Source organism: Glycine max, chromosome 9, assembly GCF_000004515.6.
Source record: "Glycine max cultivar Williams 82 chromosome 9, Glycine_max_v4.0, whole genome shotgun sequence".
Classification (NCBI taxonomy): domain Eukaryota; kingdom Viridiplantae; phylum Streptophyta; class Magnoliopsida; order Fabales; family Fabaceae; genus Glycine; species Glycine max.
The window spans coordinates 37,140,107-37,212,195 of record NC_038245.2 but is presented as its reverse complement, the minus strand read 5'-3'; the positions used below and the strand labels follow the sequence as shown (position 1 = coordinate 37,212,195).

Genomic DNA, 72,089 nt, shown 5'->3' with positions numbered 1-72,089 from the left:
AAGAGAATAATCTTGTTGACCCATTAAATAGAAAAGAATAATAATAAGTAAAGAACACAAATTATTGAGTTTGAAAAGTTTTTTTCTAAACTTCCATGGTATAGATACATAACTAAGGATTGAATTATGTGTGTGTGTGTGTGTGCAAAGAACACAAATTATTGAGTTTCAAAAGTTTTTTCTAAACTTCCATGGTATAGATACACTCTCTCTGTGTGTGTAGTGCTTGCAGATACCATGATTGATTTTCTGGATCACTGCGTCAACAAAAAAACAATATTACTTTTGAACTTTTTTTAGAATTTATTTTACTCATTGGGGTTATATCTCATTACAAGTATTATTTTCAGAGCATGAGAAAGAAGTTGTTAGAACAAAGTAGACTTGAAGACTTAGTCTTCTCTTAATTAATTTCGTTATATTATTAGATGTCCACATTTGAGAATATTATACTTTGTAAGGAATCTTATTTATAATATTTGAGGTATTTCAGATAATTACAATTCTTAAAAATTTGTTATTTAAGTGTTAAAGAATATTTTTATTATAAGAATTTTATTCTAATGAAGGACGTTGCAAGTAACGTGTAAGAACATTCCCTTTAGACATGCTAAATAAGATGGTGTTTCCAATTGTTGAAGCATGTAACAATTAGCCAATGAACCAACTTTTGAATCAATTCCAAATTCGAACGTTAAGTGTGTTCAAGTGAATTTGTTTACAAATCATGACAAGTATCAACATGGTGTAATGCGATTGACATTTGACAAATAATCATGTCTCTAAAAGCATATATATGATGAAAGATTTGATCTCATATCCATATATATGAAAGAACATTTATTGAATTAGTTCGAAATGTAACTGTTCAAAATTCAAATATTATATTTGTTCAAGTTAACTTTTTCACAAATCATGTCAAGTATAAATAAGATGTATTAATATGGGTAATAGATAGTCATGTATTTGAGATATTAATCTCTTAAAGCATGTAGTGAGAGAATTGATCTAAACTAAATAAAGTTTGTGAATGAAAAAATATTTATTCAGAAAAATTAATCTCTTGAATAAATTTTAGTACTTCAAGCGAGTGATTAGTCTTCAAGCTCTTAACTATGGGAAATACTCTAGGTTGACCCATAAAAAAACAAATCATGACAAGTTCTTTGTGAAATACAATGTCTTACACTCAGCAAAATATTTTATCTTAGGGGGGGTGCCAAATTCAGCAGAACTTTGAATTATCTTTGTTTTTTCCCATTCAATGTTTTATGCTTAGTATTTTTCACCCTGTTGTTTTTCTTTATTTCTGGTAAAGTCTGGCATGACATATGTTGATATTTGACTACTCACTTTCACATGTTTTCCCCGGAGTAGTGACAGGGGCACATGGCTGCCTCATTGGGTTTTTTTTTTTGCACATTTGATATCACACATGGACCACTTGGCATCTTCTTCAAGGAAAGTGTGCCAAACATTTTTGTCCGAATCACTGGCACAGAATCCCCACCAATAAAGTTCTATTCTATCAAACAATGAAAAGTCCTTCCTAAAAAACAAAGAGGGGAGAGGGGGGCATATGCTACGTGGTCACGTAAAAATAGGATCTTCACTTGGGGCAGAAGGCTTGAATTCTCAAAATGTCCAAGAATTTCGGTTCCTGCTAAACATGATAAATGATACATTTTCAATAGTATTTTGCTTTGGTTCAATGCTAACAAATGTGCTCCATGCGTTATGCATCCCTTTGGGAAACTGATAGTAATAAATGAAGCAGCCAATGAAATAGGGGTAGCTGTGGCTGTGGTTAATTTAATGCCAGAGGAATGAAGGCAGATGGAGAAGTGGATAATGGTAGAAGCAATTTGGATAAAGTTCTTAACAAACACTTATTGATGAATAAATTAAAGAAGCAAAATAAATTAAATTTCTCACATAAATTAAAATTAATACATGCATATCAACTTTTCCATAATCTCTGGTGGTACATTTTCGTAAACACTTAGTGCGTATTTGGATTAACATCTGTAATCCACGTTTAATCAATTTTTCACGTCAAAATGTATCAAAGGCAACTAAAAGTTACTTTTGTGATTCACGTTTGAATTGTGTGGATGAGAATCCAAACACGCTATTACAAATCTTACAAAGTTCAACATTCATGTCTTAGAAAAGTCTTAGCAGTAAGATTATACTATTGTAAAGCTGTCATGAGTTAGAAGCTAATCTGAATCGGGCCAAAAGGTGGTTTGCTTTGAGTTTCTATTTGGATGCAATAAAGCCAAACCAACTTCTTCAAGTTGTCTTTAATCTTTAATTAAGATTTGAATTCTACTAGGGCAGTTACTGTGACCTGAGGGTGACCCCAAGAAATGCCAATAATGAATCTCTTACTATATATGGGTTTTGGGTTATCTATATCAGTTAATGTGAAGTAGTAACAAACTTGGCATTATTTAATCACCTCTGCTGTCATCTGTTGTGTCTTGAATGAGATTTTGAATGGCGCAATTCAGCAGTCCAAGGCAACAGTTGTAATTGATTTGATGATTTCACTGACCCCTCCTTAGTTCATGACAAGTTGACAACGAAAAACAAGTTGGACTTGTCACTATAGCAACTTTATATTTGTTGGCAAAATTTGTTTGCGTTATTTTGGTAGAAGCGTAAACCAAAAGAAGAAGAAATACTTCTTTCATTTTTTTTATAAGACCCAATTAACTAATTTTCTAGGATTAAGAAAATTAATAAATTTAATTAATAACATTAAATTTCTTATAATTGATATTTTTTCTCTAAAATTTTCCCTAAGGTTAACGAGATATACTAGTATTATTATTCTTTTTTTCAAATATTTTTATTAGTTTTAAGTCTTTTAATCTACATCTCTTCATTGATATATTGATTGCTTTAATTTTTATTAGCTATGCATGTGAATAACTAAAATAAGGTTTTTAAAATGTTCTTCATACAAGATAAAGTTAAGACTATCAAAGAGTTTAAGACACTAATATATTTCACTCACTATTTTGTTAAACTCAAAAAATTGACTCGTAATTGAAGATATTTTTATGAAAAAATAATTAATACAGAAAATATTTAAATTAGCTCTTATAAAAAGCACCTTAAAAAAATGCTTATATGAATTATCGGTGAGAGTTTACTTAAAGTGAAATTTGTTGTTACAACAAAAATACAAGTTTTTCTAAAGCGGGATTCTTGTGTTGACAACATTAATGGGATATAATTGCATCGATACTCATATACGATGTTTCATGTTGAGGTAATTGTATACGTAACATAACACTTTTGCCAATAAAATTAGCAATATTTAGAGATTAGCTTTAAAAAAAGTAGAAAAAAAATACTATTTCTTCAGACCAGGCTTGAGATTCAATTCGGGTAGTGAGTCGCCTCAATCCAAATTGCAAGTGTTTAATGAAATTAATATTCACTAGGACGTCTAAGAGCATCTTTCACTACTAAAAAAAAGGTCTTCTACATCAGTTTTAACGACCTTTCTACATCGGTTATGACGCGTGGTGGTAATCCGGCGTCGTTGAATCACAACATCGATTTTATGACCGTCTTTGAAGGGTGACTTTTCTACATCGGTTATCAGTCAACCGATGTAGAAAATGAAAGGTTATTACATTGGCGGTTATAGTTCAACCGATGTAGAATGACTAGTCTTTGAAGGACGACTTTTCTACATCGATTATCAGTCAACCGATGTAGAAAATGAAAGGTTATTACATCGGCGGTTATAGTTCAACCGATGTAGAATGACAGTAACGTCGCTACATCGATTATCAATCAACCGATGTAGAAAATGAAAGGTTTTTACATCGTTTATCGTCAAACCGATGTAGTATGAGGAGATTTTCTACATCGTTTATCACTAAACCGATGTAGAATGGACACGAATGGAAAGGTTTCTACATCAGTCTTCGATCAACCGATGTAGAATTTGAAGAGTTTTTACATCGTTTATCGCCTAATCGATGTAGAATGAGGATTTTTCTACATCGTTTATAATTGAACCGATGTAGAATATGGATATTTTTTTTTACTTTTTGGAAATTTATAAACTCAGGTTAAATTAGTACAAGAAGCTACGTTGCTTATATGTAATACAGTACAAATAATGAAATTCAACAAAATATTTTGAACCTATGTAATACAATACAAATTCTCAAGCTTACATCTCCAGCATAATGGTTAATTGTGAAAAAGTCTCATGAGTTGAGGGAACATGCTGCAAAAAACAAGAATATAATTACAATTTCAACTATTATATAATCAATTAAAAATGCAACCCACAAAAGCATATGGATTATGGTAAACAGAAGATTTCAAAAATAACTAAAGAAGTAAGAAGATAATACACAATGGTATATTAACTGTAATTGTCAATCATATTATATTCAGAATAAAAACCATTAACCACAGGAATGCTTTTCAAAACAAAACAAAAAACAAAAGAATGTTTGGAGGTCACAGTCTGGCATACAAACAAGATATATCTTAAACAGTATTTTCTCATTCACACAACCCATCCATTTATATTTTATCCCATATGCAAGGGTAGAGTTAAGCTATATTAGCATACCTGGATGCATGAAATACCCCCCGTGAGTTGGCAACCACATTCTAGAAGATGGCCAGCCAAAGATCCTTGAGCTAGATGTTCTAATTCATCCCAGTTCCATCCTAGCTCATAAACCTACCCATATACCAGCTTGATCAGAATTATGTCCAACAGATAACTAAGCTATTAATAAGTGAACAACAGAACACTTGTAATCCTATCTTTGCTTGTTAGGATAGTACAATCTAAAATATTAGTTACATTATAGAAAAAAAATGTAATATGCTCTTCAAAAAAGTCTAGAAATTTTCTGAAATAAAATCTTAATTAATGTGACAAATTTTAGTACGAGAAAAATACAATTATCTCTCTCTACTAAACAAAATAAAATGAAACAAAATAGAACAGAATGTTCAAGTCCATTTCATCTGGACACCAAAAGCTACCAAATATATCTATATCGTTCCTTCTGTCATTTTTTTATTGAAAAAAAGATAAGGAGATGGCTCAATGTGTTGTGGTTCATCATCTGGATCCCACTCTATAAGAACAAGCATAGTGCTTTTAAGAAGAGTTATCCTAAGTAGACATTAGTTAATGGAGTCTATATTGACCTGCTTAAAATAAATAATCAAGTAACAAATTAAACTTCATAAAACTCCTTGTACCTTGCAAAGAAACAATATTGTCCATATGAAGACTGAATCAATTCAATCACTAAAAAGCAAGCATTGATGGAGAAAGGAGGAAAATATGGGGAATATAAAGGAAAGAATAGATCACATTTCATACCATAGGTGCTAAGAATAAAGTAGCATATGCAATTCTCGATGTAATTATTACATTTGGTTGGTACTTTTCAAGGCAACGAACAATAGGAGCAGCTCCCAAGTAGGTGCTGATACCCTTTGCAAATTACAGCCAAATTTCACATCCAGACTAACAGAAGTCTAATAAAGTGGAGAAATCATGTATGAATAACTAAATTTGATCAGATTATGCACATGACAATATTACAAACAGACAGAGTGGAATAGATTGGTCCATTCACTTAGTTCAATAAGTAAATCATAATGCATTCTTACAAGTAAATAACTGAAGAAAAACTTCAAAAGCAATCATTAATATCAACAACCAACTCTCATAAAAGCTTAAGTTGTTAAGTGAAGACTATGTGAAAGATTTTATACTTACCACTCCCCTTTACGCAAGAGCCTTTTGGATTTAAAACATGAATAATGCATGGATTACCCTACCTTATTGTAAAATTCAACTTTTTTGCTAAGAAAAAGGAGGTGGCAAGAATCAAACTATCCACTTGATTATGAAGACTGATACAATGTCTATGAATAATGACCAACTATCCCCAAAGCTTAAGCTGTTAGGTGAATGCTCAAGAATGGTTTAGTATCTAACAGTTAATAAAATTCTTCATATGACAACCGATAAATAGTTAACCAAAACAGGCTTAACAACTAAACTTGTCATATGACATCACCAAATAAAACAAGTATGATGAAAAGTACATCTAGCATTTGATGCAGGTCGGTGGGTGAATGCTGCCCAAAAATTGGTTGGAAATACATCACAAAAATGAAAGGAAAAAAATAGTTAATCAGAGAATGACATTATATGTGAACACAGACAGCCTCATGGGTCGTGAGAATAAATTCTTACACCCTCCATGATATATGATTTTGCTGGTGAAAATCCTGAACCTGAAAGATGTTGTATGTATATATATAAGTTGTAGGACTTAACACAAAGAATAATAAGAAAATCCCCCAAATTCTTTGATATATAAATATATTAAAAGATGAAAGAATAGTACAATAAGATACATCAATAATTTCAGGGAAGCACCTTGCAAAAGTGCTAAAGACTAGAAAAAAATTTGAATAAATAAATGTAGAGCTCATAAGGTTAATAACTATCATTGTTTTAACCAGAAAAATCTCCTTATTAGGACACTCCTATTGTTTGTTTATACATCAGAGAGAAGTAACACTCTACATATTATCCCAGTACAGAATCAATCATTCTACTCCAGCAAGGACCATTACCAAAGGAGGGATCACCCAACATATACGAAACAAAATGAAAACTAGAAATTGTAACAGTAGGTAAAAAAACAAATGCCTGAGACAAATAAACTGAATTGGAAATTAGTTGGTATTTCAAAACCCACTTCACAATTCAATCATTCATTTAAAATTTGATAATAACATAGGTCAGAGGAAAGTTTACAGGGAAATCTAAATACCTACTATATTAGTGACAGACACCTCGTGAGCCACAGCAACAGAAACATTGAGAACCAGGCTATTAGCTATTTCTAAGACCTTCTGTTGAGCACCCAGAGGATCCATTTTCAGAAACAAAGAGTGAATGAAGTTAGAAAAACAAGAGAGAAACCATACATATCAATTCAAACAAAATGCATTACAAAAAACTTGGTTGAACATATAAATTATAATATCTTCTGATAATCAATAATTATTATATGATGTATTAAATGCAGCATTAGAAATTCTTACTTGCACCCATATTGGTAATTATGCAAGTTCCTCTTTCCAAAGCCAAAGGCAGCAACATATGTATCCAGTTAGAAACTGCAGAAATTTTTTACAAAAATTAAACTTAAGAATAAGATTAGAACAATGCAAGAGCAGGAAACACCTATTCTGAGAATCATAACCATCACCACCAGACATCATGATTTGATAATGATCAGCAAGAGTTCGCTCGGCTAAGCATTCAAGAACCAGATAATTTAGTTCTTAAACTCTTTGAAGCAACTTAAGAGCAGCCAAGGGCTTGTCACCACCAAACCCAGCTCTACAACCAATGTAGACCTTATCCCTTCGCCTTTCCAGATTACTTCTCTATAATGAAATATCAACAATAGAGTCAATTCCTTCACTAGCATTGATGCTGCATTAAAGACAGTAACTAGAAAGATAACCCAAGGTAAGGAACAATAAAGCAACCAGCTTGATCAAACAGTTATGGATCTCTTCTTCATCTTGGGGTTCCATCACTTCAACTTCTTCTTACACCCTTGGTTCTACTAGCAAAAGAATAACCACATAAAAAATAAAAAAAGAATCCAAGAGCCCTTTCAATATCTCTAGAGAAAGAATCTGAATTTAATGCAAAACAAAGGTACAACAAATCATTCATCAAAGGACATTTTCATTCTGAGACTAGAGAGTACCGGATAACATTTTGAATCGATGTATTCCATTCAATCTTGAGTGTGAAAATTTAGCACTGCTAAACAAAAAAGATGCGCTCTATTTATCAAACACCTTAAATTCAAACTAGTTTCACCATCCTCTGTTTGCTTTTTTCTTTTTTGAAAATCATTGAACAACAATATCAAATTCAAATAAAATCTATAATCAACAGTAGGCTACCATCTTGGCATACCATACATCAAAAATATCAAAATAACATAGCATTTTTATTTGTAATTATAAACTTATAAAATTTGAATTTAAAAAAAAGGAGAGGGGTGATTATTGCAGCACCTGAGGAGCTTTTCCGATGATTTCTTGGACCAATGTATGAGAAGGTTGCGGCAGACTGAACGACCCAAGCAGGAACATGTCAAACGCTGACATGCATACAATTAGAGTTGCACAACAAAAAAACTAATCCTATATTGGGACCAATACAAAATGCAACCCAAAAGCAGTGCACACTAATAACGTAAACAAGTCACATAATCATGTAACGATGCCGAATTAAAAGTCATGACCAGACATAATGATGTGTCTTGTGCAATGAAAATTTTACTTTTCAAAGGTGATTAATGTTCCTATGTCATCTAAATTTGTCTAATTTACATCCATTTTCCAACTTCTAGAAAATAGGCTGCCCATTTCTTGCGTAGTGTCGTCATGGTGTCAGTGTCTAATGATGTTCCATCAGAAAAATACTACCAAGGGGAAGAAAATAAAATTTAGTTAGTACATCAACCATTTAAGTACGATTTCATACTACACAAATTCATTTGTTAGTCTAATAGAGGACATACGTTGTGGAGTTCATTTTTCAAACCGCCACTAACGATGTACCACATCCAATGCATCACATAATATCCACACTCATATGCTCCTTGTTGTACATGGCTCTACATGCAATATAAGCGCTCAATAATGTTGGATCATTCCAATTGAAACATCAAACTTATTTCAAATTTTCAAAAAAACAGGGATTACAACATACCTTTGCCTCAATCCATTGAGGTGGAGGTGGAGGTGCATTGTCCTTGCCTTGGAGATTACTGCATATTTTCTTCATTGCACTAAGTTTGACAATAACAAAATCCGAAGTTAACATGTAATGTTTTGACTAGTAAACTACAAGTAATGACCAATGCTAAATTGAGTAAGGTTGCGAAGTGCTTGTTCACTGCAAACTTAATGTGAACATCAGGCTTTCTTCGTATAGAACAGAACCATACTATAATGTTCTCTCGTGGACACAACACAAGAAGTTGCCAATGTGCCCTGAAGTCAATAACATGAAATTCACCATCAAACTGTTGCAAACACATTGATAACAACCACATTAATAGACTTACTGATTGAAGTAAGGTCCTAAGTAGATTTCTCGATGTGACTCCTTGACCCACATTTCTATGTACTTTTGACATTCTTCACGTGTGTCCTTTGTGCAGCGTATAGACTGGGGCTCAAGGAAACCTTACACTGGAGAAAAACCAATGCTTGTTCTCTAATCATTCATAAACCTGTTTAAAACACAATTAACAATATTCTTAGACAAATATGGAGTGGACAATAAGATATGACAACCAGTCAAATAATATGATTTACTTACATCATCCACAGCTGCAGTACATATATGTTTAAACATTTGTCACCTAAAATGATTTCAGTCACATCTGCATGTGTGATGAAAAAACCATTTGTGGCATTAGGTAACCCAAATTTCGCCCCGTCCCATGGCAATTCCATTGGCTTTGTGTAAACCACATATGACTTCTTAACCAATTCTCCCAGTGGGTCATCTGTGGCCATAGATGTTAACCTGTTCGGCTCTCCAACAAACTTTGATGGAGGCTTATCGGGTCCTACGACCACCTATGATAATTGAAATTAGTGTACAGGTAATTATGCATGTCAACAAATATAACAGATTCAAAGGAGAAAAAAACTAACCTCATTAGTTACTTCCCTAACAAGATGTGTCGACCATGCAACGAATGTGCCAACGACCTGCTCAAGATAATGAACCTCTGATGTAGGAATAGGGACCTCAGCGTGAGGCATGTATGTTCTGACAACCTGAACCTTAACAACATCATTTTCATAACGAACATTATGTATGGTGGATGAGTTCTCAAACACTTTTCCCAAACCCGCTAGCACAGTATTTTACCCAACAACTACGAACAAGCCCATCAGATCGTCATCACCATTCAAAAGCTCTTTAAGTAATCCGCTTCCTTCAAGTCTAGCGCAGCTACCCTTTGTGCTAACACGTGCAAGTAGAGCTTGTATTTCTAGCGCCTTAATGGGGGCTGACTGATGTGATGCAATATGAGATAGCTCTACTTTCAGTGATTTTTTTTTAACTCTTGCTTCATCATCTCCAAATTTTGACACTGTTTTTCTTCAACTGCCCTTATCCAAACCTCTTGTTGTTGCTTGTGTTCTTGTTGTACCTCCTTTCTTATCTCATCCTGTACCTCATTTCTTATCTCATCTTGTAGCTGCTTTTTTATGTCATCCTTAATTCCACCGATGATATTAGCCAATTGTTGTTGGTTGATCGATGGTGACAATGTGCTAGAAGCACGTGAGGCTTGGCCAAAGTATTGGCTTATTGTGACACCTGTCCATGCGACGCGAACATGGCCTTGATGCTCAGGTCGGCCAAAGGCCATGTTGAGTATGTCCTGTAGCCCATGCGAAAAAAAACTCCCATGTGTTGCTTGTTCCTGTAATGAATCCTGCATGGATATACAATTGTTGAATTTGAATAAAATAAATTTGACATTATTTGGCAATGACAGTAACCAAAAAATATATGAACTCACAATTTTGTCTGTAATTTCTTGTGCCACTTCAGACGTCATTTGGTCATGCCGCTTTGTGCGGGCGATCTTCCACTTCAAGTGTCTTGAAACTGAGGATGGTGGGTCAATGTTGAGTGTTGGGCTTTCAGTACACGAATGTTCCTCATGTCCACGCTTGCTCTTCTCCTCCATAAGTTTCTGGTCAAGCAGTTCATACCCCCCACGAGACAGAACGTGTGGGCAGTCATTAAATTTTTGAATTTCCTTGGCCTTCTTTCATATACCCTTAAAAAGACAAGCTTGTACTAGTAATATATATGTTACAAAACAACGAAAGCAAAAATTGAATCGATTATTGCAGATACATAAATACTTAAACAAACCTGCCAATTAGGGGTTTTGCGGCTTTTTGCAAATTCCGCCCATGTTTCTGAATCAAGGCCATACTTGACTGTAGGATCAGATATTTGCTGACCTTCATTGTCAGCAAAGACAAATTTTGAAGTCAATGAAGACTTAAATTGCCTCCATCTTGCTGCAACTGTTGACATCACCTTTTTTTTTGCATTTTCACCTTCAGGGATATCAAATTTGCGCTGCACAACAAAACGAGTTATGTAACAGTATGTAAATGAATCCTTTAAAAGTAACTTAACAACAAAATCATGAATACAAGTGTATTTAGAATTACTTACCAAAATATCTTTCCATATTAAGCTCTTTAGATCGTCGAGGACAACATTCCAATTCGCGTGTACAATAGGAACTTTTTCCTTTGCGACAACCCCTAAATAACTGTGAAATTTTTCTTTATGAGGCTCTGACCCTCTACCTGTAGTCGGATTCACGTTCACAACTGGCCGTGGGCCATCTAAGCATCTAGATGTCAAACTTCTGAGCCTCGTGGATTGTCTTGTCCTTTTCGAAGTAACCTCAGGAGGGTTTTCTAATTGTGGCAGGGACGGTGGTGGTGTTGCCATGGCCCCACGGAAAAAAAAAGTGTAATAAATATGTCAAATTCAATGATGTAATAGGGTGCATGATTTTCAAACAACTTAGCAATTTATGCATGACAAATGTTACAAATGTTAAGTAATACTTATATGGTTGTGCTTACATAGTTACGTACGAATGTTCTCCCATAAACCCTCGTCATGATCAGTACGATTTGCATATACATCATCCTCTTCTTGTTCAACAGTACTTGAAGGCATATCTTTGGAGAAAGATGGCATGTTAGTGACATCAAGTGTTGATCCATCAACATGGTGACCGATACAAATTGTTCTCCCTTGCAAAACCACTGCCCATCTAGAGTCGCATGGATCTTCTACATAAAACACCTGTCGAGCTTGCGCTGCCATTATGAATGGGTTGTCCTTGTAACCAACTTTTTTAAGGTCTACTAAAGTGAATCCGATTTTGTCTTTACGCACACCTGTGTTTCCATTGACCCACTTACATTTGAAAAGAGGTACTCTAAATTCATCGTAATCAACCTCCCAAATCTCTTCAATGACTCCATAGTAAGGCATGCAAGCTTCAATGGGATTATTTTCAGCAGCACTACAAAAGTGCTCTGATTGACCATCAACACTGACCCCGCTATTCTGCACACTACTTTTATCATCCTGGGACTTTGTGTAGAAAGAATAGTGATTGATATCATATCCCTTCCAAGTTGGAACATTCATATTTGGACCCACAGCTAGCAATCTTAATGTGTCTAAAGCACTGTCATCGGCAAAGATTGTTTGTCTAAAGCACTGTCATCGGCAAAGATTGTTTGTCTAACAATCTATGTAAGGGATTACCTCAGCTGTGTTGTGTAATACATATAGATGAGCTTGTGCCAGCTGTTGGCGATCCATGGTTACAACATTGAACCCCCGTGTGCCCCTAACTTCCATGGTGGAGCCATGACGACTTTGAGGAAGTCCCACTGGTATAGCCATTTCTATATATTGTGAACAAAACTCAATAGCTTCCTCAGTAACGTATCGTTCAACAATGCTAGCCTCTGGTCGATATGGATTTTTTGTATATCCTTTCAACACTTTCATGTAACGTTCAACTGGATACATCCATCGTAAAAACACGGGCCCACACAACCGAATCTCACATACAAGATGAAAAATTAAGTGAACCATGATGTCTAAAAACGATGGAGGAAAGTACATTTCTAATTGACATAGGATAATGGCTGCCTCGTTCTCCAAATCATCCAATTGTTTTGGGTCAATGACCTTACGACAGATTGCATTAAAGAAAAAGCACAAGCGGCTGATCGCAACCCTTACCTTTTCAGGCAATATACCACGCACAGCCACTGGCAACAATTGTTGCATTAACACGTGACAATCATGAGATTTCAAGCCAACCAACTTCAAATCATTAACTGACACAAGGCTCTTGATATTGGATGAGTATCCTTGTGGGACTTTCACATTTTTAAGACAATGACAAAATTGTTTTTTCTCCTTAGTTGACATTGTGTAACATGCTGGGGGAAAATAAGTTCACTGACCTTGTGATTGCGGATGTAACTGTTCTCGTATACCCATATTGACCAAATCCTATCGACATTTCAGACCATCCTTTGTCTTGCCTTTGATGTTAAGAAGGGTGCCAAGTAAATTATCACAAACATTCTTCTCCACATGCATAACATCGAGACAATGCTGAACATGTAGATTGGTCCAATAAGGAAGATCAAAGAACACTGACCTTTTCTTCCAAATGTTCTTGTTAGCATGATCCTTCTGCTAGGTCTTACCAAAAACAGTTACGATGTCTTTCACCCGATCATACACTTCATGGGGAGCTAACGGTTCTGGGGGTTCTTCAGTCTCTTGGCTACCATTAAATGCTTTCTTCAATCGTTGATAGGGGTGATAATGTTTTAAAAACCTACGATGCCGTGTATAAACTGTCTTCTTCCCATGTTTAAGTTGGATGAAACTTGTGTTTTGCTCACAAATTGGACAAGCCTGGTGACCTTTCACACTATATCTACTCAAATTCCCATAAGCTGGAAAGTCATTGATGGTGCAAAATATCATTGCATGCAACCTGAAAGTCTCACCCTGATTTGCATCATACACATCAACCCCGTCTACCCACAACTTGCGCATGTCTTCAATCAAAGGAGTAAGGTACACATCAATATCGTTTCCTGGCTGTCTTGGACCCGATATCATCATAGACAACATAATGTATTTGCGCTTCATGCATAACGAAGGAGGAAGGTTGTAAATCATTAGCAACACAGGCCATGAACTGTGATTAGTGGACAAGTTACCAAATGGATTCATGCCATCCGAAGCAAGACCAAGTCGAAGGTTTCTTGGTTCGGCTCCAAATTCAGGATACAAGTGATCAATTGTCTTCCACTGTGGAGAATCAGCTGGATGTCGAAGAAACCCATCATTTATTCTGTCAACTGCACACCATTTAAGGTTAGAAGCATTATGTGCAGTAGCAAACAATCGCTTAAACCTTGGTATAATTGGAAGGTACCAACAAACCTTTGTTGGACGAGGGTTGGATGTGGCTACATCATCAGTGTATTCCCCATCATCTTGTTTGTATCGTGATACCCCACATGTTGGGCAATTCCGCAATTCGGCAAACTGTTTTCTGTACAACACACAATCATTACGGCAAGCATGAATCTTCTTGTACTCCAGACCCACAGGACATAATATCTTCTTAGCCTCGTAGTGACTATTTGGTAACTTGTTATCATTGGGAAGCATATTCTTCAATAAGACAAGCAACTCAGTCAGACTTTTGTCACTCCACCCAAATCTAGCCTTCAAGTTGACCAAAGCTAGCACTGCAGATAACCGAGTGAAGGTTGTGCACCCCAAGTACAACAGTAACTTGGAATCTGTTTCCAAATCTTCATAATAGGGTGAATGAGCTTCCAAAAATCCCTCTTGCCCAAGATCATGTATCATGTCTTCCATTCAATCTCCGGTTTCTAATGGTACCGCCTCATTGTCGGCAGGTAATGAGACCTCTGGCAATTCACCGTGTCATATCCAATTTGTATAACTCTGAATGAAGCCATCACAAATTAGATGTGATCTAATGACAACTAATGCCTGACGCCTTCCATTCACACAGTTTACGCATGGGCAGAAATACTTTCCACCCACAGTTGGTGCATGTTGTTGTTCAAACTTCAAGAAATCTTCAACCCCCTTTTCATACTCATCGCTTATGCGTGGTGCTTGAATCCAACTTCTATTCATGTTTCTTGTTCTACAAGAGGGCGTCTGTTATGGCATATGCATGACAGTCTCACTTTTTTTATATGAAGGTCGGGTCCTATCCCATTCAGGAACAAACTTTTTTTTCTTTATTCATATGTACAAGTTAAGTATGTTATGCTAAATTTGATGAAATTTTGGCAGGATTTCGCATTGGTCTCCAAATACACAAAATGAAAGCGGTCACCTAAATTGACCACAATCAAGTATGCACTCGGAGAACAAAGCAATACGCAATAAACCAAAATCAAATCAAATATACCACAACATACTTAACCTATAACTATGAATGAAGTAAAAAAAAGAGAGTTCCCAAACTGTCCGAACGGACAATTCAAGAATCCATACCACAACTAATCCAAACTATCCATATTAATCATGGTATGGAATCTCAAACGGGAAACTAGGATTCACTCACAATGCACATATTTTTTATGATCAATAATAGTAATTTATGGAACAAAAAACTTATAATCCAAATAAAATTCCTATTAACTTACATACCTAGATAGATGGCTGCGGTAATGGAAGCTTCAAATACTATCAATTTTCTCGTGGGTTAACCAACAAAGTTAGAAATTCCAATACAAAACTCGTAAATTGTAGCCACGGAAACCACAACAATGCGTAGACAGCTGTGAAGCACAACAAATTATACATCGTTTATCAGCAGTTGATGAAAATTTAAATAAAATCATACATTGCTAACTCAATTGACAAACAAATTTTATGATAATACAAGTGTTGAACCATATACAGGGGTGCATACTTTTACGGCAGGAGATTTGTAAGATGAAACTGCAAATAACATGACTTGGTATTGAATTGTTTGTGTTAGCTAATTGTGCTGTATATTTACCATGTCTTTGTAATTTCTTGTTAGTTATTATAGACCTAGTCAATGTACATAACAAAGAACAATAGTAACCAAACAAAAATCAGCAGGCTTTAAAAAAGTGTGTGGAAGAGATCAACTGTTTGGAGTGGAAGAGTTTTGCTTTCCATCCCAGCCCTTTAATTGTCCTTGTCTTTGAACGCTATAACAGGTAATTTCTACTGTTTTGGGTTTTACTTGAAATGATTTTTGGGCATGGTTTTGCTGGAGCTAAAGAGAGTACAATTGTTGGTAATACTTAAGGCAAGAGTGGGATGGAACAAATGGTAAAACCGAATGAGATGGTAAAAACTTCACAAGGTGTGCCAAATTGTATGCTTTATACATAAGTGTAATACCAATTCAAATACTAACATCTTAATCGTAAAATTAAATTAATAATATCTTAACTAAATGATAAGAACAAGATCATTTTCACCCAAAAAAAGAGAACAAGAACACTATGTAAAAAAAATGGTTCATTATAATATGATTATTCATATACTATGGAACCTTTCTTCACATCAGAGCACAGACATTGTAATGTACAGGCAAGTAACAGAAGCCTAAACAAGAAAAGAAAAGAGGAAACACAACTGGTTAATAATATCTCAATGATAGGATAGGAGAGGAGAGGCATAGGCATAAATGATTATGTGGTTGCCGGTTGGAGAGGGCTTCTGCCATATGGGGCCAGACCAGACCTTGCGAAGCTTACTATCGTCAAACTCACTCAACCCTAGATCCAGTTCATTAGTAGTAGTTTGCTTTGGCAGATAATGTTTCACACAAATTAGTTAAATTGAATTGATTGAACCTACGTGGAGCATTAAACATGTTTGACCAAATTAATTAACATGTGTTTTTTTTTAAATTATGAAACAGCTTCACCATCCATCGGCATTAGACATGTTTGACAAAATTATTGACGCGTCAAAGGGAAAACAATTTTTCATGTTTTTGGACTATGATGACACGTTGTCTCCTATAGTCGACGACCCTGACCGTGCTTTCATGTGTGATTCGGTTAGTTTCATTACTTACTGATTTTTTGAATTTGAACCTTATCTTGGACTTATTATTATATACTAAATCTATATGTAAAAATTTGTTGTGTGTATCAAATGAGAAAAACAATGAGGGAACTTGCTAGGTGTTTCCCTACTGCTATAGTGACCGGCAGATGCAAAGACAAGGTACAATATTAATTCGGAAGTTGGTTAGAGTAAATTTCCGTGCTCTTATTATGTACTTCCTCTTCTCTCCTTTCCTTTCCTTTTTAATTTTTTTTGTACTAATTTGATGATGGCTTTGGAAACAATAGGTGTACAATTTTGTTTGATTGGCAGAGCTATATTATGTAGGAAGCCATGGCATGGATATTAAAGGACCAACAACAACCTCCAAATACAACAAAGTGAGTGAGTTGGATGTAGTACATGTACGGGTTATTTATTATATGGTCACATATATTAATTCCTAACTCCTAAGTTTCCCAAATTTTATGAGAACTCATAATTTTGCATTGGTTGTGGTCTATATAGGATAGCAAAGCTGAGCCAATCCTTTGTCAACCTGCCAGTGATTTTCTTCCCTTGATAGATGAGGTTCGTCTATTAGTATATTAACCCTTCCTAGTTACCCAAATGGATTTTGTTTCTAGAATGTTAAAAGTAATTTATTTTGGGTACAACTTTTTTAGGTGTATCAACAATTAGTTGAAAAGACAAAATCAACTCCTGGAGCTCTGGTTGAGAACAACAAGTTATGTCTTTCAGTCCATTTTCGTTGCGTTGATGAAAAGGTACAAACTATAAGCTATGAAATCATCCATGTTTTACAGTTTAGACATTCGTTTGTAACTATTTGCAGTGTTTTTGGTTCCTGTCCAACTTTTTTTTTATTATATGGACTACTTATTTCTCTTTTCAGGAAAAAGTCTAAACAAAATGCACACTATACATAGAAATGGAGTGAACTGGCACGCCAAGTGAAATCAGTTTTAAAGGAGTACCCGAAGCTTCGACTTACCCAAGGAAGAAAGGTGGGCCATGGTTCTATTTTCTTTTTCTTTTTATCTATTTTTTAAGTGGGCGTTTGATTTAGTTTGAAAGAAGTAAGAAAAGAAGTGAGAGGTGTCTCACTTTCATTGCCATTTGTTTTGCACAGGTGCTAGAGATTCGTCCCACTATTAAATGGGACAAAGGGAAAGCCTTGGAATTTTTATTAGAGTCACTAGGTGAGTTTTAGTCTAACAGACTCTACGTTACTATTTTAAAAATCAAACAAACACTTTGATCTCGATTCATAACTTTTTTTAAAAAAAAATCAATTGAATTTTTTGTTTTGTTTTAGTGGTTTCTTTTTAAAAATATTTTTTAATTTCAATTTGTTTTCCAAATTGATATTTATCAAACAAGTTTATATTTAATTATAAATTAACAAGTCTTCGTTACTATTTTACCGAATATTCTTTAAAAAAAAATTAAACACAATGAAATAGGACCTTAGATTTAGTATCATTAGGTGACTAAAAGCTTCCTATGTTGGGTTTGGCTTCCTATGTTGGGTTTGGCTTTTCATTGCCTATGTAGAAATAGGACCTTAAATTAAACATATAATTAAAATTGTTACAAAATTATACATATCTTGTTAGTTGTATTGTATTGTACTTGTCTTTTAGTTGGGTTTTACTTTTCATTGCCTATGTTTTCTGTTGTACACTTCAGTTGTACACTTTAGTACACCTAGTACTGATTCTTATTTATAATATATAATATAAAGTTTTGCTGTGCAAAAAATAGATAATGCACATGAGTGTGGAAGTGCATAAAAAAATAGTATTTACAAAATAAATTTTGTAACAATTTTAATTATATGTTTCTTTTTGTTTGTAAAAATTGAATATATGAAAGTGCCACATCCCCATATATAATGAATGATACGTTGGTAGTGATTTATTATATATAATAACTTATTAATTTTTAAAATTAATATTTAAAAATATTTTAAATAATAATATATAATTAGAATGATAATATAAAATTAATAGATAAACATTAAACTCATTTAATAATGCGAGATAAGTTAGGTATTTGGTGTCCGATTGGAGATTTGGAAGTTAGAACTCTCAATATTTGGTCCAAATTTTCTTCCGTAGTTTTTTAATTTATATTTTTGGTTTTGTTGTTGTTATTTAACTGGGGAACTCATCATTCTAGTAATTACAAATTTGTGGGATCAGGTTTGTGGATTTTTGTACAATGCTTGTATTTATACTACCTATGTTTGTCTAATAATCCCTAACTTAAGTCTTTTACTTAGATTCTTTGTTGTTCCCAAACGATGTTATAGGACAGGGTGGGTACCACAGAGGAGGTTGGGCCTTTGTCACCTGGGCCATCTAGGACTGAGAAAGACCATAGTTGTACTGGTCAGCATAGCATGTTGACGAATAGATATATCTCCATCATTCAACAATACAAGTTTATTATTTATGGTCTGGAACTTGTGTTTTAGTGGAAGTTTCAGTTTCAGAATGTTCAAGAGAACTAATTCCTTCTTATAATAAAATTATGCTAAGCCAGTTGTCCAAGTTGGTTGTCATTTGTAGGAGACAAAATGAAGTTACTGTCCATGTCTGCTAATTAAAGTTTCTAGTATTGGAGTGTTAACAAATTCTGCATCTGATGGTTATTGTTCTCTTCCTGGAGTAACCATAACCCAACCCAGATACCTTCCATTCATTGATATATAATCCAAAACCTACAGTATTATATCTAGTACACCTAAAAATAAAATTACATATACATTGTAAACACATAAATGCAGGCAAACACAAATTTCCCTAAACACACAAAATATAAAATTGTTAACATGAACATAAATAATCTTCAATCCATTCAACTAAATTTACTTAAACAACATCACCCTAAGTAACAACTATATATAAGCATCCATCAAACAGATAAAATCAACACACACTGACCCGTTTGCAGCCCACTGAAGTATGTATCAGCTGTTGTTCGAATATATTCCCTGCAACCACCATTACCAAACAACAACAACAAAACAAGGTTAAGTTATGTCGAACGCACAATGTCTGTTGAACACTAAGGCAACCTTAATTTGAGTAAAAGAAAGTAATTTTTTAACTAACCTGGTTTCTTGACTCCAATGTCCTTGTTGACAAACTACCACTCCTTGATGCAAACTAATTTGTTCACGAACTTGGAGGTTCGAGCCGGGAAGTTGCTCCACGTCGTGGGGTTGATTGGAAGGAGAAGAGGCTAGCTAGGCCTGCAGTGTCAAAGATGGTAGAGACTAAAGTATATTTTTATTGTCATTTTACACTAAAATAGACTAAACTAAATCATATTTTGCAAAGTAGGGAATAAAATACTAATTTTTTTAAGTTAAAAAACGCTTACAATTTTAACGGAAAAAAAATTAGAGTTTACTCCATACAAATCACATTCAATTTCTCACATTTTCAACACTTGATCATAGTTTTTCATTAATAAGAACCTAGAATATATTTTTATCAACGTAAAATCATAGGAACCTAGAATATATTTTTTCTTATAAAAATAAGGGAGACAAAACACAAAAAATCATGATATTTTTAATTTTATCAACATGATGAGCTATACCCCATCAAGTATATATATAATTCCCCCATAGATAAGAAAAAAATAAAAAAAATAAAAATCCCCAAGACCCACTATACAAGCATGTACAATATTTATTTTTATGTTGATTACTTATAGGTCTGGTTCTTTGAAATTTAAAAGAATTTATTTAAAACAATTAAAATAAATGAAGTGCATTGAATCTGCGTCCCATCCTTTGGAAGATTGCCTTTTTTTTTGTATAAGCTAAATGAGCATATTTAAAAGGAATATTGTTTTTTTTTAAATATCATTGTTTCAAATGTTATTTTTAAATCAATTTTAAAACACGATTATTAATAATTTTTTATAAAATTATTTTAAATAACGTTACACTGTTTATTATGGAAATACAAACACAACAAACAAAATATAAGTAATTTTTTATCAATTTAATTATCCCCCGCCCCAATTTTTTAAAAACTTTTTTACAACTTCTACCAAACACATAACGTTCAGAAATCAATACACGTAAAATAATTAAGAAATCAATATTGTAACTAAAAATTAACTATATAGTTATTTAAAAAGCATCAATAAATAAAGTATAATTAATTAATCTAGGTGTGACTGAGCAAGAGACAATGGCTTGGATATCATGACTTGGTCTACAAACTAATAAAGCTTAAAGTGGAGATATCATGCCTCTCTGACCAAGTAGAACAAAAAGAAATGTTAAGAAATGAGTTGGAGCTTATGAATAAATCACTTGAGGAATCTGAGGCTCAGTTACAGAGTAGAACAGTGGAAAGCAATGAGCTGGTGAGCCAAATTGCTTTATTGAAGAAGGAAGAAGAAAGGTCACTCGATAAGCTAAATAGGATGAAGAATCTCAAGTATGAAAAAGAGTTGGCAGGTAGAGTGTTGCAGCCAGAGTTAGAAGCACTTAGAACTCAATATAATGACTTGAAAAGTTATCTTCTTGGGGATGAGGCTGAGAAAGAAAATGTGAGAAAGCAAGTTTTCCAGCTAAAGGGTGAACTAAAGAAAAAAGACGACGCGTTAATGAACATTGAGAAGAAAATGTGACAAACCATTTTCTTTATGAATTTTGTCATAAATAACTTTTTAACTTTATCAATATAATATTTAATAATTATTTGCAGAAAATGGTCCAAGTCTGGCGTACAAATTGGTCTGTTTTATGGCCAATATCATTACTAGCTGATACATAATAATTTGGAATCCTATACCTTTTAAATCAACTTCAAGAATAACATTCCTATGATCCTCAAGTACAGCATATACATGATCTACAAATGATGGACTCGCAGGAGCAAAAGAGATAACGTGCACATATATATCTAGTATTGGAAGTGTTTCCACTTGCCAAGAAGTTAAACAATTTTATTACTAGTGGCATGCAATTCTCAACCTCAACCACTCCTAAGCCTTTGCCCATCAAAATCACCAAGAATCCGCGGTTCCAATGTCGCAACAATAACCAAAATAATCCATACATAAAATATATTCATTCAAACTAGACCCATAACATTAGAGCAATAAAGTTACAATCCATCCTCACTCAAAAGAGGGATGGAGAAAAGGTCGAGATATCTCGAGGAAAAAAATAGACACTCCATTTTAGAGGCTTGTCGAGAAAAAAGATAAAGAGATGGAAGGGACACATTATAGAATAGTTGGGGAGTTTGAGTCAATGTAGACAGGCTGACAGGGTAACTTCCTTGAGAATTTTTTACAGCATGTCCTCTTTTATCTTTTGCTTCTTTAATTTCGGATGCAAGGTTATAGTACCACCTGCATCGGGATGCTTTGCAAATTGGCAAGAGAAACATTTATTGGAGAAACACGTGCAAACATTTTAGCAAAATAATTTGTTAAGAACTTGACTCAGAATAATTCAAATATCACTAAAATTCCATTAGGCATTAGACATACTAGTATACTACCATGTAGGAAAACTATAGTCATGCCAATGACGTACTTGTTACCATCAAGGTTACTATCCTTGTAAGACTATAACAAGTTTTATGAAGCCTTCTCTAACAACCTGAAACTTGGTCTTGATGAGGATTCTCAGAACAAGACAAAGCTAGCTGAATTGCTGAGGTATCACTCCATTAAGAGTGGTGATGACATGACTAGCCTGAAGGACTATGTTATCAGGATGAAGGAAGGACATAATGACATCTAGTGAACTAATGTTGCTCAAATATGTATTTTTCATGTACAAATCAACTAGATAAAGCTCTGAAAATGAAAGAAATGATGGAGGCTAAGGGATTAATTGTACCCTGGAGTTGTTACATTTAATTCAATTTTGTGCATGTTGTCCCAAGATGGCAGGATAAGGGATGCAAACAAAGTCTTGAATGAGATGACTGAAAGTAAAATTGAAGCTCAGAATATCACAGGCAACACACTAATTAATGCTTACTACAAGTTTGGAGAATTGAAATCAGCTTTGAAATTTAAGAACAAGTTGTTAGAAGCTGGTCTAAAACATGATCCATTTACATATGAAGCATTAATTCATGGGTTCTACAAGACGAATGAACTAGAAAGGGCAAATGAGTTAATGATCAACATGGTTGATGCTGGATTTACACCCAGTTATTGCACATTCTCATGGATTGGAGATGGCTACAATAAGAAAGACAATATGGATGCAGTTTTAGCACTTCCAGATGAGTAAATAAAGTAGAGGTCTTTGTCTTCATGTTTCACTACTATACATGGCATTAATAAACTAAATAGGGCAGTAAAAGATAGGCGAGACTCAGACTGGGATTTAATTCAGGTAGAGTTTAAGCAAAAAATTGATGCCTTCATATCTGAGATTGAAAGAACAGGCATATAATATGAATTTTTTGTTCAGATGATTGAAATCTACAATGAACAAGTGAGACATTTTCTAGTCAGTCATGGCTCTAACAAAAGATATCCTTTAAGCAATTTATATATGTTGGTCCTTTATTCAACAACAAAACTTAACTTGTTAATTTCACATGGAAATTAGCAATGACATTTATTTTGTAGACTTTTTAGTTCCTTAACAATATATACATTAGACATACAAAACACTTTTCAATTGAATGACAGCAATGTGGCTGATGCATTGTTAGTTCCGGTTACTTGTAGTCAAGATGTTCTAGACTTGATGAGAATTGTTCAGAAGAACCGTGTTGTAGGTGCTACAGGTCTAAATGAGAGAAGCACTCGTTGTCATAGGTAAAGTGTCAACTTACTTCTCGCTTTTCTATCGCAGTGTTTTGACTGTTCATGTTAGAGGAAGGGAGTTAGTTTCCAACTCCATTGTTAAAGGTTGTGTTGATGTTGTGGATTTGGCTGAATTGGACCAATGTAAGGCTGGGAATTACCAAAATATGGTAATTACTTCATTATGCTACCAGTGGCAACATGAAGCATCAAAGTGGTCAAAGACTCATGGATGATACAAACTTTGAGGTTTTTAAGAAAGGATATACCTACTTATAAGAATTATGAGTAAATATAGATTTCTAAATTGTGCCATACTCATGCATAATTCATATATATTTTTTCTAATTTCATTTGAAATTCTACTTCCATTCTAGAAGTTGCTTTTCTGGTAAGCAAAGAAGGTCAAGGTTTCCCTTAGCATTTATAGACAAGGACTCCATGCCAAAAATGTCTCTACTAACTAAAGAAAAGATAGTGAGATCAGGGAAAGGAAGATCACAATCCCCTCTAGTAAAAAGATTATATTTGATATATACAGTTGGCCATTTTCAAATAGACCTTTACAAAGTACAAATGCCCAGTGAGAAAGTGTATCAATCTATAACCTAATTTATGCATTAGGGATGAAAATCATGAAGTCATCATAAATGTCACTGGTTATAGTGTGATCAACTGAGTGAAGAGGTAAACTTAAGTTATGCTAACCATGTGTGCAACCACATGCATAAAATCTTATCAAAGGTTTCAAATGTGGACATTCTCTCACAATTGTTTACTGTGTAATTTCATTTTAGTTCTGATCCTTTTCTCTATATCATTATTGTTTTACTTTGCTGGAAAATGTAGGATGAACCAAAAGTAATACTTGAAGTACCTTCTCTAATGAATTAATAAATTTTATTTTAGTTTCCTAATATATTTTTTATTTTATGTTAAGTTTCTAATAAAATAAAAAATTATTTTTCATTTTTGTTATTTTGTTTTAATCCTTCTAATATTTGTAATTTTGTCCCTAAAATTTGACGATGATTTCTTATTAATCCATATTAAATATTTATCAAAGGAGCTCATACAAATGAACAAAACATTATAAAAATATATATTTAAAGAATTAAGACAAAATAACAACAACTAAAAACAATTTTTTTTATTAAGGACGCAAAAAAAAAATTAGTGACTCAATAAAATTTATTAATTTACCAGAGACTTAGTATAATTAACCTTATTATATATTTATTATTAATATTTCAATTATAAATTATATTATTTCTAAATATGCTAGTCTATTAACCCCTTTGGACTTTTCTAAAAGCCCATAGTTTAGCCTACTTTACTATAAATATTTTTGTTTCTAACTGTGGAGCTAACTCAGTGACTGAGAGTGTTTGTGGTGGGGTTCCTATGATCTGCAGGCCATTCTTTGGTGATCAAGGGGTGGCTGGAAGATTGATAGAAGATGTTTGGGAGATTGGGGTGGTAATGGAAGGAAAGGTGTTCACAAAAAATGGATTGCTTAAAAGCTGGAATCTGATTCTGGTGCAGGAAGAGGGAAAGAAGATTAGAGACAATGCTCTTAAGGTGAAGCAGACTGTGCAAGATGCAACTAGGCCTGAAGGACAAGCAGCACGGGATTTGAAGACTTTGATTGAAATAATTTCTACTACATCTTAATGTATGGCACAGTTAATTCGTTGTAATAATTTGAGTTGCAATATTAAATTAACCCAAATGAAAAAAAAGGAATAGGTACAATAGCGTTATAGATACCAGCATTAATAAATTATTAAGAGTGATTTAGTTTAGTTTTTTTCTTATTGAGATTACATGTACTTTTAAAGATAGAATCTTTGCTCAATTCGAATTTGTTAGAGTTTATATTTCGATAATTTCCATTAAATCCCACTTTTATGACCTGAGGTTGTTGCTACCCTATCAACTACTAAAACATTCCTATTAAGAAAGACTCATGCAACAAACTAAAGATAGACAATTAATGTCACTAGAACAATATGTTGAAGTTAAACCCCTGATAAGATGAATTTTTAATGATAAGACAATTTCAAGAAGCAAATTTCAAGTCTGTTGAACTTAAGTTACTAATGATTTGTTTTGAGAATGTGATTATAAGAACATGAATTTATTTTATACCATGGAACATCAAGCTGGAGGTCAATGAAACTAAAGTATGCAAGTGTCCAAAAGCTTAAAAGGTATGATGATTTCTCATTACAAGCAAGGCCTGTTAGAAGGACAATTGTTAGAAGCATACCAAACTGAGCATACCTTCAGAAGATCAAAATGCAATCAGACCAAAAATTGTGTATAATCATAAATATGATCGGGATGAATGTAAGAAAATAGGATGTATGAAGGCATATTTAATGTCAGACATCTGACTTAGAAAAATAGGATATTGTTAGTGTTACGTACATCATACTGCTATGTTGTTAAATAATGATCCATTCTTAAATAGGCAACAGAATTTGGTATGGAAAAACGCGTTAGTTACATGGTTGAATCATTTATGTTAGTAGCTAGTGTGACAGAATTGTGATTTCGTTATGCATTTGGCCATTTGGATCTGAGGAAAAAGTGTACAACAAAAATATGATTTTGATGTGCAACAAAAACTATAACATACTTTGCCAAAAAACACAAAATTAGGATTCTGTTGTGCAAAAATGTACAACAGAATCATGATTTTGTTATGTTTACAAACACACAAAAAAACCCTTCAACAACATGGGTACAGAGAGCAAAGAGAGGAGGAAAGGAATGAATGAAGAAAGTGAAAGAAGGATAAAAGGAATGAACAAACTGTCACCAACTGACCTCCAGTCCTCATCTTAATGCTTGCAAATCAACCTCGCCTTCACATTCCACAACAGTCTTCAATTTCCTAATTTCTTCCCTTAATTTAACCATGAAAACCTTGATTTCGAGTGTTCAATCCTATGCCATCCATTTCCCTGTATCAAATAGATTTCATGCTTCATTTTCTTTGTACTCCAGATACTCTTGCATTGACGTAGGTAATCAGATGGCTAGACCCTTCCTGTATCATAAATTTTTTATAACATTGGTTCAATTTTCTAACCAAGTGAAGCTTTCTCATAACCATGCATGATCATAACCATGGTGAAAACAAATTGATTGAGGTAGTCAAATCCTTCCAATAGTAAAGATTGTCAAAACGTATGAAATAACCTAAAAGGTATCAACCAAATAAATGTTCTTTTTCTGTTTTTTATTTATTTTATATAAGCAAAGTTTTATTACTCCAACCTTTATTTGATGATTTCACCAGGTCTTATGAAATCGAAAGATTGAGACAAGCTACAAGATCTATACACCAATCAGAAAAACAACAATGAGAACTACCCTTTTTGGACTTATACCAAGCCCAAGATCTGACTTTTATTAAGTCCAAAACACCATTAAAGTAAAAAGGAATACCCTGCAACACAATCTTGTTTCACATAATCCAAAGAAACCAAACCACGGTGAATGTTCTTTCTTTGTTTAATTTTTTGTCGTCATCATTGAATTATATTTATGATTGTCTCTTGTAATCTTTGATAAACACAAGGCTATGCTTATTAATTGCAAAATATCAGCAATAAAAGAAACACATTAGGCGGGTAGACTGAATGCCTATATGCTAAATAGATTTACAGCTCAATGAAGAATTTACAGGCCACCATTTTCAACTTTTTTTCTTAAACCAACCAGGAAGAATTGCTTTTGATGTATCATCCAGTATGTTCCAGTATCCCCTTGCACATATTTCTCCTTGAATAAAAATTAGTTGAACAAATTGAAATCGTGCAAGAATAAGGTAGAAGAAAAAAATGCTTAACAACAGAAAGAAAGAGAAAAAGACTGAGAAAATGAATTGTAACTCTGAATTGAACTTATGAATGAACATAGAGTTTGCTATCTATATATTTACATTCTAATAAATCTAACCGGTACTAATTACCTCTGTCAGCACAGCAGGCTGAGTAATCCATATACTCTAGTAGAAATGATGTGCAATTTACACATTGGTTACTTGACAGTTTTACCTTTTGAACTAGTAATTTCAAACTTTCACCTTAAAAACATATAATTCAAGTCAACACAACAAATACTATTGTATGATCACAACCTTCCATATCATTGTCCCTTTTGGCTTTTTCCTTTTCTTCATTTTGGGGCAAACCTACCATATGTTTTTGGTTTTTTATTCCCAATAAAAGTTTAGGGGGAGGGAAGATTGCGGCGTTTCAATGTTAGGGTATCTCACAAGCCTCAATTAGAGCTTATAGTGGTACTTGCAGGTAACCTACAAATGAAGAACCCCAACAACAATCAACCTACCATGAGTTTCTTTAAATTAATCATGATAAATTGATAATCCATGAGATTTACCATAGCTATGACATTTGTATTACGCAACAGAACATATGATGCCCAAGCCAGGTCCTCCTTCAGACAATCCACTATATCTGTTGACATGAAAAATATTTGTTCCGTATCATCCGGTATAGTCTTTTCATCCATTGGTTGAGCACCCTAACAATTTCCTAGACTTGAATGAGAATCAATATCTTACATGAAAAAATTCATATTTGAGCTCAACATATATATTTATATTTATTTACATACAAAAGCAAGATTTTAAAAAACTGCCCACAACTAAATAGCGGCAACAAAATCAAGGTTTTTCACACCTCTGCAACCACAATTGCAGCTACATACATTGGCCGCATTGGTCTGCAATATTTTCAGCAATATCAAGGATTATGACAAAACTGCAAACCCAACCACAATTTAAAACCTTGAAAAAAAAGTAGAGTTACTTAATTGTTATACATATTAAAAAAGGAAAAAAGAAAAGGAGTAGTCTTCTTGAAACTGTAAGGCTGTTGAATTTATGGAGCTCAATATAGGAGAAAACTTGAACACAGTTTCTTAGAAGTTGCTTGGATTGATCTCTAATCAGAATCGAAGTTTAACTTTCGTAATCTTCATAATCCTTAAATGCAAACTTTTATTACAGATTTCAATTCCAACTAGAGAACAACACAAATAACACTTAATAGAATTGTATCTAAGTTTTTTTCCCTTCATATATATCTCCAAGTCTAACTGAAATTATTCATTTTATTCAGGGTAGAAACATTGAATTAAATTCTACATGGACAAAGTAAGATAGTTACCTTGAGAAATTTACCAAGGTAAGGCAGCACAATCGAGAACGAAGCCAAAGACAGACCCAAAACCTCTGTACTCTACACAACAATTGAAACAAACTCAACCAAACAAAAAATGAAAAATACTTATAAAACAAAAATGCAGTTAAGTTTCAAATTTACAAGTTGAGCCGGTGTAACAGTGGCTGAATCAGACCCAAGAAAGTGATTCAAGAGCAGAAGTGAACCAAAGCCATAACCAATCCATCTGGGCAAGTAAGATTCATCCAACCCAAGTATCCCTGTGGCAAAACCAAACCACCAATTAACACAAATTCACACAAAAGATAATATTTATATGGATAAGTAAAATTAGTTATTATGGTTGGATAACTAAAATTGATTCCTCTTAAGTTCCATATCAAATCATGACTATATGATTATATTATTTATGTTTTTATATATTAATGATTATAAAATTGATTTTCTTTTAACCATTTACATACAGTTGGTTAATTAAGTTTAGTTATTCTCTTAGGAGAAAGAGAAGGCGGGGGGGGGGGGGGGGGGGGGGTTTTTCTGAAGCTAGTTTTGGGGCATAGTATTGGAGAAGGAATGCATGGTTTGAAACAGATTATGGTTATGGTGTTCATGTTTCTTTTCTGGCTAACGCTTGACAAAGCAGAGTTTGTGTATGATAAAGTGTACGACAAACTCGAATGGGTTGGTTGTGTAGAGACGGATTTAGGGTGGGAAAGCTCATCAAATCTCCCATCGTGAGAAATAACTATGGTGCGTTAGATATGTGAATACACAAAATTACCATGGGGATTCATACATTGGAATATCTAATAAGAAAAAGGAAGAAAGAAAGAAATTTGTCTACACCGTTTGGTGAACACAAGCTCTACAATTTTGTTGCTCTCCGACTATTGATAGTGTTGAGAAAAATTTAAGTTTCGTATCGGCTAGAAATAAGGCCACAATAGAATATATAAGTGAAAGACAATCCTCATCCTATGAATTAGTTTTTAGGGTTGAGTTAGACCAAAACCCATATTCTAAGATGATATCAGACTTTATCCTAAATCCATTAAATGAATCACCCACCATGTCATCCAAGCAACAAACCCAAAAGTGTTGGGTATAAGGAGATGCATTGGAAAAAAAATCCAAGTATCACATTGGTTAAAGATAAGGTCAAGATATAGTATATAAGTAAGGAACAAATCCTCACCCTATGAATTAACTTTTGAAATTGAGTTAGAAACAAACCCACGTTCTAAGAGATTGTGTGAGTGTGAAAGCAACCTTAAAAGCATAAGCAACTTTGATAGTGGAGGAGGACGGCAAGGACAAGCAATTCTTAGGTGGCAATGGTGGTTGGAGAAAGGGTCGACGAGTTAAGACTTGGAAGGGAAGGGTTAGGAATGATGAAGGAGAAGACTGAAGTGTATTTTTCATCTTTTTAAAAGAAAAATATTCATGTGCATTTATTTCTCCATTGTAGTTTTTGTTGTTTAAGCTTGTAAAAGTTGATATGATATCTAACACACCATATATGTTTATATGTTTCCTACGGTGAAAAATTTAATGAGCTTTTCCAACATAGAATTGGAAAATCAGTCAAAATTAAGAAACCTAAAGAAATTGGTTCACGACGACTCAGTAAAAATGCTTTGGTATAACATCATTTTGATTTTTAAAACTTAAAAATCAACCAAAGGATTTTTTATTATTATATTTTAAATTGTAATTTTGTTATTGCTAATTAACAATAACAAGCTCACATTTAGACATAAATATTATGATATATTTGATTGGAACTATTATATGTATTTTGAATGTTAAGACTTAACCTATAAAAATATTCTTTTAATGTTATAAAGTTATAATATTATAGTTTTAATATTATTTATTTATTATATTTAATTATCATTGTTATTTATTAATGCAAGCTCAACTATTTCTCACATACATTATCATCATTAATAAAAAATACACTAAAAACCTACGACTAAAGTATCAGTTCCTTCATTGCTAGTGTTGAGGACAATTGGAAAACATAATTCCTCATATTATTTGTAGGCTTAAATATGTTTTTGGTCCTTGATATATACCCAATTTTGCATCTGGTCCCTAATAAATTTTTGTTTCGTGATGGGTCCTTAATATTTTAAAAGTTTTCTCAGAGGTCCCTGCTGTTAATCGAGATCCATTAATTGCTTATGTGACTGTTAACCGAACACATTGGCATGCGACGTGTGGTGCCACGTTGGAATAAATCTACATGTAAGATGACGACGTGTTTGCTGATATGACATTATATTTTAATTAAATTATAATTATATTAAAACAAAAAAAGAATAATAGGGTTCTCACTAGAGTCAAAACATTGTGATTTCATACAACTAACATCTCGAAGAAGCATCCTGACAAGATATTTTGGCAATGTGCTGAGTGAAATGTAAGAAGATTTTACTTTTGACCTATTTGGTTTCTGTTATGTTTTTGTCTATTTTTGTTGCTTTTTGATGTGTGTTTCAGCTTCTTCTTCGTCATGTGTTTTGTTTTTGTTGTATAATGTGCAGAAAGATAGAGGGTCTAAATTTTGGGTCTATGAGGATGATTTGGTGAAACATTTAAACCAAGGTTCTACAAGATTCTTTAGAGGTTAATCCTTATCTATCACAAGTGGAGGAGCTGAAGTAGAAGCTTATAGCAGCTAAAGAGAGACTTGCATCTCACAAGGATAGAATTTGTATGTATGATTAACAAATATTGTATCAGCTTCATAGGGAGTTGCATAACGTTGTACGAGGTCCTTATTGTTAAAATTGGAAGATTTTGTATGAGGTCTCTATCAAATTGCAAAATTTGAGTCTAATAACGATGGCATTAACAAAAATTGTGATAACATAACAAAATGGTAGGACATTAACATACTTGTCATAACAATGACATTAACTAGAGTTTGGTCAGGTAATAGTTTCCATAGTAAAGATTATTGCGCATGATGTCTAACATGCAACAAAGCCTACAATATTAAACCAAAGTGCAAGTTTGACTATTGAAAAATCCATGGGTACAAACAAAAAGGCCAGCTAAAATGACATCATTACATGGATAAATTTAAGTTCAAGTCAATCTGGAAAAACAAACAACAACAAAATAATTCTTCTTCAATGTTGGTTTCAAAATATGATCTTCACTTCCAAACCATCACTACTTAGGTGTTCCTTGTTGCTCGACAGAAAGACTACTAACTTTAGATGTTGTTTTGACTTTGCTTCTTATAACTATTGTTGATGGCCTAACAATTTCGGCCTTGTCCCCAACCCTTGTATCTCTGTTTTGTTGAGAAACCTGAAAGTCAACAATTTATCAGTATTGTATAATGTTACATCAAGGAGAAGGGTTCAATAAAATTAGAAAAAACTTTCTCAAGACCTTCAACAACACTAGATGTTGGTTGCTTTGAAAAAGCCAACTTGTGACACAATTCAGTCAATCTTGTTTATTGCAATGTTTTCCTTTAAATGACATCATTTATAGACTAGCCTTTTGTTAGCTCTGACAACTTTCTTAGACTATCAATTCTAGTAGGGGCTACTATTGCAGTAGGTGTTGACCTTTCAGACCTCTTGAATCTTTTGCTAGGTGTTCCACTTCGCTGCAAATATAAAGTATAATACATTAATAATGTTACTTTTGACCAACAACATTGATGTTCAACATCACTTGTAATCTCACCAAGTTGGTGGACTTTGCAATCTCTGAAGAAAAGCCTATAAATTATTGTGATTGTGATTGACAAGCTAGTTGTTCACTTTTGACAGACTTTAAAGAAGATTGTTGATGCAATCCCAACCATGATCCTTGTGATTTTCTCCTTCCTTGCCTTTGATGAGTAGTCCATCCTTGATCCTTTTGGCCATCTCTTCTTGTAGAAACTTGGCTTTGGACCTTGTCATTGAACCCTTCAACTCATGAAGTGCTTTTAGGTCCTTATGTTCTTTGGATAGCCTTCTATCTTCCTCTCCTTCTTGAAAAGAATCTGTCCTCGGATTGTGTTCTTGGGATAGCCCTATATCAATTGTAGTTGAAGGGGATGTTTTGCTTTTTTACACAGTCTTTGAACCAGGGTGCATTTGAGGTGTTTGTTTCCTTTTATGTAACCACCTTTTGGTGTCATTCCCTAAACCAATAATAAGTGTCATTTTAAGTAATTAACATATGGCTTTAAAAGATGTAACTAATGTAAACAAAGGTTAGAGACTTAACAAGTTACTTTCCTCAGGAAGCAACAACCCTGGTTGTCTTTCTAAAATAAGTTTGTAGTTGTTCCCTACACATATATGCATGCGCTCTTCACCATAAGCTTCTAGATAACAATACTGTTTGATAGCATCCTCATCCACTATTACTTTAGCAATCATCTTGGCTTTCCAAGCAACAACCAAACTTATACTAATACCATACTTGAACCTCACAACATTCATTATTTGTGTCAATTTTACATCATTGCTGGACTTTAACTTCTCTGCAGCAATTTTCGATGGTCATTTTGAGTTAGCATTCTTGTTGCTAAAAACCCTTCCACAATGATGTTTTGGTCTGCAAGTCTTAATCATATATGTGGAATTCCTCCCAACCTTGTTGTAAAAAATCTCATACCCACATTTTTCTTTGCACTTGGCCCTAGCCTTGACTTTGTCATTTGGTTGAAACACAACCTTTCTCCCATTCATTATAGAATGATCAACAATTGCTTCTTTGAACTCTCGTTGGCTACAAACATCCAGATCAATCTTGAACTGGAAATCTCTAGTTAATTCTTCTTTCCTGTATTTGAAAAACTTATGTTTGTCTTCTTCATCATATTCATATCTAGCACTGTAAAGCTCTTTAGTTTCATATACCTCACTCAATTCACCATTTCCTTCTTCAACATTTAGATGACCACCTCTAGATCCAACATGAGAAGCTTTTCTGCATTTTTTCTTTGAAATGAGGTTAACTAAAGGTTCATCCTCATTATCAAAACCATCATTACCCTCAATTGCTCTCTCCTCTTCACTATCTTTAAAAACAATACCTTCATTATCATTCTCAGACCCACTTTCAGAACCACCTTCATCAGACTCAATATCAATAGAATCAGACTAATTGATGGCAGCTTCAACCCCAACAACTTTATTACTAACACCTTCGTCCTCATCATCAAGTGCTACAACATCACCCTCAGTAGCAACAACCCCTCTATCATTGTTTTTCTTAAAATAAAATTTCACTTCATTGTTGTTACTCAATGCAAAATTTGTCAACTCAAGAGCATCACTATCAAAGGCCAACTCTTTTAGACCAACATCATTAACCCTTGTCCACCATAGCTTAAAGTCACTCGTGCACTTGATGTCGTCCTTCAGAATGCCAACCAATTTGAAGACGGACCACTTGTCCTCATCTATGTCAAGCAACAATGTTTTGTCTTCATCATCATACTTCAAAACAGGGTTACGAACGAAAATATCCATGTGATTAACCTTCACAGAAAAGGCATCTTTGCCCAACAATAAAAAAAAATTAACCCCCCAAAAAATATTATTCTAATCAATAACACAACCACCATGTGCACCTCACCACATACTAACAAAACAAACCGACAAAAAGATAGAATAAACATTAAAAATACAATAAACAAGACTTAATGATGTATCTTTCTGGACCACCTTCTTTGTAGACAAAGGATCAAGCTGAATGTTTTGATGATGCCAAAGGATCACATGTTTCTCAAAGCTTTATTCAAGACAAAGAAATTAAAGATATTCAAGATGGATGATCAAGACAGTCTCTAGAGTCTTAGGAAGGGTATATTAAATAGGAAGGGAATTCCTAATTGAAGTAGCAAAAGGTTTGACCAAGAAATTTAAGTTAAAAAGTCTTTTTCAAGAGATTTACTCTCTGGTAATTGATTACCAGAGGATGTAATCGATTACCAGTGGCTAAAAATGATTTACAACAGCTATTAAAATTTGAATTCAAAATTTGCATTGTGTAATCGATTACACATATATGGTAATCGATTACCAGCAGTTATTGAACGTTTTAATTCAAATTTTAAAGCTTGTAATCGATTACACACATATTGTAATCGATTACCAGAGGAGATTTTCAGAAAATATTCTCAACAGTCACATCTTTTCATTTGGTTCTTGAATGGCCATCAAAGGCCTATATATATGTGACTTGAGACACGAATTTGCTAAGAGTTTTTTAGAACAACAAGTGTTTATTCTCTCAAAAAGCAAAATCATTTTATCCTCTTAAGAATTCCTTGGCCAATTCAATTGCAATTCATTAAGGAATCATTTGAGTGCTCAGATTGTAAAATCTATCTCTTTCAAGAGAGATTCATTCCTCTTCTCTTTCTAATTCACTAAGGAATTAAGAGACCGAGGGCCTCTTGTTGTAAAAGAATTCTAAACACAAAGGAATGATTGTCCTTATGTGTTTAGAACTTGTAAAAGGAATTTACAAGATAGTGGAACTCTCAAGCGGGTTGCTTGGGGACTGGACGTAGGCACAAGGGTGTGGCCGAACCAGTATAAATCTGAGTTTGCACTTTCTCTTCCCTTAAACTCCTTTATTTATTATTGTTTTATATTCATATTCAAATTGTTCTATTTGAATCAATATTTAAGAAGTTCATTATTAAGGGAATTTATAACTTGATAGAATTTTAATTGGAGAAATAGTTTGTAATATTTTAATTCAACCCCCCCCCCTTCTTAAGATATTTGAGGCCACTTGTCTAACAAATGATATCAGAGCTTCATTCTTGTATAAAGTTTAGAAGCTTCAAGAAAAATGGCCTCAGCAAATTCCTTATTTCCAAAAGGAAATTCTATCAATAGACTTCCAATCTTTAATGGAGAGGGTTACCACTACTGGAAAACCCGAATGCAAATTTTTATTGAGGCAATAGACTTAAGTATTTGGGAAGCCATAGAAATAGGGCCATATATACCCACCACAGTAGAAAGGATTACAACAGATGGTAGCACATCAAGTGAAGCATAACAATAGAAAAACCTAGAGATAGATGGTCTGAAGAGGATAGAAGACGAGTTCAATACAATCTAAAAGCCAAAAACATAATAACATCTGCCCTGGGAATGGATGAATATTTCAGGGTTTCAAATTGTAAGAGTGCTAAGGAAATGTGGGACACTCTACAATTAACACATGAAGGAACTACAGATGTTAAAAGATCTAGGATAAACACACTAACCCATGAGTATGAACTGTTTAGATTGAATGCAAATGAAAGCATTCAAGACATGCAAAAGAGATTTACACATATAGTAAATCATCTGGCAGCCTTAGGTAAAGAATTTCAAAATGAGGATCTCATAAACAAAGTGTTAAGATGTTTAAGTAGAGAATGACAACCTAAAGTAACGGCCATTACTAAATCAAGAGATTTATCTAACATGTCTCTTGCCACTCTATTTGGAAAGTTACAGGAACACGAGATGAAATTATTGAGATTACGCCAACATGAAGAAAATGACAAGAAAAAGAAAGGAATTGCTCTTAAAGCATCATCTTCAATCCAAGAAGAAAGTGATAAGGAAAATGATCTAGATGATGATGATGATCTAAGCCTTTTTGTAAAAAGATTCAACAAGTTTCTTAAAGTAAGAGGAAATCAAAGGCGACCCAATTTTAAATCTAAGAGAAGGACAAAAACTTCATCCTCTACTCTAAAATGCTTTGAGTGCAATCAACCTGGACATCTGAGGGTTGATTGTCCCATCTTCAAGAAAAAGATGGAGAAGTCTGAAAAGAAAAATCTTAGTGAAAAGAAATTGAAGAAAGCATACATCACATGGGATGAAAACGATATGGAATCTTCTGAAGATTCAGAAAATGAAGAGATAAATCTCTGCCTTATGGCTAAAAGTTATGAAAGTGATGAAGAGGTAACATCTTCAAATAACTTATCTATTTCTTTTGATGAATTGCAAGATGCATTTGCTGATTTGCATAAAGAGTCAATTAAACTTGCAAAGTTAGTTTCATCTTCTAAGAAAACAATTTCAAATTTAGAAAATGAAATTTCAAAATTAAACAAAGAATTAGATCATCTTAGAAATGAAGTCTCAATTTCTAAAACAAATGAAAAAGTTCATATCTCTACTATTTCTGACAAGAAAATATCAGATTCTTGTAGTTGTTGTGAAAAATATGAAAAAGAAATTAAAGAGTTGAAAAACTCACTTGCAAAATTTTCTTATAGTAAAAATAATTTAGATGTCATGTTAGGAAAACAAAGATATGTTTCCAATAAGGCTGGACTAGGGTATAAATCTGAAAAACAACAAAAGTTTCATAAAAACTTCTCTACTTCCACACAAAAATATAATTCTAGTTCTATCACTTGTTTTTACTGTGGAAGAAAAGGACATGGCATATCTACTTGCTACTTTAAGAAAAATTACAGCAACATTAAAATGATATGGGTCCCAAAAGGATCCTCAGTTTATACTAACACACAAGGACCCAATAAAGTTTGGGTACCTAAGTCAAAAACTTGATTATGTAGGTGTCTTTGAGGAAGAAGTGGTACATAGATAGTGGATGCTCAAAACATATGACTGGAGATGCATCAAAGTTTACACATATCTCTCCAAAGAAAAGCGGGCATGTAACATATGGTGACAACAACAAAGGTAGAATCCTTGGAGTTGGTAAAATAGGTACAAATTCTTCAAACTCCATTGAAAATGTTCTACTTGTTGAAGATCTTAAGCATAACCTGCTTAGTGTTAGTCAATTATGTGACAAAGGCTATCTAGTATCATTTGATTCTCAAAAATGTCTTATAGAACATAAGCATGACATTAATATAAAGCATGTAGGACATAGAGTCAACAGTGTTTACATGATAGACTTAAGCCTAAAACTAGAAAACAATCATTGTTTTCTTAGCAAAGATGATGATCCATGGTTATGGCATAAAAGAATTGCTCACATAAACATGGATCACTTAAATAAATTAATTTCAAAAGATTTAGTAGTTGGTTTGCCTAAATTGAAGTTTGAAAAAGATAAGCTATGTGATGCATGTCAAAAGGGAAAACAAACTAGAGTCTCATTCAAACCTAAAAATATTGTTTCAACTACTCAACCCTTACAATTATTGGACATGGATTTATTTGGTCCATCTAGAACCATGAGTTTTGGAGGAAATTACTATGCCCTTGTTATAGTTGATGATTTCTCTAGATATACTTGGACATTATTTATTACTCATAAAAGTGATGCATTCCAAGCATTTAGAAAACTTGCTAAAGTTATACAAAACAAGAAAAATCTTAAGATTGCATCCATTAGAAGTGATCATCAGGGTGAGTTTGAAAACAAAGATTTTGAATCATTTTGTGAAGAACATTGTATTGAACACAATTTTTCTGCACCTAGAACCCCTCAACAAAATGGAGTTGTTGAGAGGAAAAATAGGTCATTGGAAGAAATTGCTAGAACTTTATTAAATGATACTTTTCTTCCAAAATATTTTTGGGCTGAAGCGGTTAATACTGCATGTTACATCATGAATAGGGCCTTAATAAGACCCATTTTAAAGAAAACCCCATATGAGTTATATAATGGTAGAAAACCCAACATTTCACATCTACATGTTTTTGGTTGCAAATGCTTTGTGCTTAATAATGGTAAAGATAATCTAGGAAAATTTGATGCAAAATCTGATGAAGGCATCTTTCTTGGATATTCATTAAAAGCAAAGCATATAGGATATATAATAAAAGAACTATGAATATTGAGGAATCCATTCATGTTACCTTTGATGAATCTAATGCTATCTTGTCAAGAAAGAATATGCTAGATGATATTGCAGATTCTTTAGAACAAATGCACATTCATGGACAAGATTCTAAAGGAAATGGTAAAGGAAACAATGAAGATCCTCCAGAAGAAGTCAAATCCAATTATGAACTTCCAAAAGAATGGAAAGCTTCAAAAGATCATCCCCTTGACAACATTATTGGTGATATCTCAAAAGGGGTAACAACTACACACTCTCTTAAAGATTTATGCAATAATATGGCTTTTGTATCTATGATTGAACCTAAAAATATAAAAGAAGCCATAGTAGATGATAACTGGATCATTGCCATGCAAGAAGAACTGAATCAGTTTGAAAGAAACAATGTGTGGAAACTAGTAGAAAAACCTGAAAATTATCCTGTCATAGGAACAAAATGGGTTTCTAGAAATAAATTAGATGAACATGGCATAATTATTAGAAATAAGGCTAGGTTAGTAGCAAAAGGGTATACGAAAATACTAATATTAAAAACGGGTTGTTTCCTCTGATTCAGAAGCCATTCTCTTATCCTGGGTTATGGAAAATTTGTCCCTAACAGTCAACCACTTAATCCAACCCTGTTTCAATTTACTAAGCGAAAATCAACTTAGGGTTTTCAATACGTGATTAGGCACCACATACACCAGTTAGCCCTTCGTCCACTAAGCATGAACGCAAGTTAGGCTCAGAGGCAATTAATCGAACACGAAGCGTGCACTGATTAATATTCACGAAATTGGGATAACTGGTGAAGGGAAAACTGCCAGGAACCCATATTACAAGCGAAACCTCAAAGAGAGTTGGGCTTCGTCATCAAAAGGAAACAACACCAGAAAATCTAGCCTTCCATGGATTCAAACAGAAAACGCAAATGAAACATGAAACAGAAACATAAATGAACAGAAACGTAAATGAAAGTAGAAGAATAAGCACGAATGAACTCGTAATTAGAAGCAGAAAACGGAAATTTGCATTAAGAACGAAAATTGTAACAAGGGAACAGAAAAACGTGAAAACCTAAAGCCAAAGCTCTGAATAATGAAAATAGCATAATAGAATGCCCTGCACGAATCCCAAGGCAGCTATTTAAAAAGAGTCACTCAAAGTCACTGAGCCCTATTACAATACTCTGGCCCAAAACGAAATAAACACTGAACAACATAAAATAAAATTGCGAAATTTCCTAATTAGAAATTAACTAAGGTAAGCGCTGCTTTATTTGCCCTCTTCAAGTCCATAACCAAAATCCGGATTAAGCCCAATGTTTCATTAATTCCTGAAATTAGATTAAAAACATCAAATTAGCTAAATGAGCCCAAATAATAAAACTGCCTGATTAATTGACAATTAAGACCAATCAGTAATTAAAATGGTGCAAAAAGGGTTTAGAAAATAGAAGAAAATGATGGCACATCAAAACCCCCCATACTTAGCCTTTTGCACTCCTGGGCAAAATGAAACAAAGAACAAAATCCAAGGATATCAAAGGGAGACAAACAAAAACATTCACATATTTCTCAATGAACATCAAGGAATGAAAGGAATTGGTAACATCTAACATAAGGAGATCCAAAAAGTCAAGACATTCATGAAAATCATCCAAGCAACCCAATCATGGCAAAATAGTTAATCAGCTCAAGAATGAAAAGTGATAAAGCCTCACAAGATATACACTCTATCTCTCAAGTGTCTAGGCTACTATTTACCCTCAAAGCACCCATGAAAGCAAACACCACATAAACTTGGCAAGATTCAAAAATTGACAATCAACCCATAAACACAAGCACATGAGGATCAAAAGGTCTTTTAAGGTTGTAATGGGGCCAAGGACAAGGTATGGAAAAATATGGAATAAGTGGCTAAATCCCAAAGGGATAAAGGAGCAATGGGGAATAAGTGCATATTAAGAAAAAATAAGAAAATAAAAAGAAGTAAAGATAAAATTTAAACATGAAGAGTAGAACCAAGAGTTTCATCATTCTTGTGCCATTTAAGATCTTATTCACTCAACTTTATTGCTTTTCTTTTTTTTTTCGAATTTTTTTTTTTTACTCTATAGCCTTTGAGAAACAACATTTCATTCAGCATGTCCAACATTTAACCAATATACAATGTACATCAAGTATGGCCCAAAATACATCATGAAGCATAGCCAACAAAACAAATTGTCCAATGAAACAAAACCCCCCACACTTATTCCCAAAACAATTCCAAAGCTCCAAAATTCCTTAAGGATATGGTGATATCATGGTTTTTCACTTAAGGCTTGTAGTGAGCTTCAAAACAAGGAAAGGGAAACAAGGCTCAAAAGGGCTATCAAAGGAATTAATTCAAGGTAAGTCCATTTGGCTAGAAGCTTATAAGAACAAAATTGCCTCAATCATTTCCAAATATGCATGTGAATTAGGACGCATCAACAAGAATCAAGCCAAGGCTATTGTGCAAGCAATCAATGGGGAAAAACATACCAAATGATTATGATGATGGATGGCTCAAATTCTCACAAAGGTAAAATCATCACTTTCAAATTGAGCTTTCAAAACTATCATGACATGTAGAGAAGAATCAAGGATTTCAAGTCACAAAATGTCAAGAACTTTTATTTTCAAAACAATTACCCATTTCTTGAACATATCCTATAATTCAAAGAAAAACATGCAAAGTCGTACGTGTACACAAAATTGACCCAAAATATTAAACTAAAAATCCGACGAAACTAACAACATTAACAAATTAACACAACTAACAAATTAACAAAACCAACAAAACTAGCAAAACCAAAGAACACTCCCCCCCCCCCCATACTTAAACAACACATTGTCCTCAATGTAGCACAATTAAAAGATTAAAAACAATTAAATCATCAAAGAGAATCGGACAAGTGTAATAAAAGCAAAGAAGGAGATAGGAAAAGAAAAACTCCCTAAGTCATGGTGGAGGAAGAGTAGGGTGGAGTAAGGAAGTCTCTTCCACCACTACGTCCACTAAAGAAGGGTTCGTGAGGAATGGCTTAAGTCGATGTCCGTTGACCTTGAAGCTCTTGTTTGTGGAGTCGCTTTTGATCTCAACTGTACCATAAGGAAAAACATTAGTAACAACAAAAGCACCAATCCACTTAGACCTCAACTTACCACTCATGAGTCCAAGCCTAGAATTATACAATAACACTTTTTGCCCAGCCACGAAGTCTTTTTTAACTATCATACTATCATGGAACTTCTTGGTCTTTTCTTTGTAGAACTTGGCATTCTCGTAGGCTTCTAGGCGGATTTCATCTAACTCACTCAGTTGCAACTTCATTTCCTCGCCAGCTTGATCCATAGAGAAGTTGCAAGTCTTCACTGCCCAGTATGCTTTGTGCTCAATTTCCACTGGAAGATGACATGCCTTTCCAAAGACAACCCGATAAGGAGACATTCCTATGGGTGCTTTGTAGGCAGTCCGATGTGCCCAGAGAGCATCATCAAGCCTGGTACTCCAATCTTTCCTGCTTGGCTACACAATCTTCTCTAAAATTCGCTTGATTTCTCGGTTAGAAATTTCTGCCTGTCCATTGGTCTGGGGGTGGTATGGTGTGGATACCCTGTGTACCACCCCGTACTTTTTAAGCAGGGCATGCATTGTCCTGTTGCAAAAATGGGTTCCTTGATCACTAACAATTGCTTTAGGTACTCCAAACCTGCAAAACAGATTAGACCTGACAAAGTCTGCAACAACTTTAGCATCATTAGTTCTAGTGGGCTTGGCTTCCACCCATTTTGAAACATAGTCAACTGCAAGGAGAATGTAAACATAACCAAAAGAGACAGGAAAAGGACCCATGAAATCTATACCCCAGACATCAAACACCTCACAGAATAGCATAGGTTGCTGAGGCATTTGCTGTCACCATGTAAGTGTATTTCCTGCTCTCTGACACTGCTCACAAGTGCTGCAGATCTTCCACGCATCTTTAAAGATGGTGGGCCAATAAAAACCACAATCAAGCACTTTGCGAGCTGTCCTTTGAACACCCAGATGACCTCCCGGTGCGGAAGAATGACAAAACTGCAGGACTGAGTCAGTCTCATGATCTGGAATGCACCGTCTAATGACCTGATCATTGCACAATTTCCACAAGTAGGGGTCATCCCAAATAAAATACTTAGCATCACTTTTAATTTTATCTTTTTGGGCCTTAGATGCTAAGGGAGGAAAAATAGAGGCAACTAAATAATTGACAATGTTAGCAAACCAGGGAGTAGAAAGAGAGTCAGAAATACTATACAATATATACAAATGATCATCCGGGAAATCATCCCGAATAGGTGAATCTGCATCAGAGACACGTTCGATCCGACTCAAATGATCAGCAACTAGATTTTGTGTTCCGCTCCTATCACGGATCTCCAAGTCAAACTCTTGGAGCCAGAGCATCCATTGGATCAACCTAGGCTTAGAATCAGCCTTCTTCAACAAGTACTTTAGAGTTGCATGGTCACTATAAACAATAATGCGAGTACCAAGCAAATAAGATCGAAATTTTTCAAGAGCAAAAACTATGGCTAGAAGCTCTTTCTTAGTAGTAGTATAATTTGCTTGGGCAGCATCTAAAGTCCTAGAAGCATAATATATCACCCTGGGCAATTTATCAATTTTCTGAGCAAGGACAGCCCCCAATGCATAATTTGATGCATCACACATAAGCTCAAAAGGGGCTGTCCAATCGGGTGCCTGGATGATGGGGGTGGTAGTCAACGCTCTTTTGAGGCAATCAAAAGCCTCTTTGCATCTGTCATTAAAGTCAAACTCCACCTCCTTTTGCAACAAGTTGGACAGTGGAAGGGCTACTTTGCTAAAATCCCTTATAAAGCGCCTGTAGAATCCTGCATGACCAAGAAAAGATCGCACCTCTCGCACACAAGAGGGGTAAGGCAATTGTGAAATAACAGAAATTTTTGTAGGATCTACTTCAATACCCTTATTGGAAATAATGTGGCCTAAAACTATACCTTGCTCAACCATAAAATGACATTTTTCAAAATTTAGAACAAGGTTAGTTTCAATGCATCTATTCAAAACTTTTTCCAAACTATTCAAACAACCATCAAAAGAGGATCCATATACAGTGAAATCATCCATAAACACCTCTATGCAGTTTTCTAAAAAATCACTGAAAATACTAATCATGCACCGCTGGAAGGTACCAGGGGCATTGCACAGGCCGAAAGGCATCCTCCTGTAGGCAAAAGTGCCAAAGGGGCAGGTGAATGTGGTCTTTTCCTGATCCTCAGGAGCAATAGTAATTTGCATATAACCAGAAAAACCATCAAGGAAACGGTAGTGGGATTTACCTGCCAGGCGTTCAAGCATCTGGTCAATGAATGGCAGGGGAAAATGGTCCTTTTTGGTAACCTGGTTCAGCCTCCTATAGTCAATGCAGACTCTCCAACTGTTCTGCACCCGAGTAGGAATCAGCTCCTCCTTCTCATTTCTGATCACTGTGAGGCCAATCTTTTTCGGGACTACCTGGACGGGACTCACCCATTGGCTGTCGGAGATAGGATAAATGATTCCAGCTTGCAAAAGCTTGGTTATCTCCTTCTTCACTACATCAAGAATCACCGGGTTGAGTCTTCTCTGTGGCTGTCTTACTGGTTTAGCTCCATCCTCTAAATTTATTCGATGCATACATGTGGATGGGCTAATACCAGGAATGTCCGCCAGGGTCCAGCCTATAGCCTTCTTATGCTTCTTGAGAACTGACAACAACTTCTCCTCTTGCTCATCAGCAAGGGAGGCAGATATAATCACTGGAAAACTCTTGCTATCATCCAAGTAAGCGTATTTTAAATTTGATGGCAGAGGCTTCAATTCTGGTGTGGCCAGCTGGACAATGGTAGAAGGAGATGGTTTCTCAGCCTTTACCTCATAAAGAAAGTCAGAGGTATGTGTACTTCCTGAAACATGGTTAGTCCTATCTGACTCTATAAAATAAATCTCGAGAGGTAAAACACCACCACCAGACATGCAATCAATATCACTCTCAGATTCACTCTCAGCATCAAATTCAGACATATGATCAAGTACAATTCCAGATTCAATGCATGAAGAGTGAGAAGCATGCAAATTAGAATAAAGATCAGTCATGTATTCATCAACAACATGGTCAATTATTTCAGCACGAAATACAGAAAGATCTTCAGATGGGTATTTCATAGCATCCAGAATATTAAAATGAACAGTTATATCACCAAATTCCATGGATAGTGTGCCTGCATATACATCTATCTTAGTTCTAGCAGTTTTCATAAACGGTCTACCTAGAATGATGGGAACTGATCCTTGAGAAAATCCATCTTCCATATTCAAGATATAAAAATCAACAGGGAAAATCAGTTCACCAACTCTAACTAAGACATCTTCTATGAAACCAACAGGATAGGCAACACTTCTATTAGCTAAATGAATTACCACATCAGTTGACTGCAAGGGACCTAGAGATAGAGAATTAAAAATCGACAGAGGCATAACACTAACAGAGGCTCCTAAATCTAGCATGGCATTGTCAAACTTACTATTCCCTATAATACAAGGTATGCTGAATGTACCTGGATCTTTGCATTTTTCAGGAATTTGAGGAACAGATTTACCAATCAATGCGGAGACATTTCTGCCCATGCTAATTCGTTCACTTCCTTTAAGCTTCCGCTTATTAGTGCACAGCTCCTTCAAGAATTTGGCATATCTTGGAATTTGCTTTATTGCATCCAACAGAGGTATGTTTACCTCTACTTTTCTAAACGTTTCCAAGATCTCTTTCTCTGCCTCTTCCATTTTTTTTGTTGGAAACTGCTCTTGGAGGGAATGGAAGAGGGGGAATGTGCTGCTTCTGCAAATCAGAATTACCTGTGGAAGAAGATTCACCTGCACAGAAATTGTTAGGTAAATTTTTGTCATCACCTTTTTCTGGAGTAGAGTGAAGTTTGGCAGGTTCATTTGCAGATGAGGAAGGTGCTACGGGTTGAGGTCCTTGACACTGCTTTCCCGACCTCAATGAAATGACACTGACATTTTTGGGATTTTGGACAGCTTGAGAAGGCAGCTTGTCAGAATTCTGGGACTGTTGTTGATTCAATTGGGTAGCCAATTGTCCCATCTGATTGGTTAATCTATGAATGGAGGCTCTGGTCTCTTGCTGAAACTGCATGTTCTGCATAGTCATTTGCCTCACAAGTTCTTCGAGGGAAGGTTGTGGAGGGGCCTCAACTGTTGGTTGTTTCTGGGGTTGTTGCTGTTGTTGGATTGGTGGAGGAATGTATGGTCTGCTTGGGCCAGCAGCATTTTGGAAGGAAGGAGCAGGCTGCTGTTGTTGTTGCTGAGGGCTGGACCATCTGAGGTTAGGGTGATTCCTCCATCCAGGGTTGTATCTGTTGCTGGAGAGGTCATAATTGCTTTGCTGTGGTTGATTTTGCTGCTGAGGTTGAGGAGGTCTATTGTAAATATTTGCAGCATAAGCTTCAGGCTGCTCAATTGCTCCAGGTTGCTGCATGGAAGGGCAAAGGTCTGTATGGTGGTCAGCAGAGGAGCACAAACCACAAACCCTTGCGACAGGTACAGATTTCTGATTCAAGGCCAGCTGGGTTACCAAGTTGACCAATGCATCCAGTTTGCCTTCAAGCTTCTTAGTTTCAGATGATGCAGATGGGTTTGTAGCTACCTCATACACTCCTCTAATGACTATGGCATCATTTCTGGCGCTAAACTGCTGGGAGTTGGAGGCCATCTTCTCAATTAAATTTCTGGCTTCAGCAGGAGTCGTGTCTCCAAGGGCTCCACCACTGGCAGCATCTATCATAATTCTCTCCATATTACTGAGTCCTTCATAAAAATATTGGAGAAGAAGCTGTTCTGAAATCTGATGGTGGGGGCAACTGGCACATAGTTTCTTAAATCTCTCCCAGTACTCATTCAGGCTCTCTCCACTGAGTTGTCTAATACCTGAGATATCCTTCCTGATGGTTGTGGTCCTGGAAGTAGGGAAATTTTTTTCTAAGAATACTCTCTTAAGGTCATCCCAGCTCGTGATGGACCTTGGAGCAAGGTAATACAGCCAGTCCTTTGCCACTCCCTCTAATGAATGAGGAAAAGCCTTCAGAAATATGTGATCCTCTTGGACATCTGGGGGTTTCATGGTGGAGCAGACAATGTGAAATTCTTTCAAATGTTTGTGCGGGTCTTCACATGCAAGGCCATGAAACTTTGGAAGCAAATGAATCAGTCCAGTTTTAAGAACATATGGGACATCCTCATCAGGGTATTGGATGCACAAGCTTTCATAGGTGAAATCAGGTGCAGCCATTTCCCTTAGAGTCCTCTCACAAGGTGGAGGTTGTGCCATGTTCTCAGAATGTGCAAAATCAGAATGCTCAGAATCAGAATGCTCAAAATTATAATGCTCAAGATCAGGATGTTCAAAATCACCAATAACAGAAAGTACAGATTCACCAGTTATGGAATGCTCAGAATGATCAAAAGGTATAAAATGATGCCTAACTAATCTATGAAATGTCCTATCTATCTCAGGATCAAAGGGTTGTAAGTCAGATGGATTGCCTCTAGTCATACACTACATTCAGCATGCACACAACTAGTTGCCTTGTCATGTAAATAAAGGTGTAGGTTTGAACTACAGCTACCCTCAAATGATATCCAAATGACTTAAAATTTTGTGAGCAACCTTATAAAATGATGAGAAGATAGCACAAAAAATTTCAGACAAAAATTCAAAGTCTAACTATGAAAGCTAAAATTGGTAGGTTAAGAAAAATAAGTGAATAAAACTTGAAAAATAAAAAACTTTTGACAGAATCGCTTTTTTTGGACGATGGAGACCTCAGCCGGCCTATGGCAAACTGCCACGGCGTAGGAAATTTTTTTCTACCCCAAATGCATATATAATAATTGCGATTCTGATAACCGGAGCAAAAGTTATGGCCGTTTGAAGTTTTGACAAACACAAAATTTGCTAGTTTTTTGGAACTTTCAAATCTGACCAAACTAAAAGCTCTAGCTATTTTTCTCACAAAATATGGATTAAAAGAAGTTACCACAAAAAAATTCAGCCAAAAATAATAACCCTAGCTACTAAAACAAAAAATCTCAAATAATTCAGCATGGGTGGTCGCTAAAATCCGTCTCTAATTGATTTCTACTACTACTCTGTTTTTGCCGCAAGCACAATCTTCACAGCGAAACACCCAAGACTGAAACAGGGGAAACGCTTAATGGGAAAACTGAAACAGAACACACATTAAATAAAATACCAGGACACTAAACAACACTAACACACATACTAACACAATACTAACAATTTAAACATAAAACACGAAAGGATTAAACACACAGCACTAGCTAGCTATTATGAACCTTTGGACACTGCTCCCTGGCAACGGCGCCAAATTTGATCGAGGCCGTACCCGAATCAAATAAACATGAAAATGCAGTAACTAGGAAGTGATCCTAGGTCGTTTCCCAACGAGCAGTGACAAACCAAATGTTCATAATATACTTGCAGTAACAGTAACGATGGGGGGGTTTGGTTGTTTGGTAATTAAAAAGCAGAACAAGTAAACTGGAATACGAAAATACTAATATTAAAAATGGGTTGTTTCCTCTGATTCAGAAGCCATTCTCTTATCCTGGGTTATGGAAAATTCGTCCCTAACAGTCAACCACTTAATCCAACCCTGTTTCAATTTACTAAGCGAAAATCAACTTAGGGTTTTCAATACGTGATTAGGCACCACATACACCAGTTAGCCCTTCGTCCATTAAGCATGAACGCAAGTTAGGCTCAGAGGCAATTAATCGAACACGAAGCGTGCACTGATTAATATTCACGAAATTGGGATAACTGGTGAAGGGAAAACTGCCAGGAACCCATATTACAAGCGGAACCTCAAAGAGAGTTGGGCTTCGTCATCAAAAGGAAACAACACCAGAAAATCTAGCCTTCCATGGATTCAAACAGAAAACGCAAATGAAACATGAAACAGAAACATAAATGAACAGAAACGTAAATGAACAGAAACGTAAATGAACAGAAACGTAAATGAAAGTAGAAGAAGAAGCACGAATGAACTCGTAATTAGAAGCAGAAAACGGAAATTTGCATTAAGAACGAAAATTGTAACAAGGGAACAGAAAAACGTGAAAACCTAAAACCAAAGCTCTGAATAATGAAAATAGCAGAATAGAATGCCCTGCACGAATCCCAAGTCAGCTATTTAAAAAGAGTCACTCAAAGTCACTGGGCCCTATTACAATACTCTGGCCCAAAACAAAATAAACACTGAACAACATAAAATAAAATTGCGAAATTTCCTAATTAGAAATTAACTAAGGTAAGCGCTGCTTTATTTGCCCTCTTCAAGTCCATAACCAAAATCCGGATTAAGCCCAATGTTTCATTAATTCCTGAAATTAGATTAAAAACATCAAATTAGCTAAATGAGCCCAAATAATAAAACTGCCTGATTAATTGACAATTAAGACCAATCAGTAATTAAAATGGTGCAAAAAGGGTTTAGAAAATAGAAGAAAATGATGGCACATCATAGATGATAACTGGATCATTGCCATGCAAGAAGAACTGAATCGGTTTGAAAGAAACAATGTGTGGAAACTAGTAGAAAAACCTGAAAATTATCCTGTCATAGGAACAAAATGGGTTTTTAGAAATAAATTAGATGAACATGGCATAATTATTAGAAATAAGGCTAGGTTAGTAGCAAAAGGGTATAATCAAGAAGAGGGAATAGACTATGAAGAAACATATGCTCCAGTTGCAAGATTAGAAGCCATTAGAATGCTCTTAGCATATGCATCCATAATGGATTTTAAGCTCTATCAAATGGATGTCAAAAGTGCTTTTCTAAATGGCTTAATTCAAGAAGAAGTATATGTTGAACAACCCCCCGATTTTGAAATCCCAGATAAACCAAATCATGTTTATAAATTGCAAAAGGCTCTTTATGGTTTGAAACAAGCCCCTAGGGCGTGGTATGAACGTTTAAGCAATTTTCTCCTAGAAAAAGAATTTTCTAGAGGAAAAGTGGATACCACATTGTTGATAAAGAGAAAGCATAATGATATTTTGTTGGTTCAAATATATGTTGATGATATAATTTTTGGATCCACTAATGATTCATTGTGCAAGGAGTTTTCCCTTGATATGCAAAGTGAATTTGAAATGTCAATGATGGGAGAATTAAATTACTTCCTGGGATTACAAATCAAGCAAACTCAAGGGGGTATATTCATCAACCAAGCCAAGTACTGCAAGGAATTGATCAAAAGATTTGGGATGGAAAGTGCAAAACACATGGCTACACCGATGAGCACTAGTTGTTACTTAGATAAAGATGAATCTGGTCAGTCTATAGACATGAAACAATATCGAGGTATGATCAGATCTCTTCTCTATTTATCTGCTAGTAGACCTGATATTATGTTTAGTGTATGCATGTGTGCTAGGTTTCAATCCAACCCCAAACAATCACATTTGAGTGCAGTAAAGAGAATCATGAGATATCTATTAGGTACAATCAATTTAGGATTATGGTATCCTAAGAACTCAACATGTAACTTAATAGGATATTCTGATTCTGACTTTGCCGGATCTAAAACTGATAGAAAAAGCACAAGTGGAACTTGTCAATTCATTGGATCTACTCTTGTCTCATGGCATAGTAAGAAACAAAACAGTGTTGCTTTATCCACTGTTGAAGCGGAATATATCTCTGCCGGCAGTTGTTGTGCACAAATTTTATGGATGATGCAACAATTATCTGACTATGGTATCCTTCTTGATCGCATACCTATTAGGTGTGATAATACTAGTGCCATAAATCTATCCAAAAACCTTGTACAACATTCTAGAACGAAACATATAGAAATTAGGCACCATTTTCTAAGAGACCATGTTCTAAAGGGAGATTGTTTGCTAGAGTTTGTTGATACAAAGAATCAGCTTGCTGATATCTTTACAAAACCTCTCCCAAAGGATATATTCTTTTCAATAAGAAGAGAATTAGGCCTTTTAGACCTTAGTGATTTGGATAGGTAAAGTTTATGATTGATTGATTGTGTTTTGATTAAGTATGACGCTTGTTTCTGTTTAATTTATTTTACTTTTCTTGTTGGTATAATTAACTCTTAAGATAATATAAGTTTTTAGACTTAGAAATGAGTTTTATTTTAGGAAAAGGCTATTGTTTTGTTTTGGTAATCGATTAAATGAATACTGTAATCGATTACACTAGAACAGATGGCCTGTAATCGATTACAGTCTTCATGTAATCGATTACCAGTAGGCTACCTCCACCTGTAATTGATTACCAGTATTTGTAATCGATTACAATGCATGCTGGTCTATAAATAACACGTTTTTCAGAAACCACTGCGCAGCCTCTTCCTCCTTGCAACGTCCATCCATTCCCAAACCTTCAAACCTTCCTACCTTACTCATTTCTTCATCAAATCGACTCTCGTAACTTGCAATCTTCTTCTTTTTCATTTTTCGTTTGATTTCACCGATTGCAATTTGCAAAAACTCCATCATATGGCATAATCATCAAAGAAATGTAAGGGTTCATCCACCTCCGCTTCGGCTTCAAGAGCTCATCGTTTTGGAGCCACCAGCGCATCCACAACACCAATTCCACCCTCCTTATCCTCTTCCACACTGTTTTCTTCCGAAGAACAGCAGATACGGTACTCAAACCTTTTCTCATCTCGTTCCATTATTGACCCTAAGTTCATAGATATGGATTTCTTTTCTGCTGAAAGTTTTGATTGCATTTAAGCATTTCAGAACTTAGGTCTCATACCTTTCATGTCATTACAATTGCCTGTTCATCCTGAATTGGTTAAAGCTTTTTATTGTAACCTTGAAATTCAGGAAAGCACTTTGATTTCTGAGGTTTTTGGGATAAAAATGGTCATTGACCAATCCCTTTTCCATAACTTAACCCAATTGTCCAGTGACGGTGTACCATTTGAAGGTACACTAAATGATGATTGGAAATTTGATTTCTCTGCATATGATGCCCGCCAGTTGGTTTGCACCAACCATGCGGATATGACTGGACGCCTTCTTGCCGGTTCATTGGCTTTTGAAAGCCGCATCCTTCATTATCTCATTGTGCGTATTTTGCTTCCACGATCTTCCAACCTTGCCCAGGTTTCTGAGGAAGATCTTGTTATCATGTGGGCCTTTCATATCGGGCGTCAACTTGACTGGGCACACTTAGTCAGATATCGCATGCATAAGGCATTGCGATTAAATGCTCCATTGCCATATCCACACCTTGTCACTCTCTTTCTTCGCCATTTTCAAATTCCTCTTGATTCTGAACCTTATGTTCCAATCAAGAGATCTTTTTTAATTGGTGCTGCTATGATTGCCTCCTTTGGTTACCGCAAAGAGCATGATGGCTCTTGGGTCAAAAAGGGTGCTCAACCCGCTGATGATGAAGGCAACCTACCAGTTGAAGATAATTCCTCTCTTCTTCGAAGGCTTTTGGACAAGTTCGATGGTCTTCAGACTTTTGTTGGTGACAAGTTTGATGCCATGGAATTGCAAGTCGACATGCGGTTCGATGCCATGGATTCAAGGATCACCAAGGTTGAAAAAGATGTCTCCTTCATCCGTACTTGCTTTGATCCACCACCACCGCCTCCATCATCATCTTAGCTGATTTTTTATTATGATTAAGTATTATTAGTACTTTGTTTTATCGCCGTGTATTTGGCTTTTTGTTGCTCTAGTTATCATAATCTTGCAGTTCTATTATATTTCTCGACTTTGCTTTGGTTGGTTATGACAATGTATGGACTTATTTTGGTTTACTGTTTGGCTCTATTTAGATATTGATTGTTTTGCTTAGTTCTTTTTTATGTTGCCAAAGGGGGAGAGAACTTAGGTTAGAAATCAATTAAAATCAATTAGAAATCTATCATTAAAAATCAATCCTTAAAGTTAGGCATACATGCCAAAAGATAGGGGGAGTAAGGTTTGTGTGAACGTGTTATCATCTTGTATATAGCTTGTCTTGATTTCAGGGATTGCCATCATCAAAAAGGGGGAGATTGTAGACAAAGGATCAAGCTGAATGTTTTGATGATGCCAAAGGATCACATGTTTCTCAAAGCTTTATTCAAGACAAAGAAATTAAAGATATTCAAGATGGATGATCAAGACAGTCCCTAGAGTCTTAGGAAGGGTATATTAAATAGGAAGGGAATTCCTAATTAAAGTAGCAAAAGGTTTGGCCAAGAAATTTAAGTTAAAATGTCTTTTTCAAGAGATTTACTCTCTGGTAATCGATTACCAGAGGATGTAATCGATTACCAGTGGCCAAAAATGATTTACAACAGCTATTAAAATTTGAATTCAAAATTTGCATTGTGTAATCGATTACACATATATGGTAATTGATTACCAGCAGTTATTGAACGTTTTAATTCAAATTTTAAAGCTTGTAATCGATTACACACATACTGTAATCGATTACCAGAGGAGATTTTCAGAAAATATTCTCAACAGTCACATCTTTTCATTTGGTTCTTGAATGACCATCAAAGGCCTATATATATGTGACTTGAGACACGAATTTGCTAAGAGTTTTTTAGAACAACATGTGTTTATTATCTCAAAAAGCAAAATCATTTTATCCTCTTAAGAATTCCTTGGCCAATTCAATTGCAATTCATTAAGGAATCATTTGAGTGCTCAGATTGTAAAATCTATCTCTTTCAAGAGAGATTCATTCTTCTTATCTTTTTAATTCACTAAGGGATTAAGAGACCGAGGGTCTCTTGTTGTAAAAGAATTCTAAACACAAAGGAATGATTGTCCTTGTGTGTTTAGAACTTGTAAAAGGAATTTACAAGATAGTGAAACTCTCAAGCGGGTTGCTTGGGGACTGGACGTAGGCACAAGGGTGTGACCGAACCAGTATAAATCTGAGTTTGCACTTTCTCTTTCCTTAAACTCCTTTATTTATTATTGTTTTATATTCATATTCAAATTGTTCTATTTGAATCAATATTTAAGAAGTTCATTATTAAGGGAATTTATAACTTGATAGAATTTTAATTGGGGAAATAGTTTGTAATATCTTAATTCAACCCCCCCCCTTCTTAAGATATCTGAGGCCACTTGTCTAACATTCTTCACTTTTGGGACCACAAGCTTCAACACTTGAATCTTCCTCCAATCGCACGAAACCCTAACCCCAAAAGTGCATGGACCACAACCATGAAGATGAAGACCAAACGTCGCACCCATACATCGTCTAAACAAGCCCTCCATGATAGCAAGTCTAGAGCAAATTGTTAACCCTGATCGCCTTTTATGGAGAACATTAACGGAAAGTGTGACAACAGAGGATCACGTTTGTGTTCTAAAGCAATGTCGTTATGCCCTTTCTCTATTACACAAACGACGTCATAACATCTCTTAATCTTAATTTTTTTAACCTAAATAATATCACGCAAACGATGTCGTAATTACTTTTTAAAAAAACTTTTTCCTACGTGTAATTCCACTTAGACAAAGAGTACACATGACACCACACGTCGCATGCCAACGTGTCCGATTAATGGCCACATCAGCAGTTAACAGATCTTGATTAACAGCAGGGACCTCAGACAAATTTTTTTAAATATTAGGACCCATCGTGAAGCAAAAATTTATTAGGGACCAAATGTAAAATTTAGGTATATATCAGAGACCAAAAATATATTTAAGCTTTATTTTGTATTATCAACTATGTTATGAATATGAGTCCACAAAAGAGAATGCATCCAAATTTGATGTGTATGATTACACCCAAAAAGTAAAGGCCAATTTGTTTCTACATTTGATTTGCAGAAAGGACATAAAATTGTTTTTTCTTTTCAGTTTTGCATGCAACACCTACTTGATTGGAGATTTTTGCATGACAAACACAACTCTCGTGAACAGATTACTTTGAGTCACTCCATCACAATGTCCAACATGTTTCATGAATTAAGCCAATTGTTGGTTCCCTTAAATGTAACATCGACACTACAACATTTCCTGACCCTCCCAAATTTGGAATTTTAGCTGTTATTTGTAACCACCATGAAAGCTTCTTTAGTACCCATACAAAGTTGTTTAATGGCTCATTGTCTCTCCAAGAATCTAAAGGATTGGCTCTTTATAAAGTTATTTTGTGGGTTGAGAACTTGCAACTCCAAAACATCATTTTTGAGTCTAATTGTAAGTTGGTTGTAGTTTACATCAACTCTAACAATTTCAATAATAATGAGTTTAGATCTCTCATTGAAGAAAAACAAGAGTCTTTTAAATTCAAGTCACAACTTTAGCATTAAGTTTGATAGCACACAAACAAAACAAGTTGTGCATAGCTTATTAGTGAGTCTAATTTTTTTGCTAGTCAACAATATTTTGATTTCATTCCACCATGTATTTTCTTTTTATTATGAATGAAATTATTTGAGTTGTTTTTTCTTATAAAAAAATACAAGCTCGACTATAATTGAGAATTAGTGTATTGTCTATTTCAATGATAGGTTTAGTTTTAAAAACAATGCTGAAAAACACTTAAAAAAATCTGATGAAATAATTAATATACCTCATCATTTGGTGTATATTAATATACCCCATCATCATAATTCTAATACAAATTTACGGTAATTTGGAATATTTTTTATTTATTAATCTTCTAACTAAATTGCTAGACGAATTATTAGTAGGATAATAAATTAATTCAATCACATTTTATCTTACCTTATCTTGTTTTTTATATTGATAGTGTTAGACTAGTCACAGTTTGCACGTGCTAATATTACTTCACGTCACTATCCGTTAACCACTTATGGCAGGCATGGCATTCTTAAAAAAAACACACTTTTGGCAGAAAAATCCCAATACTAGAACACGTCCATGCACACGCATACACCCCAATATTCCAATCATCACCCTCTTAAAATTGTTAATACCTTATTTACCCTTGTAAAACGATGCGTCAAACTCGTAGCTGAATGTAATATAAAATTGTTAAATACCGTATTCACACTAAAATATTAATTCATTTTAGTTTGCTTGAAAGATAAAGTTACAACCACAAAATAGTGGTGCCTTATTTCACTTTTCAACTGAATTCAAAATTTAAAATCAATATAAATTCTGATTCTTTGATACAATTTTGAATTACAAATATCAAACAGAATCACGTGAAATCACTTTACGGTTAAAGATATTTATAAATTTAATTTTGATATTTAAATTCTAATCAAATCGAAATAAAGATATTCGTTTAATAGAAAATATCAACTTTTTAACGTGTCTTTAAATTTTATCTATTACAAGGGTTTATACATAAAAATTTGTAGTAAATTCTTTTATTGTGATTATAAAAAAATTTATTGTGATGAAAAATTATTGAGTTAATTTTTTTTATTTTTAATATCTTAGAGTTTTAGTTAAATGTAATATTTTATAATAAGATTTAAGTGAAATGTATTTAACTCTCTCAAGGAAATAAAGTGAAATGTATTTAATGAAAATTTTTCTACTACTAAGGTATTTCTGGCGAAAAATTTTTATATATCTAGTTCTATTGAAATCAAATAAAGATTTTTTTTTACATTCAGCAAACAAAAAACAGAAAAAGAATTAAAGAATCTTTTTATCCAATAGATTTGTATAAATGTTTTCAGTTAATCAAATAATTTTAACCATTAGATATACGAGGGATTAATCATTAATTCATTATTTTTAGGTATTATTTTCTCTCTCTATCAAACATTCATTTAGTAAATTCATTTTCTCATAAGCTATGTTAGATTTTTATGAGAAACTTATTATTTCTTTAAACAATTTTTTAGTATGTATCTCAGTATTTCAAGAAAAAGATGCATTATCGTTTATATTCAATTAATATCATTGAAAAAAATAGTTATAGAATCAGGTTGATTCGATTTGATGGGATAATTAATTATAAAAATAAACAGTTTATTTGATTTGATATAAAAACTTAAATTTTTCGTATCTTTATTTATTTTAGGCAATATTTAATCTTTTTAGTGAATATCAAGTATAATAATCGTATTCAAATGATATTTTATTAATAATTTAATTTTTAATATCTTGAAAAATATAAAATATAAATTCAAGCATTAAATATTATTTATTTTCAATATTTAACATATATATATATATATATATATATATATATATATATATATATATATAAACCCATGACTAGTTTTAAGTAATTTTTTTAGTTGAATATTTATATATGGACGATGTAAAAAAGTTTTATATTATTATCCAGTCATAAATTATTGTTTAAATAATTTTAAAAGTTAAAAAATTTACAATAATTTTAAAAGTTAAAAAATTTACATTTGTAGTTGAATAATTATGTAAAATTTTTTATGGGATGAGTATATAGTAATTTTTTATTTTTTTTTACGTGAAAATCAACAATAGATAGACTTTTTTTCGTTGAGTCAAATTTAAAAATGTAAATTTAGTTACTTAACAAAAATTTGAATGAAATATATTTAAAATAATTTCCCTGCCACATGACTTGTCATGCATCAATTTTATTATTTTACTTTTTACATATTTTAAATTACTATAAATACTATTAATTAAATTTGTTCAACTATTATACATTAATTTAATAATAATGTAAGACAAAAATTTGTACAACTATTTATACATGAATTTAATAATTATGCTGGACAAAAATTTATACATAAATAAATTCTATCATCGGTCTCCAGTTTGAGTCCACATAGGATATATATGTGTTCTTTAAACAAATCATTAATAAAATGCTAGATAAGAGGTCAAATAATATTATCTCGGAAAAAAAAAACTGTAGGTCTGCATTGTTTATATATGTAGTAAATAGATAAAGAAAAATAGTAATCTTATAAAATTAAATTTATTAAATAAATAAAATAATATTAGAGTTTAATGTTTATAATTATTTTATATGTTAACAAACTTATTATATATTATTGTTTGTGATTGGATAATTATGTAAAATTTATCTGTGTATGATTTTTTTTCTCATAATATTAATATTAAATTAAAAAGTTAAAGTAACATTTTTTAGAAATATGAAAAAGAATAATGAATGTTACATTTAAAAATCAAATTTAACACTTATTTTGATAATTTTTTTTCTTAAATATAATATTTATTAGAAGTAATAATTTTGGATATATAAATACCTTAAATACACTTAAAGAATAACCTAATTCACTCAAAATAAGATAAGATGGTCTCAAATAAAAAAATATGTCTAATCTTTTCGAACTTAATGTTTTAAAATTAAAAAATTACGTAAAAAGCAATCCTCTTATTAAATTTCGATTTCACCCTAAAATTTTAGACCCAAAAAGAATTAATGTAACTTTACCGCCTAGAAGAGATTTTTGCAAGATAAGACACTGAACCACTTTTCCACTCGAAATTCATTAGAAAATTAAACGAATGGATGTTGCGGGGCGGAGCCAAAATCACCTACACCAAGTTCCTCTCGTACTTAAAACTGTCCTCCAATAAAAACTCGCCGCGTCATCAAGGTGTTCTTGAAGCAGCTGCGGATACATCACCGACTAAGCTCCACAATCACTATCATGACGCGTGCCCCAATCATAACCGGCCACTGCAGGTAACCTGATAGCCCGTGACCTGTTGAACCGGTCACTCCCAACACTGTCATAATAAACTCTCCTCACTCTTTTCTGTTTTTATTCTCTGCGATTTCAATTGAGCAGTTCCCTAATTCCGAAAAACGACGCTTCGCTTTCTTTTTTCAGCTCTCGCGGTTTCTCTGTGAGTAGTTCTAAACGAATCGTTTTGACACTGAGCTGTTTTTTGCGTGCTTCATTGAAGGGTTTTCAATTTTTTTTTAACCTGCTGATCATCGATCTTGAAGTGAACCCTTTAATTTTATGTTTTAATTTAATTCGTTTTTAGAGTTGTAATTGTAATTTATCTGTTTTCGTTTTAGTTTTTTTCTTTCTTTCAATTTTTGCTGTGTTGGGGCTAAAGGTTGCGTTTTCCGTTGTTTGGGGATGCAAGAAGATAGTTTCTGTTATCTGGGTATTCTGAATTCAAAAAATGCTATTTCTTACGAATAAATCTTCGTCAAAAATCGCACCAGCCTGATTTCTGCCAAATCTATTTTTCCTATTTTTTTATTAATACTTGTTATTTTTTTAATGTCTTGATTTCCAGGTCACCGTTCGTGGTTTTCGTTCGTTTTTCTTCTTTGCTACACACATAGCAATGCCCTTTTGAATTTGGTGCAATTTAGGTTCTTTGGTCACAGTTCCTTTTTAGGTTTTTGCAATTTGATTATGGGTTTTGGGTTTTTGAACGTGCGAATTTGAGAGCTTTGAATTTTTGTTTCTTTTTTCCTCTGATTTTGTATTATCCATCTTTTCGGGGAGACCACTGTCCTAATGTTAATTAGAATTTGATTTGGGTTCTGATTCACTTTAGGCATCCTCATTGTTTGTCATTGGCTTGCATTATATTACAATCTTACCTTACTTTTCTCTTTGTTGCGAATTCCAGTCTTTAGAGGAGGTAAAACCGTTAGAATTAGGTTTCGGTGCATGAAATTGTTGGATTGGGATTTTGCTTCCTGGAATAGGGTATTGGGGAATTATTCAATTTGCGGGCGTGTTTTTTTTTAAAAGAATGATGCTATACCAGAGTTTATTTGATCATTTAATTATATTAGTTTTTGCTGGATTTTAAGAATTTCCGTTTTGCTGATGAATATATATGTCTTTTTTTCTTTGTTGTTGTTAGTTTTCTATCAGCAATTGTCCAGTGGTGAGAAGCAAATAACAATTCTGAGTGCATTTGGTTGAAACGGGAGTTTGTGGATTTGTTAAAAGATTGTGTGGTAGAGTGAAGCTTGGAGATTTAAAAAAGAGAAGAAATACTATCAGGGCTTGATTCTCAATCTGTCTGTTATGTGGAGTTCACGAGCAATTTGAGAATATTTGAAGTACCAGTTGGGTCAGGCTCTGGACAGCTACATAGATTCCAGTCTCCAAGGGGGCTGCCTCCTATGACACCATCACGAGTGGCAGGTGGATTAACCCAATCATCATCAAATTCTGGAATTTTCTATCAAGGAGACGGGCAGTCACAGAATGTAGTTGACTCTCACTTAAGCTCATCTTTTGTTAACTCGTCTAGTACGGTTCCAGGAGCTGGTCGTTCAAACCTCGGTCCGGTTTCTGGGGATATTAATAATGCAGTTTTGAACACTGTGGCAAACTCAGCACCAAGTGTTGGAGCCAGTTCTTTAGTCACGGATGCAAATTCTTCTCTCTCTGGTGGCCCCCATTTGCAGAGAAGTACCAGTGTTAACACAGACTCTTACTTACGATTACCTGCCTCACCTATGTCATTTACATCGAATAATATTAGTATTTCTGGCTCATCAGTGATGGATGGTTCATCTGTAGTACAGCAGAGCTCTCATCAAGATCAGAATGTTCAACAATTGCAGCAGAATAAGCAGCAGCCGCAGGGTGCTTCAAGTGCTACGTCTTTGCCTGCATCTCAAACCGGCCCTTCTACGCTCCAAATGGGTGCACAAGTCCCGGGATCTTTCATTCAAGATCCAAATAATATGTCTCACTTGTCGAAGAAAAATAGACTGGATACCAAACAGGAGGATATGACGCAACAACAGGTTATACAACAGCTTCTTCAGAGACAAGATTCCATGCAATTCCAGGGTCGTAATCCCCAGTTACAGGCTTTCCTTCAGCAGCAGCAGCAGCAGCAGCAGAGACTGAGACAACAACAGATGTTTCAGCAAATGCCACAATTACACCGAGCGCACTTGCAGCAGCAACAACAACAACAACAACAAATGCAATTGAGGCAGCAGCAGCAACAACAACAACAACAACAAGTGATGCAGCCCTCTTCTGCTGTCAAGCGGCCATATGAGAGTAGTGTTAGTGGGGTATGTGCCCGTCGATTGATGCAGTATCTCTATCATCAAAGGCAACGACCAAATGTGAGTTCGGTTTAAGTGCTGCATCTGCCTTTTGAGATTCAGTATATCATCTGTTTATTTTATTTTGTTTTGTTTCAAGAGTAGTCCTTTTATTTCAGGAAAATAGTTTATTATGTTATATCTGAACACACTTGTTTTATGTTTTGGCTATTTTTGAAGTTCTCGATTAGTTATGCCAGTTATTCAAATTTTCTGTTTGCTTCAGGATAATAGTATTGCCTATTGGAGAAAATTTGTGGCTGAATATTACTCTCTTCGTGCAAAGAAACGATGGTGCTTGTCATTATATAGTAATGTTGGGCATCATGCACTTGGTGTTTTTCCCCAAGCATCTATGGTAAGTTTTTGCACTTGTTATTTATCATTGCATTTCTTGCTTAATAAATAGGATGATGCCTTAGTAATTTCTAATGACCAATCATGCATTCAAAATGTTACTAGATTGCATTAGCTTATCATGTGCTTGTTGACAACTCCTAATAATGCCTCTATACAATAGTTATGTCTGAAGCTATTGCATTTGTTTTGTTTTCTATTTTAGGAATACACTATTTTTCCCTTCTAATTTGTTAGTGCATATGAATATTTGATGAATACATACTCTGACATGGATATTACTTTGTTCAGGATGCATGGCACTGTGACATATGTGGTTCTAAATCTGGAAGGGGATTTGGTAAGTATATGAAAATATTGAGGTCTATCTGCCCATATGGTTTGTGGATGTAAATCTTGTAATCTAATAATGTGTCTGTTCTGGATTTCGTTTGCAGAGGCAACTTATGAAGTGTTACCTAGGCTTAATGAAATCAAATTTGGCAGTGGCGTAATTGATGAACTATTGTTTCTGGACATGCCACGTGAAATGAGATTCGCTTCTGGTGCAATGATGTTAGAATATGGAAAAGCAGTTCAAGAGAGTGTATATGAGCAGCTTCGTGTTGTTCGTGAAGGTCAACTTCGTATCATATTCACTCAAGACTTGAAGGTTACAAATTGTTATTGTAGTTAAATATATTTTCTAATTGAATATTTTCTATATAATGACCTTAAATTCCTGTTAATTTGCACAGATATTATCTTGGGAGTTCTGTGCAAGGCGCCATGAAGAACTTCTTCCTCGAAGGTTGGTTGCACCACAGGTATGATTCTGCATTCTTGAATGCTTTTCACTCCTGCAGCCACTTTGTTTTGAATAGATGATGGTGCTATTTGGTAGAATATTTCTGTGAAATAGATCCTCATTTATTGCCTGGTTTTAATCAACAGTTGGGACTACCCTGGAGTGGTCTACTTTGCATATTCAGTGTATTTCTATAGAAAATTCTGCATGTGCACATTGTTGTATAATTGACTCCTTGCATGCTTGTATTCTTCCCATTGTATTTCTTGTGATTGTATGCACAATTGGATACTGCTGACTGGTGGCAAGTAGTAATATGTACATTTGGGTGTGGAAATTGGTAGGCATAAGTGAAACTTCCTTTCTTATTTCATAAGGTGGAGATCAAGTAAAAGTGAAAGGTATCCATAAGGCACTAGGGTGTTTGAATAGGGAAGGCATAAAAAAATGCTTACCTGTCTGAAGTTAAGAGTTGAAAGATAAAAAGAAGACTGTAAAATGTGTCTATTTTAGTATAATTTGCTATGTAAATGATGACCTCAATCATAACATTTATATTGAATTAAATAACTAAAATGTTTTAGACTAGACTAGACTACCAAGTGATACATCATGATAAAATTGGTAATAAAATTATAATAAGCTCTAATGGTTGAAGTTCACCCACAAAAAATATGGAGAAGCCCTAAAAATTAAATCTCGTAATGGACAACCTTGTTTAACAGTGTAAGTCTATAACTCGTGAATTGTGAAATAGAAATCATCCCTAAATTGCATCCTTAGTCAGATTAAGTTCTGTCACTGTTACTGCTTCTTTTCCTCTTGATTAAATCACTATCCTCGTTACAAACCCTGAATGACAAGATTCAAAACTAATCATTCTTTGACTATTCTAACTATTATACCTGATATCATCAGAGTTAGAAATTAGATGGGTAGGTTTTTGAGGTATTTAAACTTGTAAGCCTGCAATGGTAGTCTTGGTAGTGAACTAAAAGGATAGAAAGGGCACCTCTCCTAAACCAGAAAGGATTATGAAGTGAATTGTGTCTCATTTCAGATGGTGCAATTCCAAATTTATATTTACTTAATTCTTATTGCATTATAGAGATATTGTTTTGGAAGCTAAATCATAATTCACACTTTTGCAGGTCAACCAGTTAGTTCAGGTAGCTAAAAAATGTCAAAGTACAATTGCTGAAAGTGGGTCTGATGGGGCTTCTCAACAAGACATTCAAACAAACAGCAACATGTAAGATAGTTATTCCTGAACAACTGTTTGTTTACTAAATCCTCCTTCTCAGATGATATATTTCTCTTGATTGGATGCTTTGTGATGTTGTAATCTTGGAATGGTGCATCATGTTTTTTGGCTAGATAGATGGAGCAACAACTCCAGAAGGATAATATGATGAACAAACTATGTAGTTTCTACATATTTATTGGATTCTCTGTGTTTTCTTTCCTTTTTCTTTTTGTTGGGGTATGGTGTTGGTGCAAAAGCTGTTAGAGATAAGGTGATGCTGGCTCTTTTGGGCTTTACATGTTTTGTTTTACTTTTTATGCAAAAGACAACTTCAGTCAAATGTTGAACAATTTTATCATTAGATTTTGTAACACAATATGGTAATTATAACACAGAAAAGGAGAAATGGAACCATACTAAAAATGAGATAAAATCAAAGTTATTGCAAGTCAATAACAAAAAATGGAAACAAAAGGATCTTGTAGTAGTATAAGATTTTCCTTTGTTGGCACATTTGCTTGCATTCTGGTGCTCCACTGAATTAATATTTTTTAGCATATACAGAGATGTTTAAGTCATGCTATCAAATTTTGACAAGGAGGTTATTCAAGATTAGAGCATCTCACTGCATTTTAAATATGGATTATAATTTTTGAGATTCTTCCCTTTTGTCTAAACTTTATAAAAATATCCTCTAGTTGGGCATTCTATAGGCTTCCTTTGGTTTAAAAATATCTGATTAAGACAGTCTATGTTACATTTACTAGTTCAATTAATAAGTAAAAGTATATTTATTGTGTTAAATGTATTTATCTATTTGTTTGGTGAGGTGAGACTCGGGCTTCAACTAATGTTTATTTTGCATCAGGTTGTTGACAGCTGGGGGTCAGCTTGCGAAGATTTTGGAGATGCAATCACTAAATGAGTTGGGCTTTTCTAAAAGATATGTGAGATGTTTGCAAGTATGTTATTCTAGTTCAAACTTTCAAAGTTTCTGTTGAGTGTTTAGTAGTATAGAGAAAACTATACATTTCTTATTCTATTTTTATCAAGGCTTCTAATAGTTGCCTGCTACAATGGTTTACAGATTTCGGAAGTTGTCAATAGCATGAAAGACCTAATAGATATCTGTGCTGAGCACAAAATTGGGGCAATTGGTAATTTGCTTGTTTTTGTGACTATAATAGTTGATTGGGTGTTTTCTTAGTCATCTTTTTCTCTCACTGGACTCCTAATGTTTAGTTGTATAATTTTAGGTTTTTGGAAGTATTTTCATACTCTCAATGGTCTTTCTATATATATTGATGCAATATTTTCCTGCAGAGAGCTTAAAAAATTATCCTCGACTTGCGACAGCCTCAAAGCACCAGATGCAAAAGATGCAGGAAATGGAACAGCTAGGAAATGTTCAATGTCTGCCAACTGATCAAAACACACTCAATAAGCTAATGGCTCTGAATCCTGGATTGAACAACCATATAAACAACTCTCATAATATGGTAAATCGTGGTGCTTTGAGTGGGTCAGCCCAAGCAGCTTTAGCACTGAACAACTACCAAAATCTTCTCATGAGGCAAAATTCAACGAATTCTAGCCCTGGCTCACTTCAGCGGGAAGGGTCCTCTTTCAATAATTCAAACCAGAGTCCCTCTTCAGCTTTGCAAGGAGCTAGTCCTGCTTTAATTTCAGGCTCAATGCAGAATTCATCTGTTAGTGGTTTCCCAAGTCCCCATCTACCCCCACAGCAGCAGCAACACCACCTACAACAGCGCTCATTAAGTTCAAATGCTTTACTGCAACAAAATCATTCTCATGGTTCCCAAGGAAATCAAGCTCTACAGCAGCAGCAGATGATCCATCAACTGCTGCAGGAGATGTCAAATAACAATGGGGGAATGCAACCACTGTCTCTTGGTGGACCCAATGCAAAGAATGCAATGGGTTTTGGAGGCCATACTCCATCCTTAAGCGGAGGTTCTGCCAATGTTCCAGGAAACAATGGACCTATGTCAAGGATTAATAGCTTCAAAACAGCTTCAAATAGTGATTCATAGCTTCAAAACAGCTTCAAATAGTGATTCTTCTGCAGTTGGTGGCAACAATCGATTCAACCAGAGAACATCTGACATGCCACAATGAATTCACGGATAATCCCTTCTTAAACAGTGATCTTGATGATAACATGGGTTTTGGCTGGAAGGCATGACTAACACAACTTGGCCATGATATTGGAATCATGTCTTGATGTAGTGTTTATCCTATTATCTTTGTACAGGACACTTTAAATAGATGCTGTTTTTTTTACTTGGGTTTCCGTGTTATTTTCTTGATGGAATTTGTTTGGACTCGGACTCGAGTAGGTCTGTAGAGATTTTGTTTGAGGGTTTTTGTCCTGCAAGTGTAATCTATTGGACAATTTAATGAACAGTTAGTTTACTATACGGCACTCACATTTTCGTGTCAAGATTAATCAATACCATTGACAGTAATGTTACGGTTACCACCTAAAAAGCTCAGAGCAGCGTTCCATATAGACAAATACTAAGAATATTTGCCTCGTATTGGTTATGGTATTAGAATTCGCGTACATAACTTGAGAACTTAATTTGGGCTATTTATCTAAACTCTATACAATAAATTTGCACAATGGCATTTTCAAGATGTTCAACTTTAACAACTATCATAACACCCTTAGAGCAAGTCAAAGATTTGAGTGTTGCTAGGTACATCCAGCATTTTTGCTGGTGCACCCAGCAAAGCTATTAAATGCCAAAATTGAGAACTTAATTTGGGCTATTTATCTAAACTCTATTACAACAAATTTGCACAATGGCATTTTCAAGATGTTCAACTTTAACAACTATCATAACACCGTTAGAGCAAGTCAAAGATTTGAGTGTTGCTAGGTGCACCCAGCATTTTTGCTGGTGCACCCAGCAAAGCTATTAAATGTCAAAATTGCCCCTATCACATTTCTTCCTTAAAAATGCAATTTTTTTTTTTCTGGAAAAGCTTCTTACCTCCATTTTCAAAAAGTTTTGCTTCTCATTTTCGTGCGGCATTGTCTCTGGTTCGTGGGGGTAGCAGCGTTGAGCGCAGCGGTGAAGGTGAAGGTTCCGGCGTCGAGCTTTGCGGTGGTCGGTGGCGGCAAACGAGGTACGCAGATGGTGGTTTGTTCGTCGCGGACGTACGTATGAGTTCCGGATCAACTTGATCCGTAAGTGTATTATTTTTGGTATTTGCTGTTTTTGCATTTTTGCATCTGTTTTTGCATTTATTTTCCTTTTTTCTTTTAAATTACTAATTTTTTTGTTTGGCCATTTTTTGTTTGATTTGGTTAGATGGATAAAGATGAGTGGATGTATAAAATAATGTCTGAACGAGGGGATATGGATTATGAAAATGCAGAATCATGTGGTGCGAATGAACCACGTGTTGATTGTTCGGATGCGTTCAAGACTTCTCAGGTTATAATGTTAATGTTTGTCACATATTTAATAAAATGAATACTGGTAGAAAACTTAAATTATGTGGATTTTGTAGGTGTTTGAGTGCCGAGAGGATGTTTTGCGGTGGGCTCGATCCGTGGCTCATGAAAACGGATTTGTGGCGGTGATTTTAAGGTCGAACACAAACACAGGTAGTAGAGGAAGGAGTACGTTTGTGTTAATTGGTTGTGAAAGGAGTGGCGAGTATAAGTGTAGGAAAAAAGAATTTATCAGAAGAGACACTGGGACTAGGAAATGTGGGTGTCCCTTCAAGCTTCGTTGCAAGCCAGTGGTTGGAGGAGAAGGCTGGATGGTGAAGTTGATTTGTGGAGTGCATAATCATGAATTGGCCAAGTCATTAGTTGGACATCCATATGCGGGGCGATTGACTAAAGCTGAAAAAACATTTATTGCTGATATGACGAAGTCCATGGTGAAGCCAAGAAACATTCTGCTAACTCTGAAGGAACACAATGCCAATAGTTGTACGACCATTAAACAGATATACAATGCAAGAAGTGCATTCCGTTCTTCCATAAGAGGAAGCGATCTTGAAATGCAACATCTGATGAAGTTTCTTGAACGTTATCAATATATTTATTGGCACAGAATAAAGGATGAAGACGTGGTTCGTGATATCTTTTGGTGTCACCCTGATTCAGTGAAGTTAGTCAACGCATGTAATTTGGTGTTTTTGATAGACAACACCTACAAAACAAACCGGTATAGACTCTTATTGCTCGATTTTGTTGGGGTGGCACCGACTGGGATGAAATTCTTTGTCGGTTTTGCATATATGGAGGGTGAACGCGTTAATAAGTTGGTATGGGCTTTACAACGCTTCCGAGGCCTTTTTTTAAAGCGTGATGCCCTCCCTGGAGTTATTGTCACTGACAGAGACCAAGCATTGATGAATGCAGCGAAAGATGTATTCCCTGAATGCACAAATTTGTTGTGCATCTTTCACATAAACAAGAATGTGAAGGCTAAATGTAAATCACTAATTGCGCAAAAAAATGCTTGGGATTATGTCATGGATTGCTGGGGATCTTTGACCGATTGTCCTTCAGAACAACAGTTTGATGAATGTCTGAAGAAGCTCGAAATAGCTTGCGCACCTTGGCCAATGTTTGTTGACTATGTCAAGGAAACATGGATAATACCACACAAGGAAAAATTTGTTTCCGCCTAGACTAATAAGGTGATGCACTTAGGAAACACAACAACAAACAGGTATGAAATTGTTCAACTATTTCTATTAACATTGAAAAATTTATGGAATTGTATTATTGTATATGTTTATTTTTATTTGTGTATTTGAAATATAGGGTTGAATCTGCTCACTCGTCTTTAAAAAGACTGTTACAAAATAGCATTGGAGACTTATGCAGTGTGTGGGATGCCGTGAACAACATGATTACGTTGCAGCACACACATATTAAAGCATCATTTGAACAAGTACACATGTCGTTGGACATGTGTTCCAAAATACCTTATACAGGAGGCTGCTTGGAATGATTTCAAGGTATGCTTTAAATCAGATTGCTGCTGAATTAGAGCGTGTTCACTATGCTGGCAAGAATCCCTCAAGTTGTGGTTGCGTGGTGAGAACCACGCTTGGTCTTCCTTGTGCTTGTGAGTTATCCAAATATGTTGGTGGTTGCATCCCACTTGATTCAATCCATATGTTCTGGATGAGACTCAGTTTTTCAGATCAAGGATTATCTGAGCCCAAGGTGGGCATCAAGGACTTAATGGAAACAATATACCAAAAATTCGAAGAATTTGATGTTTGTGGCAAGTTTACTCTAAGAAGTAAACTTTGGGAAATTACACACCCTGATCAGAATTCGATGTGTCCTCCTCCAGCAAAGGTTAACACAAAGGGGGCACCGAAGAAAACTACGAGTAGGAACCCAAGGTCAACAAAGCACGATCCATCTTACTGGGAGTATGTAGATGCCTTTGAATTACAACAAAATAGCAATTCGTCGGTGAGGCGTACTGCATCATCCTCTGAGCAACCGAATCGAAGAACGATGATGCCCATGTTGGACCAGTTTCAGCCATTTATGCACGACTTCATTGATAAGATTGTTGATGTCAAAGGTGATGGTAACTGTGGATATCGGTTGGCTGCCAGTTTATTAGGTATGGGTCAAGACTCTTGGTCGGTGGTCCGCAACCATCTACTTAAAGAACTTGCCAATTTCTCAGAAGACTGTATCAAGCTCTTTGGTGGCACGGAGAGATTTGAGGAATTAAGAATGTCACTACTTGTTGATGGGTTAACCAAGGTATGTAATTTATGAATTTGATTTTTAAGACTTTAGTTTGAAATTAAGTTTGACGTGCATATTTGTTTTATTCAGGTGACAACGGATAAGTGGATGGATATAACGGACATGAGACATGTCATTGCATCAAGGTATAACGTAATCGTTGTATCCTTGTCTAAACAACAAAGCATGACATTCTTTCCCCTTAGAAGTCAACCGATGACAAATTCTTCATTGTATCGTATAATTTGTATCGGTCATGTGTATGATAATCATTTTGTTGAGGTACATTGTAGTATGAAGTGTTTTTTTTTATGATTATGCAATGAGTTTTGTAGGATTGAGTTAACATTTTTTTCGCATACACAAAAGGTTTATTTAAAAGAACGTTGTCCCTTACCGCCTGTATCATTGTTATGGTCTAGCAATTGTCATCCGCAAGCGAAGTCGTGGCCAAATCCATATATTAGCAGAATGCAGCATTACAAGAGCTTCGTGATGTTCAAGAGAGACTATGTTGACATAAATGATGATTGAACATGTAATTTAAAAATGCCTAATCGTTTTGAACATGTAATTTATTTGTTACGTCCACAACAAAATTATTACTTAATTCTAAAAAAGCATGTATGATATATCGTTGCCTGAATTGACTACACATTGTGGAAAATCGTGTATGATAAATTGTTGTCTGTATTAACATAAAGCGCGTGAAAGGACCCTACACAGCATGACTACCCATGCAAATATGATGTAAGCTAAAGCATGTCATGTCATTCGTGTAGTTGACAACACATACAGAAAGCATGTGCATACGTATTTTCAATCTTTAAAAAATGCAGCACTGATATTAAAACTCATCTATATATATGGCACAACCTAACCTTGTAAGAAAGCACAAGTTTCAGTATCAACCCAAATCTTACAAAAAACTATGGCATTCTTGGGAGAGACAAGCAGTAAGACAGTTGTGAACTCCACATTAGGTTTTATTTTTCCAAATGGATCCATTGTTCACAACGACAGTGGTGTTTCCTTCCAAGCTTCCACTTCAATTCCCATTCGAGTACCTAACGGGTGTGATTTTCAAACGTTAAAAACCAGAATACACAATACCCTTAAGTTAACCGACAAGCAACTTTTGGATGAAATTTACTACCGGCAGCGTTTCACGTATGCAGGTAATCAATTTCGGTTTCAATGTATGCAATTGAAAGATGATGCTGATGTTAACACTATGTTAATGTGTAATCATGAATTTTCATTTGTTGGTCCGATTGAGTTATTATGTAGCATTGCTAGAACCCCAGATGGTATTTTAAACTTACTTGAAATTACTATGACCCCTACTCATGATGCCCTGCTATATTACAATGTGAGGTGGAACATGTCACGCCAAAATGAGTTTGTTGGTTACTCGTTCACAGGAAAAAATCCCAAAAACTTTGACATTCTCACCGGATGTACCATGGATGAACTGAAGGATTTGATCAAACAAGTTGTGTCTCGTGGGATTCCCCCTTATGGTGTTGATGAAACACAAATGGTAAGACGATTGTTTTTTCGGAAACCAAGTCACCATGAGTATTCAGAAAAAGTTATAAAATTTGAAATAATTGAACTCAAAACCAACGAGGACGTGATGAAGGTGCTCATTGAGTCTAACTACTGGAAAAAGATTGGGCCAATAGAAATTTTAGCTGTTTTCAGTAAACCTATACCGCAAATGGAAGACGAGTTGTCCTTGTCGCAAAATTAGCATGAGTTAGTTGTAGTATTTAATGGAAATTTAATTTCGTTCGACTATGTTGAAGTTAATGTACTGTTTGAATTCATGTATTGCATAATCGTTTTCAATTACAAGAATCTCAACCAAAAAAATAGATTATTGTATATAACAAATTAATTGATAAATTATTGTTTTTCCTCTTACGGATCAAGGTGATTCGTACGTTGATTCGTAAGACACTTACGGATCAACTTGATCCAGAAGTTACGGATCAAGTTGATCCGGGAAGTCTCTTACGGATTAAGGTGATCCGTAAGAAGAAAAACAAGCAGGGACAATTTTGCCATTTTGTTAGCATGCTGGGTGCACCTAGCAACACTCCAAAGATTTTTGGCATGGATAGTTTTATTAAAGGCCTATGGTTTTGACACTTTTTTTTATCATGTTGCCTTTTTTGGTGTTTTGGTAAAAAATAAATAATACAAAACTAGTTTTCATTGTGTATTTATAGATTGACATGTCCTTAATTTCTATTATGCAATTAACTATTGTGTAATGTTTTTTTTTATAATTTAATATAGTGATACACAAAAATACCCAAAAATACATAATTTAATTTAAGCTTAATTGCAAAAATAGTTTTCCTATTTATTTCAACTCACTAAATTAGTTCTCCTATAATTTAATTTACCAATTGAGTCTCCCGTTTTTTTTTTCAATCTCACTATTTGAGTTTTCATTCTCGAAATTGGAGTTGAGTGTTAATGAATAACATTGACTATAACATGTCATAATCCTATTACATGTTGATTGTCACGTGTCTTAATCATATTATGACATGTGGTCATCAGCGTTATCCATTAATAGTCAACGCCCAATTTTGGATTGAAAACTCAAATATCTAGATTGAAAAAAAAAAAAGACTCCATTTGGTGAATTAAATTATAGAAGGTAGTGAGTTGAGATAAATAAAAAGACTACTTTTACAATTAAGCCTTTAATTTAATATCACCTCTCACCCCTATCTAATGTCATGAATTATCTTGCAAAGCCCTTTCCTTTCATCCTTTAAACTTCTAATTTTTTTTTCTACTTTTCCTAAAATGATTTAACCGTGAAAGAACAACATAAAAAAATGTGATAAGTCCAAAATATCAGAATATATTTTACATTGTCATTTAATCATAACTCATCATATATGATAAAATTGTTAATTTTTATGATAATTATTTTAAAAGTTATATCAATAATAATTTATGATTAAATAACGGTATAAAATTATTTTACACTACTATCAAACTTATATTTTAAATATAAATATTTCTGGTAAAATTTTATTTTATCATTCAATGTTGATTACTTTTAACTGATAAAAAAATGTTGATTAGTTTAAAATATT

The 72,089-nt window shown here is 34.5% G+C and overlaps 3 protein-coding genes, 1 long non-coding RNA gene, 1 other non-coding gene and 1 pseudogene across 5 annotated transcripts; 4 read left to right on the top strand and 2 right to left on the bottom strand.

Moving 5' to 3' along the window:
* Positions 1–5,407: 5,407 nt before the first annotated feature.
* On the bottom strand, positions 5,408–6,961 carry LOC102660345 (uncharacterized). Its single transcript, XR_003262732.2, has 3 exons — positions 6,855–6,961; positions 6,269–6,309; positions 5,408–5,497 (listed from the first exon to the last, which is right to left on the bottom strand). It is a non-coding gene; the product is annotated as an uncharacterized lncRNA (long non-coding RNA).
* A 9,706-nt stretch (positions 6,962–16,667) lies between these two features.
* On the top strand, positions 16,668–18,041 carry LOC100785367 (probable trehalose-phosphate phosphatase J; annotated as a pseudogene).
* Positions 18,042–23,628: 5,587 nt separating this feature from the next.
* LOC106794421 (anthocyanidin 3-O-glucosyltransferase 7) lies at positions 23,629–25,315 on the top strand. The gene is made up of 2 exons (XM_014761691.1): positions 23,629–23,785; positions 25,017–25,315. Exons 1-2 carry the CDS (start codon positions 23,629–23,631, stop codon positions 25,313–25,315), a joined length of 456 nt encoding a protein of 151 aa, XP_014617177.1.
* A 2,035-nt stretch (positions 25,316–27,350) lies between these two features.
* Positions 27,351–33,323, bottom strand: LOC100784839 (protein COFACTOR ASSEMBLY OF COMPLEX C SUBUNIT B CCB2, chloroplastic-like). Its single transcript, XM_014761690.1, has 5 exons — positions 33,113–33,323; positions 29,005–29,123; positions 28,849–28,920; positions 28,062–28,201; positions 27,351–27,456 (listed from the first exon to the last, which is right to left on the bottom strand). The coding sequence occupies exons 1-5, from the start codon at positions 33,321–33,323 to the stop codon at positions 27,351–27,353; spliced, it is 648 nt and encodes a 215-aa protein (XP_014617176.1).
* Positions 33,324–46,611: 13,288 nt separating this feature from the next.
* On the top strand, positions 46,612–46,718 carry LOC112997986 (small nucleolar RNA R71). Its single transcript, XR_003263033.1, has one exon. It is a non-coding gene; the product is annotated as a small nucleolar RNA R71 (small nucleolar RNA).
* An 11,767-nt stretch (positions 46,719–58,485) lies between these two features.
* On the top strand, positions 58,486–65,633 carry LOC100789452 (probable transcriptional regulator SLK2). Its single transcript, XM_041005434.1, is given in 12 exon segments — positions 58,486–58,607; positions 59,595–60,825; positions 61,031–61,162; positions 61,453–61,501; positions 61,599–61,813; positions 61,899–61,967; positions 63,100–63,200; positions 64,063–64,156; positions 64,282–64,351; positions 64,518–65,234; positions 65,266–65,326; positions 65,328–65,633. Coding segments are annotated over 11 exon segments (2,547 nt in total). The 5' UTR covers positions 58,486–58,607; positions 59,595–59,859; the 3' UTR covers positions 65,401–65,633.
* The last annotated feature ends 6,456 nt before the right edge of the window (positions 65,634–72,089 follow it).

Excerpts from the sequence above, each read along its gene's own strand:
- LOC100784839 (XM_014761690.1), bottom strand. The coding sequence starts at position 33,323 with ATGAATGTTGTGAGGTTCAAGTATGGTATTAGTATAAGTTTGGTTGTT. Across the intron at positions 28,921-29,004 it reads CTGTTACACCGGCTCAACTT|AGTACAGAGGTTTTGGGTCT; the intron begins GTAAATTTGAAA and ends ATTGTTGTGTAG. Across the intron at positions 27,457-28,061 it reads CGTAATACAAATGTCATAGC|TCAACTAATTTTTATTCAAG; the intron begins TATGGTAAATCT and ends ATTTCAATTTGT.
- LOC106794421 (XM_014761691.1), top strand. The coding sequence starts at position 23,629 with ATGAGAGAAGCACTCGTTGTCATAGGTAAAGTGTCAACTTACTTCTCG. Across the intron at positions 23,786-25,016 it reads TTTGGCTGAATTGGACCAAT|TGACTGAGAGTGTTTGTGGT; the intron begins GTAAGGCTGGGA and ends GAGCTAACTCAG.